General features: G+C 43.1%; 2 protein-coding genes and 1 pseudogene across 3 annotated transcripts; 2 read left to right on the top strand and 1 right to left on the bottom strand.

Moving 5' to 3' along the window:
- Positions 1 to 4,768: 4,768 nt before the first annotated feature.
- On the top strand, positions 4,769 to 15,816 carry KIF20A (kinesin family member 20A; the record flags this gene model as incomplete). Its single annotated transcript, XM_080696893.1, has 18 exons — positions 4,769 to 4,933; positions 7,763 to 7,852; positions 7,951 to 8,070; positions 9,088 to 9,226; positions 9,348 to 9,535; positions 9,623 to 9,752; positions 9,912 to 10,106; positions 10,208 to 10,319; positions 10,427 to 10,495; positions 10,863 to 11,006; positions 11,132 to 11,297; positions 11,411 to 11,575; positions 11,671 to 11,810; positions 12,167 to 12,269; positions 12,577 to 12,775; positions 13,000 to 13,091; positions 13,286 to 13,423; positions 15,496 to 15,816. 18 exons carry the CDS (start codon positions 4,769 to 4,771, stop codon positions 15,814 to 15,816), a joined length of 2,676 nt encoding a protein of 891 aa, XP_080553019.1.
- A 1,660-nt stretch (positions 15,817 to 17,476) lies between these two features.
- Positions 17,477 to 46,860, bottom strand: CDC23 (cell division cycle 23; the record flags this gene model as incomplete). The annotated part of the gene is made up of 16 exons (XM_080710207.1): positions 17,477 to 17,647; positions 18,028 to 18,147; positions 19,529 to 19,607; positions 21,098 to 21,159; positions 21,479 to 21,554; positions 22,119 to 22,238; positions 22,359 to 22,512; positions 34,410 to 34,491; positions 34,634 to 34,731; positions 34,809 to 34,986; positions 36,818 to 36,950; positions 38,074 to 38,179; positions 38,690 to 38,732; positions 41,258 to 41,395; positions 46,541 to 46,613; positions 46,700 to 46,860. 16 exons carry the CDS (start codon positions 46,858 to 46,860, stop codon positions 17,477 to 17,479), a joined length of 1,794 nt encoding a protein of 597 aa, XP_080566333.1.
- A 3,817-nt stretch (positions 46,861 to 50,677) lies between these two features.
- Positions 50,678 to 51,122, top strand: LOC308273448 (small ribosomal subunit protein uS17-like; annotated as a pseudogene). Its single transcript has one exon. The product of its transcript is annotated as a small ribosomal subunit protein uS17-like (transcript).
- The last annotated feature ends 20,967 nt before the right edge of the window (positions 51,123 to 72,089 follow it).

A 72,089-nucleotide genomic window follows, 5' to 3' on the forward strand; every position in this document is an offset into this window, starting at 1 on the left:
TTTCAACTTTTTCTCTCTCTCATTTCTTTCCTCTTTTTTTCTACTTTTATCTTTTTGCTGTTGTTTTCTTGAGACAATGAAGTCCAGTTAAGTGAGATAGAATTATGGTATATGCATACCCTGTGACCCCTTCAAACTGAGAGACTTAGCTTGTAATCCCAATACTTGGAAGGCTGAGACAGGAAGATGGCAGATTCGTGACCAGCCCCAGCTACTTAGTGAGGCTCTGCAACTCAGTGAGACCCTGTTTCAAAATAAAGAATAAAAAATAGGGCTGGGAATGTAGCTTAGAGGTAGAATGCCCCTGGGTTCAATATCCACCACCACCACAACCACAAAAAAAAAAAAAAAAAAAAAAAGGACTTTCAGGTATGACCTCTCCTTCCTTTTTTCTTAGTACCAGGGATTTTGAATCCAGGAGTGTTTTACATTGAGCTACATCACCACCAACCTTTTTTTAAATTTAGAAACAGGGTCTTACTAAGGTGCTGAGGCTGACCTTAAACCTTCAATCCTGTCTTGTCCTGGCCTTCCAAGTACTGGGGATATAGACATGTGACACTGTACCCAGTCCCAGCCTTTTCATTTTGAGATTGAGTCTTACTAAGTTGCCCAAACTATCCTCAAACTTGCTATCCTCCTGCCCCAGCCTCCAGAATAGCTGGGATTACAGGCACATGCCACCTCACCAGTTTTGCTTCTTTTTTTCTTTTCTTTTTTTCGGTACTGAGGATGGAACCCAGGAGCATTCTACCTCTGAGCTACACCCCCAGCCCTACATTAAGTAGCTGAGGCTGTCCGCGAACCATGATCCTCCTATCTCAGCCTCCCAAATGCTGTGATTACAAATGTGTGCCACCATGCCCGGCCTTCCTTCTTTCTTAATCATGACAAAAACTGTTTAAATAGCCAGGCGTGGTGGCAGGTTCATGGCTAGCTATAGCAACTTGGGGAGATTCTTTTTCAAATTAAAAAATAGCCAGGCGTGGTGGTGCACGCATGTAATCCCAGCATTTGGGAGGCTGAGACAGGAGGATCGCGGTTCGCGGACAGCCTCAGCTACCGAATGAGGCCCTCTGCAAATTAGCGAGACCCTATTTCAAAATAAAGAATATAAAAATAGGGCATAGGGTGTAGCTCGGAGGTCGAATGCCCCTGGGTTCCATCCCCAGACCTGCAAAAAATTAATTAATAAAATAAAAAATAAAATTGGGCCAGGGATGTAGCTCAGAGGTAGAATGCCTGAGTTCAATCCGTAATACCATAAAAAAGGTTATATTAACCAATTAATAAGCAGGCCCCCAAAGACCATGTTATATTATTCCATTTATATGAAGTGTCTATCATAGGCAAATCTATAAAGAAAATAAATGAGTGGCAGAATAGAGAGGGAAGGAGAATGTTGAGTGACATCTAAGGCATAAGAAATTTAATTTAAGGAGTAGGAAAATGCTCCAAAATTAGACTGTGATAATGGTAGCACAAGACTGTCAATATACTAAAAACCATTGAATTGTACGCTTTAAGTGGGTTCATTTTATGGTAAATGTATATTTTAGTAAAACAATTAAAAAGAAATACTATGGCCAAGCATGATGGCACATGCCTGTAATCCCAGTACTTCAAAATAAAACTAAAAATTAGGGCTGGAGGTGTAGTTCAGAGGTAAAATGCCCATAGGTTCAATTCCCAGTACCACCATCACCAAAAAAAAAAAAAAAAAAAACCAAAAAACAAAAAACAAAAACCCAAACCAAAAGAGAATATTTAAAAGTTTAATGTAGGAATACATGAAAATGGAAAACACCCAACAAGTTTCTAAGACCCAAGAAAGCTGACATCCTAGACATCTTACCAATTTTGATCACCACTTCTCATGACAGAAGATGCTAAACACAGCTTTTCTCGGATGGACCATGGTTCTGTGGGGCCAGTACTCAGCAGCTTGTGTTCTGAAAAGAAAAAAGACTTAGAGACAACCACTGACATAGGAATTTTAAGGCCCACCACAATGCCCTGCTTCTATTAAATCTTAACCATCCACTGAGCAATAACCATTGGCATGGTACCTGTTCTCTGCACGTAAATTATAAAGCAGTTTTACTTATTCAAATGTTAAGGCTTTAAGCTCTGGTGTATTTAAAAATTGCTAATGTCAAGCCGGGCTCGATGGAGCACGCTTGTAATCCCAGCATTCAGGAGGCTGAGACCAGAGGATGGTGGTTCTCAGCCTCAGCTACTTAGTGAGGTCCTCTGCAACTCAGTGAGACCCAGTTTCAAAATAAAGAAAGAAAGAAAAAATAGGGCAGAGGGTGTAGCTTGGAGGTCAAATGCCCCTGGGCTCCATTTCCAGACCCGCAAAAAAAAAAAAAAAAAAAAAAAAGAAAAAAAATTGCTAATGTCAGATTAAGATGAAATCGTTTGCCTAGTGTGGAATGCTTGTAATCCCATTATTTGGGACGTGGAGACAGGAGGATCACAGGTTGACAGCCTGTCTCAGCTACTTGGTGAAGCCCTCCCCAACCTAGTGAGACTTGTTTCAAAATAAAGAAAAAACTGGGATAGGGGTGTAGCTTGGAAGTAGAATGCCTCTGGGTTTAACCTCCAGTTACTTGAGGAGGTTGAGACAGGAAGATCTCAAGTTGGAGGCCAGCCTGGGCAACTTTGCTGGACTCTGTCTCAAAAAGTGGCTGGGGAAATCCAATGTTAAGAATACATTATTCCAATTTTTTATTTTTTTATTTTTTGCGATACGGGAGATGGAACCCAGGGGTATTCTACCTCCGAGGTACACCCCCAGTCCTACTTTTTAATTCTTTAATTTTTTTTTTTTTTTTTTTTTGGTGGTACTGGGGGTGGAACCCAGAGGCTTTCTACCTCTGGGCTATACTCCCGGAACTATTTTATATTTTATTTTGGAAAAGGTTCTCACCAAGTTGCTGAGAGCCTCACTAAGCAGCTGAGGCTGGCTTCGAACCTGTGTGATCCTCCTGTCGCGGGGATTACAAGCGTGCGCCACCACGCCCGGCTTTATTCAATTTGAAACAGGATTTCACTGAGTTGCAAAGGGCCTCACTAAGTAGCAGAGGCTGTTCACGAACCCGGATGCTCCGGTCTCAGCCTCCCAAATGCTGGGATTCCAAGCCTGCGCCACCACGCCCCGCTACTTTATCCCTATGGGAATGCCAGTTTATTTCCCAAGATGCCGAGCGGCCACTCCTCCTCCTGCCCCGCCTCCCTCTTAGCATAAACTTGTTTATTTCTCAGCCCCTCCCCCAACCGTGGAACCGAAGACATTTTCTACCTAGAAAATGGAGAAAAATTATCGAAATGCACGAAACGCAATTTCTCAATGACAGAAAAATCTCGTGACTCAAAAGATCCTACATAACTGCCACACAAACACTGGTTAGAAAAACCAATGCCTCTGAGCTGCCAGCCACTCCGTAAGGCTCTTACTATCCCTTCGTTTACAATGAAATTGTTCCTACAGTTTAGTGCCCCCCCGAGCTCCTAACATGCAGAGGGGCGCGGCGGCGCTTCCTCGAAACTCCGCTCCCTCCCCGGGACACAGGCGTCTCGTTTCTGGGTCGCAAACCCCAGACGCCGGCCTCCACGACTCCGTCAGGCGCGGTGTCTGCGGCCCCGGCCACTCGCGGCACGAGCAGAAGCCAGAGCGCGGTGCCTGGCCGCGACTCCACGAAGGCCGCCACGCAGACGCAGCCCAGATACTCACTGCCCGTGCCCGCCGCCATCTTGCCCCCGACGTCTACAACACCTCTGTAGACAATCGAGTCCAGCCGGATCCCGGGAACTCTGGGAAACAGAGTACGAATCGGTTCGCGGGAAGTGTAGTTTTTCTGGGAAGTGTAGTTTTTCTCCAGACGAAGCGAGCGGCTTAACCAGTTACTTTATGTGTGCCTGAAAAAGACTGTTGCCAAGAAAAGACACGGGATGCCAGTTGAAGCCGCAGGCTTTCCTTTCAGCTTCTTAGGGAAGAAACAGCTAGCTTTTAAGGGGAAAAAGTTATGTGGCAAAACGACCCGGAAGTCGTGACAGTTGGTAACCCGGATCCACATTAGAAGGTGAGAGGTCAAACCGGAGCAAACGGTCTTCTAGTCCCCACCCCAGCCACTCTTTCCTTACGCTGATTGGTAGTTGCAGGCTTCGTTTCTGATTGGCCGAACGAACTCAGCGCGTAATTTAAAACATTGTATCAGGAACAAAGCTGCACCTCGTGGGCGGAGTTGCGCTCTCCCTTTGAGAAAGTCCAGGTTCGGCTGCAGGGCGTGAGTTGGTACCGGAGTAGCAGCGAGGGTCGCGTCTTCGGGTGAGTTCTCAGCCCAACTCCTCGCGCAGTAGGCTTTTAGAAAGTGGAGCTGCAGCCATCTTTCTTTATTTTTTCCTTAATACTCGAGTTCTCTTGCTGGGCCTTGCAGTGATGTATAGAAGGGATCCTGACACCTCCAAAGCTTTGGCGGGCCAGACACTCTGCTAGGAGAGTGCCCTTCTGCTTTTAGAGCCAGATATCTGTTGCTTGCTGTTTACTTTCAGAAATGCGACCTCAGGCCGGATTAAATTATTCACTCTTTTCATCCATTTTTCTTTTGCCAATAATTAGAGGAAATAGGGAGTAGCGGTGCAGGTAGAGGGGCCGGGTGTACTAGACCAAGGGCTTTTTTTTCTTGTTTACAATGTACTGCTGTCCACTAATGCTCTTCTTCCTCTCTACTCTTGTCTCTTTTAGACCTCAGACTGCCCTGCTGTCATGTCTCAAGGGATCCTTTCGCCACCTACGGGCTTGCTGTCGGATGAGGATGTCGTTGTCTCCCCCATATTTGAATCCACAGCTGCAGATTTGGGGTCTGTGTTACGAAAGGACTTGCTGTCAGACTGCTCTGTCATCTCCACCTCCCTGGAGGACAAGCAGCAGGTAAAAGAGTTGGGGAGTGCCTTGGGAACAGAAAGTGAAGTCTTGAACCTAATACTTCTCCATACAAGGTAGTCCTTATAAGGTCAACAACCAGGAATCCTGCAGGTCTGGCAGATTAATTCAGAATTAAGGGTATGGCAAGTAAAAAGTGTACATTTGTGTGTCCACAAGAAAAACTACTATTTTGTGTTTTGTTTTGGTACTGAAGGTTGAACCCAGAGGCATTTTCCCCCCCTCTCTTCTTTTTTGTGGCATTGGGGGATTGAATCCAGCAGCCTTCTACTTCTAAGCTACATCCCCAGCCCGATTTTATTTTTATTTTGAAACACAGTCTCACTAGGTTGATGAGCGTCTTTGCTGAAACTGTCCTGGAACCTGTGATCCTCCAGTCTCGCTTCTTTAAGTACTGGGATTATAGGCATGCACCACTGTGCCCAGATTAAAACCACAGGCATTCCACCTCCAAGCTATATCCCCAGCCCTACTTTAATTTTTTTTATGTTGAAACAGGGACTTGCTAAGTAGCTGAGGCTGGCCTCAAACTTGTGATCTTTTTGTCTAAGTCTTCCAAGTAGTGGGATTACAGGCATACATCACAACATGTGACTAAAAAACTGCTCCCCTCACCCTCGGTTCTGGGGATTGAACCCAGAGGACTTCTACCTCCAAGCTACATCCCCAGCCCCATTTTTTATTTTTTTATTTTGAAACAGAGTCTCACTAAATTGCAGAGGTCCTCACTAAGTTATCTGAGTCTGGTCAAGAACCTGTGATCCATCTGGGCGTGGTGGCGCATGTTTGTAATCCCAGGATCGCTCAGGTTCAAAGCCAGCCTCAGCTACTTAGCGAGGCCCTGTTTTGAAATAAAATGTAAAAATAGGTCTGGGAGTATAGCCCAGAAGTAGAAAGCCTCTGGCTTCCATTTCAAGTACCACCAAAAAAAAAAAAAAAAGAAGAAGAAGAAGAACCTGTGATCCTCCTGTCTCTGGCTCCCAAGTACTGGTTTTACAAGCATGCGCCACCACACCCAGCTGAAAAACTACTGTTTGAATTGCATTAGTGAAATACTTTCAAGTGCATGCTCCCAGTTCATTTGTGAGGGAAGAATAATCTCTCCACTATGAGGACCAGTTATGTTAAGTAGTTTGTACAGGGCTAGAGGGTATAGCCCAGTGGTAAAGCATGTGCTTAGCTAAATGTGCGAGGCCCTGGGTTTGTAACCCAACACCACATGCATACAAAATAATTTGTACAGGGCCATACTGGCATTAAGTAGGTGGAATGCACATTCAGATTTTAATGATATCAACTATAGCTTCCCATTAGCCTTTTCTATGAGGCCAGGATTTCTCAGCTAAAACATTATTGGCATTTAAGGTCAGATTCTTTGTTATAGTGGGTTGTCCTGTGCATTGAAAATATTAAGCAGCATTTCTGGCCTCAGCCCACTAGATGTCAGTTAGTCCCTTCCCACTTGTGACAACCCAGTGTCCTTAGAGGGAGTTTCTGAGAGAAACTCTGTAAGAAAGGGGCATGGGGGAATATAACAATGTATGTTAACATTTAGTATAAAGCCTAACAGAAATTCTCAACAAGGGCCATTATTCCCTCTAAGGGAGTTTTTCTTAGGAACTTGTGAAGTTCCATGAGAGCCAAATCCTTGATAATGTTTCCACTATGAAGTACTAGTGCCCCTTAGAGTTGCTGGGCCCTAGAAGGTATACCCTAAATATCTATTGAATGCATGAGGTGGGCGCTGTTAATCTCATTCTAGATGAGAAAACTAGGCAAAGAAAAGTTAAGGACCTTGTTCACGATTTCATATATTTTTCAGTATTGGGGATTGAACCCAGGGATGTTTTACTCTAAGCTATAAGTCTCTAAGCTACAGATCTATTTTTTTATTTTTTGGTACTGGTGGTGGAACCCCAGGACATTCTACCACTGACTATACCTCCAGCCCTATTTTATTCTATTTGTTTATTTATTTATTGTGTGTGTTACTGAGGGTGGAACCCACGGCCTTTCTACCTTTGGGCTATACTCCCATACCTATTTTATACTGTATTTGGGAACAGGGTCTCACTAAGTTGCTGAGACATAAGTACCTGAGGCTGGCTTTGAACCTGTGTGATCCTTCTGTCTCAGCCTCCCAAGCCCTGGGATTACAAGCGTGTGCCACCATGCCTGTCATTATTCTTTTTATTTTGATACAAGGTCTCCCTAAATTGCAGAGAGCCTTGCTTTGTTGCAGAGGCTGGCTGTGAACCCTCGAGCCTCCTATCTCAGCCTCCTAAGTACTGGATTAAAGGCATATGCTGCCACCCCTGGCTAGGATTTCATAATTAAATGACAGAGCTGGATATAGTGGCACATACCTTTAATCCCAATAATTAGGAAGCTGAGACTGGAAGATCACAGCCTCAAGGCAGCTTCAGCAAGACCTTCAGTAATTTAGCAAGACCCTGTTTGAAAATAAACAGGGCTGGAGGTGAAATTGAAGGTAAAACGCCCTTGACTTCAATCCCCAGAACCAAACAAAAAACAACAAAAAAAAGATGGAATAGTGACTCAAATTTAGGTGAGTCCATCTGCAACATGCTTAGTATGCTTTGCTGTGGTGTCGCATAAAAGTTTCACACCAGTTAATCACTGGTGTGGCAAGGTAGATTTGCAGAGTACTGATCAGACAAGAAACAAGACCAAAGAGTGGTTGTGCAGAGACATTTGAGATGGAATTGCATAGTATTAGCATAATTCCTCGCAACTGTGCTGTTTGCCCATTTATTCAGCGGTAACTTATGGTCCCTGGCTGGAATTCTACTACAGGTTCCATGTGAGGACAGTGTGGAGAAGGTGAAAGTATACCTGAGGGTCAGACCCTTGCTACCTTCAGAGTTGGAACGAAAGGAAGATCAGGTGAGTTTTGGAGGGGGTACCTAAAATGGAATTGATAGAGTATAGAGGGTTCCCAGGAATGTCACCTTCTCTGAAAATTGTATTTGTCCCCTTCTCAGGGCTGTCTCCATATTGAGAATATGGAGACTATTGTTCTTCAAGCACCCAAGGATTCCTTTGCCCTGAAGAGCAATGAACGGGGAATTGGCCAAGCCACCCACAAGTTCACTTTTTCCCAGGTATGGAGGTACTGGTATACAAACAAGGGAAAATCATATAGGGCAACTTTATTTTCTCTTTAGAGAGGCTTTTCTACTTCACTGTGAGTTCTTTTTGTATGCACATAATTTAAGCACCCTTGTTATATGTTAGTCAATGTGTCAATCACTTTATGTGCATTAATTCCCACTAATACTATTGTTTGGTTTTTTTGTGGGTCTGGGAATGGAGCCCAAGGGCATTTGACCTCTGAACTATACCCTCTGCCCTGTTTTTTATTCTTTATTTTGAAACAAGGTCTCACTAAGCTCCAGAGGGCCTCACTAAGTAGCTGAGTCTGTCCACGAACTGTGATCTTCCAGTCTCAGCCTTCCGAATGCTGGGATTACAAGCGAATGCTGGGATTACAAGCGTGCACCACCATGCCCGGCTCTTTTCTTTTTTTTTTTTTTATCACTGTTATCTCTATTTTCCTGACAAGGATACTCTTGCTCAGTGAAAGTAATGTTGCTGCCAGACATGGTGGCACACACCTGTAATCTCAGTACTTGGGAGGCTGAGACAGGAGGGTCCCGGATTTACAGCCAGCCTCAGCAACTTAATGAGGCCCTCCTCAATTTAGTGAGACCCTGTTTTAAAACAGAAAAATAGGGCTGGGGTTATAGATCAGAGGTAGAATGCCCCTGGGTTCAATTCTCATCCCCAGTACAAAAGAAGATAATGTTGCTGAAGCCATAGAACTAGTCAGTGATAGACGGATTGGAATCTAGATCGTTGCATCTCCAAACCCATGTTTGTGACCATTATATTGTCCCATTGTGTGTGCAGCATTAGGCTTAGTGCATAACATTCTTCATTATTTCTTGAATTGGATGAAAGATGGACTAGCAGAGTGGTTGAGTCGTCAGTGTTTAGGAACAGCTGGCAACAGGGCAAGAAGCTTCATGTGTGGTCTCCAGAGCCAACCATCCAGGGGGATTCATCTACTGGCTCTGTATAACAGACAAATGGGAACTGAAGGATGGGTCTATCTCTAGATCTTTGGGCCAGAAGTGGGGCAGGCAGCCTTCTTCAACCTGACCGTGAAGGAGATGGTAAAAGATGTGCTCAGAGGGCAGAACTGGCTCATCTATACATATGGAGTCACCAACTCTGGGAAAACCCACACAATTCAAGGTGAGTAGTAAGTCTTCACAGGATGCTGATTTGCCTGTAATGGTGGTCTTTACGTTTTGGTGCTCTGAGTCATGGGGAGAAAGATACTTGCCTCAGCTGTCCACTTTTTATATGCCTCTAGGTACGATCAAAGATGGAGGGATCCTGCCCAGGTCCCTGGCCCTGATCTTTAATAGCCTCCAAGGTCAACTTCATCCGACACCTGATCTGAAGCCCTTGCTCTCCAATGAGGTAGTCTGGCTAGACAGCAGACAGGTTCGACAGGAGGAAATGAAAAAGCTGTCCCTGCTAAATGGAGGCCTCCAAGAGGTGAAGTGTTGGTATGCATGCAGGTGGGGGCCAGGGGTACAAGTCTCAGGAAAGCTTTGAGCTTACGTTCTCCATGTATCCCTCCAGGAGGAGCTGTCCACCTCCTTGAAGAGGAGTGTTTACATTGAAAGTCGGATGGGTACCAGCACCAGCTTTGACAGTGGCATTGCTGGGCTCTCTTCTACCAGTCAGTTTACCAGCAGTAGCCAGCTGGATGGTATGTAACGTGACTGGGCTGCATGCCAAGTAATCATAGAAACCCACTCCATGTTCCCAACAGCTCCCAACCTGACCTCTGCCTTCTAATGCCCTTGGGTGGCAAAAGTGAGATGGACTGTTTTAGAGTTGATGGTGTGTACATTGGCTTCCTCCTCAGAAACAAGTCACCGATGGGCACAGCCAGACACTGCTCCAGTAAGCATCCCCGCAGACATTCGCTTCTCCATCTGGATCTCCTTCTTTGAGATCTACAATGAGCTGCTTTATGACCTGTTAGAACCACCTAACCAGCAACGGAAGAGACAGACTCTACGGCTATGTGAGGACCAAAATGGCAATCCCTATGTGAAAGGTATGTGAATGTGGGGAAGGTAGGCAGGAACCCTGGAGGGTCTTGTGAAGAGGTTAGGAGTTGTTGTCACCGTCCTATGCCTTTCTCTCCTTTGCCTTCAGATCTCAATTGGATTCATGTCCAGGATGCTGAGGAAGCCTGGAAACTTCTGAAAGTGGGTCGTAAGAATCAGAGCTTTGCTAGCACCCACCTGAACCAAAACTCTAGCCGCAGGTGAGTCAGTTTTAAGAATAACCCTTCACGATGTCTAGAGAAAACACCAGTTCTCCACCTGGTCATGGAAGGTGTGCAATGACTATTTTATTTTCTTTAATTTTCAGTCATAGCATCTTCTCAATACGGATCCTGCACCTTCAGGGGGAAGGGGATATAGTCCCCAAGATCAGCGAGTAAGTTTTTCCATTTAGAAATTTGATCTTCTTGCAGGATATAGCAGCACATATCTATAATCACAGTTACTCAGGAGGCTGAGGCAGGATGATTTCAAGTTTGAGACCAGCCTGGCTGCTTAGCAAGACCATGTAGTAGTTCAGTGGTAAAATGCTTGCCTAGCATGCACAAGGCTCTGGTTTCAATCCCCAGGATCACCAAAAAAAATTTATTTTCTTGGTCACAGTAGTTGTGGGAGCCAAGAGGAGATCCTTAGAATTATTTGTTCTGCTTCCTTGGGTATAAAGATTCTTATTGGGTTCTCCCCTCCAAAAACTATATGATGTGCTGGAAGCTCTTGATGTCAGATCCTGTGCATTTTTCTAGGCTCTCACTCTGTGATCTGGCTGGCTCAGAGCGCTGTAAAGATCAAAAGAGTGGTGAACGGCTGAAGGAAGCAGGAAACATTAACACTTCTCTGCATACCCTGGGCCGGTGTATTGCTGCCCTGCGCCAAAATCAGCAGAACCGGTGAGCTTTAGACTACAAGCTGTGGGCTGGAAGGGCCTGGGGCTCAGTAATTTGCCAAGACTTCCTAGTCTACCTTAAAGGCTGGAGTTCTGCTCATAGATCTATTATCTCTGATTCTCTGCCAGGTCAAAGCAGAACCTGGTTCCCTTCCGTGACAGCAAGCTGACTCGAGTATTCCAGGGCTTCTTCACCGGCCGAGGCCGTTCCTGTATGATTGTTAATGTGAATCCCTGTGCATCTACCTATGATGAAACTCTTCATGTAGCCAAGTTCTCAGCCATTGCCAGTCAGGTGAGAGCTAGGCAAGTGATGGTGTGCCTACTTTGGGCTACACTGGCATCTTCCTCAGAAGGATTGATTACAGAGAACCAATTACGGTTTTTCTCCCCTCCAAACCCCGCCAGCTTGTGCATGCCCCACCTGTGCAACTGGGACTCTCATCCCTGCATTCACTCATCAAGGAACACAGTCTTCAGGCCTCTCCTGCCTTAGAGAAAGGGGGTAAGGTAGACTCAGGCCTTGACGACCACGGTGATAACGAAGCAGACATCTCTGTGTATGGCAAGGAGGTGAGAATGCAAGAAAGCTTTAATATAGCAGATTAAGGGATGCCCTGGACCTGTCCCGGGTGTGAGCACATATCTAACACATGTGTTCCTCCCAGGAGCTGCTCCAGGTGGTAGAAGCCATGAAAACACTTCTCTTGAAAGAACGGCAGGAAAAGTTGCAATTGGAGATGCGACTCCGAGATGAGATTTGCAATGAGATGGTAGAACAGATGCAACAACGGGAACAGTGGTGCAGGTACAGGCTCAGTGACCTCCCGTGAGGTCACCTGGGAGAGGGGGTGGGAAGTAGGGACTGGGATAGGGTTGTGCCTCGAGATTTGTCCCCAAGGTTCACTCCTCAGAATCTCTACTCACTGTTTTTCCTCTCTCTCTTTTTTTTTGGTGGCACTGAGGATGGAACCCAGAGGCATTCAATCTCTGATCTATACCTCTAGCCCTATTTTATTTTTTATTTTGAAACAAGGTCTTACTAAGCTGCTTAGGGCTTAAGTAGATGAGGCTGGCCGCAAACCTGTGATCCTCCTGTCTCAGCCTCCATAGTACTGGGATCCTCCTGTCCACCACGCTCGTTTTTTCTCTTCTTTCTGACAGTGAGCATCTGGACACCCAAAAGGAACTACTGGAGGAAATGTATGAAGACAAATTAAAAATCCTTAAGGAGTCATTGACAAGCTTTTACCAAGAAGAGATTCAGGTGATTTTCCCTGAACCAGCCCCAATTAGCTGCTCAGATTTCTACCATGAGGTTACCTGAAGTAAACATACTTTATAAACTCTAGTAAGAGCAGGCATATATAATTTACTTTGTTCCCCTCAGGTGCTTTACAGGTGTGCAATCTGTTTGGTGAGTTGACTAAGGGCTTAGTTAGCCAGGAAATGGTATATTTATAACAAAGCTTTCAAGGAATATCAGGAAGGATTTAGTTCATTTTTTTTCAGTTATCTGTTCTGCAGTATTTATCTGACCCTGGATAGAACTATACTCTCTGCTTCCCTCTTAGGAACGCGATGAAAAGATTGAAGAGTTAGAAGCTCTCTTGCAGGAAGCCAGACAGCAGCCTGTGGCCCATCAACAGTCAGGGTCTGAATTGTCCCTACGGCGGTCACAAAGGTTGGCAGCTTCTGCCTCCACTCAGCAGCTCCAGGAGGCTAAAGCTAAACTAGAACAGTGCAAAGCAGAGCTGAATTCTACCACTGAAGGTGAGGAAGCAGAGAAGGGAGGAAGGAAGCCTGACTGGGTTCAAGGCAGAGTTGGTATTCAAACCAGGGTCTTATCAACACTGAGGTTTATCTCTGTGACCTTTCACTCTAGGATACATGTGGCCTTGCTTTTTATATTTGCAATATGCTACTGTTAGTACAGTTAAAGAGGTAAGTGTAAAGCTAGAAAATGCAAATATTTGTTTCCTGGTTCCTTTCCTCAGAGCTGCAGAAGTATCAGAAAATGTTAGAACCACCACCCTCAGCCAAGCCCTTCACCACTGATGTGGACAAGAAGTTAGAGGAGGGTCAGAAGGTAATAATTACCTTTCTGTTAGAGTTCTTGCCCAGGGCAGTTTCTGACATCTAAAGCTCTTTATCACTGGTTCTTGGGAAGATCACAGTTTTCTTTTGTGCTGGGTTCTATTTCAACTCCTCCCATAATTATCCTGATTAGATAATTACCAGATTGTGATCTAGACCACAATCTGATTCCTACTCCTTTTTCAGAATGTAAGGCTGCTTCGGTCAGAGCTTCAGAAACTTGGCGAGTCTCTCCAGTCAGCAGAAAGGGCCTGCTGCCACAGCACCGGGGCAGAAAAACTTCGTCAAGCTTTGACCACTTGTGATGACATCTTAATCAAACAGGTTAGAGCAGCTTACTGGCCCACTCCAGTGCATAATATGTAAGAGGGATGAGGAATAGAAGAGACAAGTCAAAATTTTTAGGGTGAACTTATTGGAGAGAGTTTCTCTTCCTTGCAAAATAAAAATAACTATCCTTTGTTAGGCATCTACTAAATACTAGTAAGCACTGAACTAACTTTAAGCCGTTTGCTTTGTCACAGGACCCTAAAGAGATAGATACTATCATATTTCATTGAAAATGCCACTGGCATTATTTTAGGTACTCCTAAGAAAAAACACTAACAATTAAGCTATGACAAGTCTCTTGTATGATAATAGGTATTGAACCCAGTGGACTCTTATTATAACCACTGAGCTATATCCCCAGTGCATGCGGCAGCGTGCGTGTGCGTGCGTGCATGTGTGTGTGTGTGTGTGTGTGTGTTTTATACTGGGGATTGAACCCAAGGTGTTCTACCCAGAACTGTATCCCCAGCCCTCCAGCCTTATTTTGAAACTAGGTCTCAGTTGGTAAGAGTCTTGCTAAATTGCTGAGGCTGGCCTTGTACCTGTAATCCTCAGTGTCCCAAGTACTGGTATTACAAGCATGTGCCACCACACCTGGTTTTATCTTTTATTTTGAGACAGGGTCTTTGCTAAGTTTCTCAGGCTGGCCTTGAACTTGTAAACCTTCTGACTTAACCTCTACACTAGAACAGGATTATAGGAACGCACCATTGTGTCTGGCTTTAATGACAGCATTTGATATTTATGGACTGAGGCTGTTGGAAGTTAAACTTATTCAAGCTTATACTTCTATGATAGAAAATGTCCTTCTATTCAGTACTGCTTGTATTTTGGTCTCAAAAAAGGCATACCCCAAGCCAGGCGTGGTGGCGCACGCTTGTAATACCCACGCTTGGGAGGCTGAGACCGGAGGATCACACAGGTTCGAAGCCAGCCTCAGCTACTTAATGAGGCTTTCAGCAACTTAGTGAGACCCTGTTTCCAAATAAAATATTTTTAAAAAGGTCTGGGAGTATAGCCCGAAGGTAGAACGCCTCTGGGTTCCACCCCCAGTACCACCAAAAAAAAAAAAAAAAAAGGCATACCCCCTTGCCAGGTGTCATGGCACATGCCTGTAATCCCAGTACTTGGGAGGCTGAAACAGGAAGATTGCAGGTTTACAGCCAGTCTCAGAAACTTAGTGAGAACTTGGTGAGACGCTGTTTCAAAATAGGTAGAAATATCCCTGGGTTCAATCCCCAGTAACACATACACACCCACACAATACCCTCTCTCCAGTTATGAAGTTTGGCCTTAAAAAAGTTGTAGGGAGCCAGGTGTGGTGGCCCATGCTTGTAATACCAGTACTTGGGAGACTGAGACAGATGAATCTGGGTTTGTGGCCAGCCTCAGCTACTTAGTGAGGCAATCTGCAACTTAGATCCTGTTTCAAAATAAAGAATAAGCCGGGTGTGGTGGCGCACGCTTGTCATTCCAGCATTCAGGAGGCTGAGACTGGAGGATCGCGGACAGCCTCAGCTACTTAGTAAGACTCTCTGCAACTCAGTGAGACCTGGTTTCAAAATAAAGAATTAAAAATAAGGTAGGGGTTGTAGCTTGGAGGTCGAATGCCATTGGGTTCCATCCCCAGACCCGCAAAAAAGAAAAAAAAAAAAAAAAAAGAATAAAAAAAATAGGGCTGGGGTTGTAGCTTGGAGGTAAAATGCCTCCAGGTTCAATCCCCAGCACCACACAAAAGAGCTGTGGGTGTGTTACTACAGATTGAACCCAAAGGCATTCTACCTCCAAGCTACATCCCAGCCCTTTTTATTATTTGGAAATAGGGTCTCACTGAGTTGCTGATAGCCTCACTAAATTGCTGAGGCAGGCTTCAAACCTGCACTCCTCCTATCTTAGCGTCCCAAGTGCTGGGATACAAGCATGTGCCATAGCACCTGGCTGAGTTAATTTTTGAAGAAATACTTATTAGTTACTAGTAATGGACAGCACATATTTCCTTGCCCTCTTGTTTCTCTAATATCCCAGACAAAAGTGTGTTGTTTTCCAAATTTACTGCTGTTCCTTAGGACCAGACCCTGGCTGAGCTGCAGAATAACATGATGCTAGTGAAACTGGACCTTCGGAAGAAAGCAGCATGCATTGCTGAGCAGTATCATACCATGATAACACTCCAGGGGCAGGCTGTTTCTGCTAAAAAGCGCCTTGGTGCCAACCAGGAAAACCAGCAACCTAACCAGCAACCCCCAGGAAAGAAACCATTTCTTCGAAACTTACTTCCCCGAACTCCCACCTGCCAAAACTCAAAAGACTGCAGTCCTTATGCCAGAATTTTACGCTCACGGCGCTCTCCTTTACTCAAATCTGGGCCTTTTGGAAAAAAATACTAAGACTATGGGGAAGGCGAGCACAGTCACTGTCCTGCATCAGCTGCTGAGCTTAAAAAAATAAGTCTCTTTCAAGCTTTATCATATACCTGGGACTCTATCCGGAATATAATACTCATACTAGCTATTTCTCCCCTTTTGTATTATAATCACTTTTGTAATCTCATGTTTTTAATTCATATGGTATCTATGCACAAAAAAGTTATAATAAAGATTGTTCACTTTTTTATTTGAATACTAATATTAGAAAAATCATCAAAAAAATTATAAAAACTCAAAACACTATTTTGGTCAATGGGAACTTTGCACAGGCATAGCAACAGAGACCAAAAACTAGTATACACCTAAGAAGGCTGAGAAAGAATAAATTCAAGTGGCATTGATACTCAAAACTTTTTTTTAATATAAAATGAAGTGTCATACATTAGAATGTGAATTGGGAATAAAAATGTTCTGGAAATGAGAGAAAGGAGGCTAGATCCTGAGGTCATAATGATCTATAGCGTGTGCTATACAAATTCATTACAGCAAACATCAGAGTCAAAGCATATTACCAGCTACTAAACACATGCACGGGTCTGAAACGCCAAGAGCACACAAGAGTGATATTCTTTACCTTGTCTAGACAGATAAGGCTGACAAAATATCTCCAATCTTTTGGAGATAGGAGGGAAAAAACAGTTACATCAAACATTTATTAAAACAAACTAGCATGACATAAGTTTATTCTTATCTACATAATAAAAAAAGTTATTTTCAGATGTCCATGAAATTATCTGTAATTCCTGCTTTGCTTTGGTAGGGGTATAGCTAACACTTTAGCCATCTTTGCCCTCAGAAAGGGCCATCAACAGTTCATACCCAGTGTGATCCCTTTATTCAACCCTAGAAAGTTACTTCCAATTTGAAAGCTTTGAGGAGATGCCTCAAAACTTGAACTTCTGGAGTAAGAATAAATGTATAGCTCTACTCTTTTGTGTCTATGTGTGGTGCTGGGGATTAAACCCAGTGAATCTTACCTCCAAGCTATACCCCTAGCCCTTTTTTTGTTTTGTTTTGAAATGGGCTGAGGCTGGCCTAAAACCTACAATCTTGTCTCAGCCTCCCAAGTACTGGATTACAGGTATGTGCCACCATGCTGGGCTTTATCTCCACTCTACTTAAAACTAATCTCTGATATCAGAACAAAGGTCATAGTAAATTTATGAGGTTATTTCTGTGCGGCTGCCTGATCCCCCCACCCCTTCCCTAGGGCATTCAGTGCCCCTACTGCCAGAACAGTAGAGGACTGTTTTTCCTTCCTTACCTGTCCCACTCCCAGCAACATTAAAACCTTGTTCCTGTAGCATTGCTTGTGCTAAAGTGCTGTAAAGGAATTTTTAGGAGGAGGAGGGGCAGTATCTGGGAAGAAGGCCAAGATTGATAGATACTCTCTATATAAACAGAAGGGAGATAGAAATGCTTCTAACTGGCAAGATAGTATCTGTTCCTGCCAGTCTTCTGTCCGCCTCTGAGGGTGATTATATAAACTGTCCCCAAGGAGCTGTTTTCATCTGCAGAAACATGAAGAGCTGAGGCCCTTGGAAGAAAGGACGTGGCCGTTCTTTACATGGAGGTAAGGCTTAATATGGGTCTAGCAATGTACTGCATTGAAAATATTCAACTATGGTGTCACAGAAGACAAGTTGAGTGGAGAAACTCTGCGTGTGGGAGTGTTGTTAGCAGACAATGAAGCGGGGAGGAAAAAGGGAGCAGGCATCTCACTTGTGGGAGTCTCGCCTTGGTTCCGCAGCTGCAGGATTTGCCGGAGCAAGGCCTTACCTTCTTCCCGGGTCTGAAACAAAGGTAGGCAAGTATTTCAAAATATGTTCAAGACTATTATCAAAAACACATTAAAATACTTATGATATACAAGTTCCACCAATAAAAGTAGACTTTCCACTGACATTCTTATCCACCTTCCACCTTACGAATCCTTTATTAAAAAACTGAAAAGCCAGGCATGGTGGCAAAGGCTTGTAATGCCAGTGCCTGGGAGGCTGAAACAGGAGGATCGCACAGGTTCAAAGCCAGCCTCAGCTACTTAGGCTCTCAACAACTCAGTGAGACCTTATTTCCAAATAAAATATAACATAGGTCTGGGAGTGTAGCCCAGAGGTAGAAAGCCCCTAGGTTCCATTCCTGGTGAGAAAAAAAAAAAAAATTGATACCTACATCATTGAACGCACAACACTTTTGGGCACAAGTTGAAGCTTCATCCCACAACTTGCACTTAAAATAGTACTGGGCCAGATAGCGAAAAGCAGTGCTTTCTTCCAAGTGTTCCACTATTTCCTAGATAAGGAAAGCAAGAATAATTGAGGTAATGATCCAGTTACGGCTAGATAATTCAAACTTAGAATAAATAGATGGAGCCGGGCATGGTGGCGCACACTTTTAATCCCAGCATTCGGGAGGATGAGGCCGAAGGATCCTGGTTTGCGGACAGCCTCTGCTACTTAGTGAGGCCCTCGGCAACTTAGTGAGATCCTGTTTCAAAATAGAGAATAAAAGCCAGGCATAGTGGTGCATGCTTGTAATCCTAGCATTTGGGAGGCTGAGACAGGAGGATTATGGTTCAAGGACAGCCTCAGCTACTACTTAGTGAGGACCTTTGCAACTCAGTGAAACCCTGTTTCAAAAATAAAGAATAAAAAATTGGACTGGTGGTGTAGCTCAAAAGGTCGAATGCCCCTAGATTCCATCCCCAGACCTGAATAAACAAACAAACAAACAAAGAAACATTTAAGAGTAGATGATTAAAGCTGAGCATGGTGGTGCACGCTTGTAATTCCCAGGCGGAGACAGGAGGATCACGCATGTTTAAAGCCGGCCTTGCTGGCTTAAGAGACCCTATTTCCAAATAAAAAATATATATAAAAAAATAGTTCTAGGAGTATAGCCCAGAGGTAGCAGGGCTCCATCCCAGTACCACCAAAAAAAAAAAAAAAAAGAGAAGATGATTGAAACTTGTTTCACTTTGTTCAAACAGCATGTCTTGCTTACAGCAACACTGGCAGACAAGCTGCAGAAGCTGCCTGTTCACAGGCTGTTAGCATGGCAACAAAACAAAACCTAAAAGTTACAAAACACCACAAAGAATGAAAGAAACACCATGCATCGTCCCCTCACTTGATCATGGGTGATATTAGAACAAAGAACAGACTAAAGAACAAGACTGGCTTACTGATTAATTTGAGAACAAAAGTAAAAATGTTAAGCTGGGCATGGTGGCGCATGCTTGTAATCCCAGTATTTGGGAGGCTGAGACAGGAGGATCTGGGTTTGAGAAAAACCTCACATACTTAGGCCCTTTGCAACTCAGTGAGACCCTGTTTCAAAATAAAGAATAAAAAATAGGGTTGGGGATGTAGCTTGGTGGTAGAACAGACAGAACAAACCCTATTTAAAAGATCTGAGATCAGCGCTCTACTCGGAGGCCCCACTGCAATCCCCTGGAAGTGTGATGCTCCCCCCGACCCCATCCCTGTTTATTTGAGACAGGCAGCTGTTACTCTGGCTTTTGTAATAAATCTTTTTGCCCTGCACTAAATTCCCACTCAGTATCCCGGCTCACTATTCTAAATGTACTCAGGAAAAAAACCACCACGGCAGCATGGAAACCATAACAGTAAGAATAAGACAAGGAACACAATTCTCACGCAGTAACACATACCCCACAGGAATAGATATCTTGGATATATTTGATGTAACACTGGGCAGCCTGTTCTGACTCAGTCAACTGTTCATGAAGCCTACAAAAGAAATTAGTTGAAAAACAAATCAGATCACAAAGCAAGTTAGTGATTAAAAAGTAAAAACATATGATCAAGTCTAAAAACATGACAATACATATGTAAGTAACAATTTTTGACATAAATGATATAATGAGACTCAGAAGAGCATTAGTACCCATTAGATGTGATAGTTACTATTATAAGGCTTAGAATCAGGAGTTGGGAATATACCTCAGTGGGAGAGCACTTGCCTAGTACGCATTAGGCTCTGAGTTCAATCCTTAGCACAGCAAAAAAAAAAAAAAAAAAAAAAAAAGAGAGAGAAAAGAAAAGAAAAAGCAACACACTTCTAATCCCACATCTTGTGAGGCTGAAATAGGAGGATCACAAGTTCAAGGCCAACCTGTCTCAAAATAAAAAGGGCTGGGGATGTAGCTCAGTGTAGAGTGCTTGCCTAGCATGTATGAGGCCCTATGTTCAATCTTCAGAGTCACAAACAAAACAAAGAAGTTTAGAATCATCCCTCTGCTACTGATGATGGTGACAGTTAAGAGTAAATATCTGCCAGGCATGGTGGCACATGCCTATAATACCAATACTAAGGAGGACTGCAGGTTCGAGGACTACCTCAGCAAATAGTGAAACTGTCATCAACCTAGTGAGACTCTGTTTCAAAATTTAAAAAAATAAAATAAGGTCAGGGTACATGTAGCTCAGAAGTAGAATGCCTCTGGGTTCAATCCCTAGCAACACACACACACACACACACACACACACACACACGCACACACGCACACACGCACACACGAACACACACACAAACACAGTGAATATTTAAGCTGAATAATATATCTTTGCAGAGCTGGGCGTGGCGGCGTATGCTTGTAATCCCAGTACTCAGGAGGCTGAGACAGGTGGATCCGGGTTCATGGCCGGATCCACTTAGGGCCTCCGCAACTTGGTGAGACCTTGTTTTAAAATAAAGAATAAAAACAGGTCTGGAGGTATAGCTCAGAGGTAGACTGCCTCTGGGTTCAATCCCTAACACCACACAAATACAAAAAAACTCTTACAAAAATGATCTGGTAATATATAGAATGATACTGAAAAATATACCAAGCAAGCTGGGTGTGGTGGTGCATGCCTGTATTCCCAGTACTTGGGAGGCTAAGACAGGAGGGTTGCAGGAGAATCATAGGTTTGAGGAGAGTCTCAGGAAACAGTGAGATTCTCATCAACCTAGGGAGACTGTCTCAAAATAAAAATAAAATAGGGCTCAGTGGTAGAGTGCCCCTGGGTTCTCTCTCTAGTACCACACAAAAAAAGAGGAAGAGAAGCAACATTCTCTAGGGTCAAGAAGGGTAAATTCCCAGACCAGCACAGTACATCCTGCTACATCCCAACACTGATGCATGTCGATAAAGCAATGGGGACCCTAGAGCATGCAGGACCCACCATCCCAGCGCAGCCAAAAGAAACATCAATAGCATTCCAATCCTCTCACTCACTTTGCCAGCTTCACCAGAGCCATTTTCTCCACATCTCCCACAGCATAAGCTCTCCAATAACACTGTCAAAAAAATAAATAAAGTGGTCACTGACTATTATGTCAAGTGCCACTACTAGTTACATAAAGGCAAAGGGTCTGTCTACAAGTTCAGACTTGTAGAATACAAGGTGTTTTTGCCAGTTCTGACAGGTTCAGGCTATGTGACATTCCCACTGATGATCTCAGCCTGCCTTTGTTTTTAATATATGTACCTATAAATATTCAGACTTTCTTATGCACACACACATCAGTATAAAGAAAATATTAGGACACATAGAACCCAACATTCATCTGAACAGCAGATTTCCGCTAAAATTCTCCAGATCCCAATTTCAGGTACCTTTTTAGCTTCTACTAGTTGATTAAGTTTCTCATAACATTCTCCTAATGCAACCAGCATACGAGAATCATTGGGCCTGAGAAAGAAAAATAGTTACCTCTGAGCAATGTTTATCAATAACTGATGCCTTCCACTAAGACTAGACCAAGGCTGTTCCACCATTATCTTAAATCTATGCAAGGACTGGCCTTTAATCTAATGCTTCATATAAGTAAGTTATTTTGTGGGTTTTTTTGTTTTTTGTTTTTTGTTTTTTTTTGTTTTGTGGTGGTACTAGGGATGGAACCCAGAGGCATTCTAGCTCCAGGCTACATCTCAGGCCTGTTTTATTTTTTTTGTTTAGAAACAGGGTCTCACTAGGTTGATGAGAGTCTTACTACTTGCTGAAGCTGTCCTTGAATCTGTGATCTTCCTGTCTCAGCCTCCCAAGTACTGGGATTACAGGCATGCACCACCACATCCAGCTATTTTTGTTCAAAATTACACTATTAACCCACAAGTGGAAGAAACAAAAATGACCACACAGCATTTATCAGGTTTAAACTCAGGTCTCTAAGAGTCAATCACTAATAGCTATCCAAAGAGAAAGGCGGTATCAGCCCTTCCCACCCCAAACATACTGTCAAGTAACCAGACTTACCGAAGTTGGTGGGCCCGTCTATAATAATAAAGGCAGTAAAATGGCATCTTAAGGATTTCATAGGTCTGCCCAAGGCCATACCAAGCTCTATAGTCCCGCTTGTTGACCTCAATGGCATGTCTAAGAAATGGGAAAGATAGCTAGTAAGAAGGCAGAATCAAAGTTAGCAAATTGCAGGCTCAACAGAGGCTGCTGGCATCACAGCACTTGGTTCCCACCTCACCCCAACAAGACGCTTACCGATAAGCCTGGATAGCAGCAGATGTGTTTTTCATCTCCATGTACTCATGCCCCATCAGCGTCCAGGCCCCGAGATACCGAGGATTCAACTTCAGGGCTCTCTGGAAATACAAGGCTGCTTTCTCATGCTGAGAACGTAAACTATAATAATTGCCTGAATAAAAAACAAAACAAAATTATGAATAAGAAAGGTAAAATTAAATGTCTGCTAAGATAGCATTCTACCAAGTGATCATGAAACCAAATCTATACCCCCTAAAGTCCTTGCAGAAAAGCTAAACTGTATACATGGGAAATATCACCACTCCCTTAGGAAATGTATCTATCAAACTTTTTTGTTTAAAATATTACAAAATTCTATTTATAGGAAATTCCCAGAATTGACAAAACTATTCAGCAAAAAGGCAGAGTAATGGTTGCTGGTGGATGGAAATAGGACTCACTACTAACAGATAACTTTTGGAGGTGATAGATAAATGAACCCAGTAGCGTTCTATCTCTGAGCTATGTCCCAAGTCCTTTTTTTTTTTTTTTTAAGTTGCAGAGGGCCTCACTAAGTAGCTAAGGCTGGCCGAGAACCTGCAATCCTGTCTCAGCCTCCCAAATACTGGGATTACAAGTGTATGGCACTACACCCGCTCTAAACTGGATTATGATGATGGTTAAAAGCTGTGGAAAATTTTACAAAAATCATTCAACTATAAATTTAAAATAGGTGAATAGTTAAATTTTATGGCATAGAAATTATATATCAATAAATTTTTGGTTTTGTTTGGTACTGAGGACTAAACCCTGGGGCATTCTACCTCCAAGCCAGACCTTTTTTGTTTTTAATTATTTAATTAGGAGACTTCCAGGAAGATGGCGACCGAGAAAAGCGGGGCTTAAGAGCCCCGCTAACAACCAATCTCCATTACCACAAAATCAGCGACTTTTATAGCCAGAAAACACCATCACCAGAGAAACAAAAAATCACCAGGCTCCAGAGAGAAAGCGGACTGAGAACAGAGCTCAGAGCCACAGAGGAGATACACCGGCCTCACGCCCGAGGACGTGGCAGCAGCGTCATACTGCCGGCGGCAGCAGCGAATTCACCGGACGGCTACAGTAAGCCGAGGTGAGCTGCTGCGGAACAGCCAGGCAGGATTTCTCGCCGCAGGTAAAATCTAAAGCTTCCAGTGGCTGAGCTCAGCACACGCTGCAGGGATTCAGAGGGGAAATCAAAACCAAGAGGAAATACGCCAGCCTCACGGCTGAGGGCGTAGCAGCGGCGCCATATTGCCACCGGCGGCAGCAGCAGAGAATTCACCGAATCCAGTACAGCTACATCTGCATATTCAAGAACAGTGAGTCAAATTGCGGGCCACAGAGAAGAAATCCCAGTACTGTACTCCCTGGGACTTGACCCAGAGGGGGAGGGGCGGTGGCAGAGATATCATACTATAGGAGAACGTAAAACCTGGCACCCCCCACAGTCTAAAGCAGCCTCTATCGACTCTCTGGGTCGGAGACTCTGTGATACAACCCAGTAAAGGAGTAGTGGGGTCTGAGATACTACTGACTCGAGATCCAGAACACCTTAAGTGAAGTCATAGTGACCCAAGGGAAGAACCCAGAGAAGGCACAAACTTCCGAAATCATGGGAAAGAGGAATAATACTGGAGCAATGAATGCTCACAACCCCACAACATCAGAACCCGATAAAACAGAAAATCAGAGATTTCTAGAAGATCAAATCAGGAAAATAACTGTAGAAATAATAGAGGTGCTTCGAAAAGAACTCAGAGAGAGCCAAAAAGAGATAAAGGATGCAATTAATGAAGTAAAGGCCTCAATTCAAAGCATGAACAACCGATTAGACCACATGGAGAACAGAATCTCGCTCTTAGAAGATGATCATTCCAAAAATGAACGCATAGTTTCTAATCTAGGAAAAAATATCCGACAGCAGGAATCTGACATTGAAGAAATATGGGCCCATTTTAAGAGAGCTAACCTAAGAATAATTGGAATAGAGGAGGGAAAAGAAAGTGAAACCAAAGGGATCAACAATCTCTTCAAGGAAGTAATAGCAGAAAATTTTCCAAACATAGAGCAAGAGGTTGATACACAGATCCAGGAAACTTATAGAACTCCCTTTAGACAGGATCGGAGAAGAGGATCCCCACACCACATAATTGTCAAAATGACCAATGTGGAAGCCAAGCAGAGAATCTTAAAGGCAACAAAAACAAAGGGCCAAGTGACATTCAGAGGCAAGCCAATTAGAATCACTCCAGACTTCCCAAACCAAGTCATGAGAGCCAGAAGGGCTTGGAGTAACATATTCCAAACTCTGAAAGAAAACAACTTCCAGCCAAAAATTTCCTACCCAGCAAAACTTTCTATCAAATTAGATGGGGAAATAAGAAGCTTCCATGACAAACAGAAACTGAAGGAATTTATGTCTTCAAAACCAGCGCTAGAGAAAATACTCAAAGAGATTAACTACAAAGAAGAAATAGGTAACACACACCAGAACCAGAGAAACAAGAGTTTCCACCCAACAGACAACTAAGATTGGTCATCTGTGGAGATTCATTACTTATGTTAGTCTTTTACCTATCTCTAAATGGTATTGTTTGCCTTTATTGTTGTTAATTTTTAGGATTTCTAGTTGGAATATTAATATAACTTCAGATATAGCATTTGGAAATATTTTATCCCATTCTATTAGTAACTGTTAACTCTGTTTACACTGTCTTTGGATATACAATATTTTTTTATTTTTTAGGGAGTTTGTATACTCTTCTGTTGCCTGTGCCATTGAAATCATATCCAAGAAATCACTGTCAATTTCAATGTTGTGAGGTTTTATGACTCAGATTTTCTCATAAAAGTTTATAGTCTTAAGATTTATATTTAGGTCTTTTATCTATTTTGAGTTAATACTTGTATATGGGATTAGGTAAGGGTCCAACTTTATTCTTTTCCATGTAATTATTATGTTTCAACAATATTTAGTTAAAAGATTATTATTTCCACCACCAAATGTTCGTGGAAACCTTGTCAAAAATAACTTGACAATATAGGGAAGAATTTAGCTCTAGGCTTTTATTTAATTCCAATGGTTTATATATCTGCCTTTAGAACAGTACTACACTGTTTCAATTATTGTAGCTTTATATGGTTTGAAATCAGAAAATATTTATCTTCTAGCTTTGTTCTTTTTCAAGATCGTTTTGGGTATCTAGAGTCCATATTCCATATTAGGATAGATTTTTTTTCTGAAAAATAAATATATAAATATATGATAGTTTCACCTAAAAAAAATAGAAAAAAAATATTCTCTGGTAAGAAAGAAAGTAAAAAGAAATATTGAAATGTTATCTTTAAGGCATCAAAAGCTTGGTATCAGACAAATGAAACTGTTATGTGAGATTATCATTTTTAATTTTGGATAAATTGCTATAATACTATATGTCAACCACTAAGCCAAGCATGGGAGGGAGGGATGGGGAGAGAATGGGGTGGGGATCGGGTGGGGGCTGACTGGGCGATGTGTGCATGTATGTTTACAAAAGTTTTTATCCCACTATTATGTATGAATACAGTGCACCAATAAAAAAATAAAATAAAACAAAATTTAAAAAATATATTTATTTTTTAATTTTTATGATACTGGGAATTGAACCCAGGGATTTTCTACCTCCAACTCTACTTATATTTGTTCTATTTTGTTGTTGTGGAACGCAGGGGTACTGTACCTCCAAGCTATACCTCCAGCCTTATGTTTTAGTCTTTTTATTTTTGAAACAAGATCTCGGTGAGTTGTGAAGGGCCGTACTAAGTAGCTGAGTCTGTCCGCAAACCACGATCCTCCGGTCTAAGCCTCCCAAATGCTTAGATTACAAGCATGCACCACCATGCCTGGCTATTCTTTTTTTTTTTTTTTTCCCAATATTGGAGATTGAACCCCAGGGGCATTCTACCACCCAGATATACCCCCAGCCACACTTTTTATTCTTTTTATTTTGAAACATGGTCTTACTAAGTTGTAGAGGGCCTCACTAAGCAGCTGAGGCTGGCCACAAACCTGCAATCCTCCTGTCTCAGCCTCCCAAGTACTGGGATTACAAATGTATGCCACCATGCCCAGCTTATTCTTTATTTTTGAAATAGAGTCTCACTAAGTTACAGAGGCCTCAGTAAGTAGTTGAGGCTGGCCACAAACCTGCAATCCTCCTGTCTCAGCCTCCCAAGTACTGGGATTACAAGCATGAGCCACCATGCCTGTCAAGATTTTTATGTGGTACTTAGAATGGAACCCAGAGGCATTCTACCTCTGAACTACACACCGGCCCTTTTCTTTCTTTCTTTCTTTCTTTCTTTCTTTCTTTCTTTCTTTCTTTCTTTCTTTCTCTTTCTTTTGTATTGGGGATGGAACCCAGGGGCATTCTAACTCTGAGCTACACCCCCAGCCCTATTTTTTTATTCTTTATTTTGAAACAGGGACTCACCAAGTTGCAAAGGGTCTCACTAAGTAGCTAAGGCTTGTCCTCAAACTACAATCCTCCTGTCTCAGCCTCCCAAATGCTAGGTGCCACCACACCCAGCTTATTTTTTGTTTTGAAATAGGTCTTGCTAGGTTGCTATATTGCTAAGGCTATCCTTGAACCTGGAATCCTCCTGTCTCAGCCTCCCAAATACTGGGATTATAGGCATAGGCTTCCATATCCAGCTTATTTTATTTTATTTTTTTTTTGGTGGTACTGGGGTTCCTGGAAGCCCGTCTATCTCTGGGCTACACTCCCAGACTTATTTTATTTTTGGAAACAGGGTCTCCTAAGCCAGTGCGGCTGGCTTCGAACCTGCGCAATCCTCCTGTCTCTGCCTTCCAAGCGCGGGGATTACAAGCGTGCGCCACCACGCCCGGCCCAGCTTATTTTTTTAAAAGAGGAATAAATTATACATATACTAAGATTTGGAGAGATTTTCATTAGGTATTGTTGAGTGAGAAAAGTAAAATGCAGATAAGTATATAATTTGATGCTATTTTTGTAAAGCAGATAGCCCATTATATTCTGCATATGTGTGTGTGTGTGTGTATGTATGTATGTGTGTGTATGTATATATATATGTATGTGTGTGTGTGTGTGTGTATATATATATATATATATATATATATATATATATATATATTCTTACATGATAACAGAACATGCTACTATAAGTAACTTGGAGAAGGATACAGCAATCCCCCCAACACCCCCCCCCCCAAATCTCAGCACTTTAAAAATCTCAGCTGGGCATGGTGGCATACATTTGCAATCCCAGTATTTGGGAGGCTAAGACAGGAGGATCATAGGATTGAGGCCAGCCTTTGCAACTTAGTGAGACCCTTTTTCAAAATAAAGAATAAGTAGCCAGGAGTGGTGACGCACACTTATAATCCCAGCTTTTGGGAGGCTGAGACCAGAGGATCACAGTTCACGGACAGCCTCAGCTACTTAGTGAGACCCTGTTTCAAAATAAAGAATAAAAAATAGGACTGGGGATGTAGCTCAGAGGTAGAATGTCCCTGGGTTCCATCCCCAGTACCGCAAATATATATAAATTTAAAAAAATTAAAAAAAAAAAAAAGAATAAGCCAGGCATGGTGGTGCATACTTGTAATCCTAGGACTTGGGAGGCTGAGCTAGATAAGATAACATAAACTCTAAACCTCTACATATGTTGTTTATATCTGTCTAGATCCAGCTTTTTAGTCTAAGGAAGGTGACATCAAATACATAAATTGTCTGTACCTTATACCTGATTATTTCAGTTCAAATTCAATTTTGTGCTAATCTAGAAAAAAGCAGGAAGAGAGGGCTTTATGTCTTATAAAACCATCTCTTTGCTTCTGCCCTGACACAGAAAACCGAAGAGTAAGTAGACTAAGTGTAATTCCGGGTACAGATACTAACTCTCCGTGAAATCTTAGACGAGTTGACCGACCACCCTGTGCTTTATTTTCCTCATTCATAAAGGGAGAGTAATCATAGACCCTTCCTTCAGGCAACTATGAAGATTAATTAATATACATAAAAAACTTGTGATGTATATTAAGTTTCCTGGTACATTATGATCAGTCAATTTTAGCTTTTCCGACTGGTTAAAAAAGATCTCATCTGGATGTGGTGGCACATACCTGTGGTTTCTGTACTTAGGAGGCTGAGACAGGAGGATTGCAGGTTTGCAGCTAGCCTCAGCAACTTAGTGAGACCCTGTTTTAAAATCAAAAGTTTAAAAATAGGGCTGGGGATATAGCTTCAGAGGCAATAATGCCTCTGGGTTCAATCTCCAGTACAAAAAAAAAAAAAAATCTCATCTACTTAATCATTGCCCAGAACTTCCATCTTCTGCCTTCCTCGCCAACTCCACTGCCATCCTGACTACCACTACCTTTCCTCTTTTCTTTCTCTTTCTCTCTCTCTCTCTCTCTCTCTCTCTCTCTCTCTCTCTCTCTCTCTCTCTCTCTCTCTCTCTTTTGTGGTACTGAGAATTGAACCCAGAGGCATTTTACCTCCAAGCTATACCCCCAGAATAATTTTATTTGGAAGCAGGGTCTTGCTAGGTTGATGAGAGTCTCAGTACTTGTTGAGGCTGTCCTCAAACCTGTGATTCTCCTGTCTCAGCCTCCAAGTACTAGGATTACAAGTGTCTACCACCATGCCCAGCTGCTCTTCCCTTCCTCTGTCACAAGAACTCATCTTTGGGCACTCTGCCTAGAGTCTACTTACTCTTCTATTTCTTTCCTTTTTTTTTTTTTTTTTTTTGGTAGTACTAGGGGTGGAACCCGGGGCTTTTCTACCTCTGGGCTATACTCCCAGACCTATTTATTTTGTTTGGATACAGGGTCTCACTAAGTTGCTGAGAGCCTAAGTAGCTAAGGCTGACTTCAAACCTGTGCGATCCTCCTGTCTCAGCCTCCCAAGCCCTGGGATTACAAGCGTGCGCCCCCATGCCCGGCAGGACCTCACACATTCTACAAGCAGTATACCTCAGAGACTGCATTACATATCCTGCTATGCACTCCCTTAGCATCCTATATCATTAATTATAACACACCTCTCACTGAATTATAGTTTTTTGTTTCTTTGTTTGTTAGTTGTTTGGTACTGGAGATTCAACCAAGAGGCTTTCTAACTCTGCACTATATCCCCGCCCCACCCCAGCTCTTTTTTTTTTTCCATCCTGAAACAGGGTCTTGTTAGGTTGCTCTGGGCCTCAACCTAAGTTGTTGAGGCTGGTCTTTAACCCAGGATCTTCTGTCTCAGCCTCCCAAATACTGCAATTACAGACATACACCACAACTAAATTGCTAAGGCTGGCCTTGAACTTGTGATCATCCTGTCCCAGCCTCCCATGTACTGGATCACAGGCATGTACCACTGCACCCAGCTTGTTTTAAACTTAAATATACCCAAAATGTTTGTAAGAATTCCCAGTCCAATAGAAAGGAAGGAGCTAGATAGCTCCTTCCTTCCTTCCTTTTTTCTTTTTTCTTTTTCCAAAACTGAGAATGAAACCCAGGGGCATTTTACCTCTGAGCTATACTCTCAGCCCTATAAACGAGAGCTCCACCTTTCCCTTTCCATTGTTTACTCATAATACTCTGATACTGAAAAGAGCCAGGAGTGGTGGCACATGCTTGTAATCCCAGTACATAGGAAGTTGAGACAGGAGGCAGGTTCTCAGCCAGCCTCAGCTACTTAGTGAGGCCCTCTGCAACTTAGTGAGACCCTGTTTCAAAATAAAGAATAAAGCTGGGCACGGTGGTGCATGCTTGTAATCCCAGCATTTGGGAGGCTGAGACAGGAGGATCATGGTTCGCAGCCAGCCTCAGCTACTTAGTGAGGCCCTCTGCAACTTAGTAAGATCCTGTTTCAAAGTAAAGAACAAAAAATTGGGCTGGGGGTATCTTGGAGGTAGAATGCCCCTGGGTTCCACCCCCAGTACTGCAAAAAAAAAAAAAAATTATATATATATATATATATATTTGTTCTATGCTTATCTGTGTTCTGAAAACTACATTTTTTGTTAATGCTTACTTCATTTTCTAGACTTCCTCAATGAACTAGAAATATTTTTTCTTTTACTTTCTTTTTTTTTTTTTTTTGGTGGTACTGGGGTTCCTGGAAACCCTTCTACCTCCGGGCTACACTCTCAGACCTATTTTATATTTTTATTTGGAAACAGGGTCTCTTAAGCCAGCACGGCTGGCTCCGAACCTGCGCGATCCTCCTGTCCCCGCCTCCCAAGTGCAGGGATTACAAGCGTGCAGCACCACGCCCAGCCCTAGCTTTCTTAATGGCTAAAAATGTTTACTGGATGACTGATGAGCAATCATCCCATCAATTTCAATTTGTTAACAGTATCCCAGCCTAGAAAGGTACAAATATATGATCTTGATATGATATGACCAAAAACCCTTTCATCTTCAAAGAAGCTAGGCTTTTGATCAGAACTAAGAAAGCTTACTACTCTCCAGAGGCAATCATTAACTTGATTATGTCAAGTGATTATAAGTCCACACAGTGTGGCCACATATATAGGTCCATGGCCCTCCACCAAGGGTGGTTCTGACCCCCAGAGGACATCTAGTAACATCTAGAAACATGTTAAGTTGTCATAACTTGGGGAAGGAGGATACTGGTACCTACTAGGTAGAGGCCAGAAGTGCTGCTAATACCTATAATGCACAGGACAATTCCCAACAACAACAAAACAATTATCTGGTCCAAAATGTCAATAGTGTTGAGATTGTGACAACCAGATATAGGGAAACAGATATTCTCATCTCTTTTCATAGTACTGGGGATTGAACCACGGGGCATTCTACTTCTGAGCTATAACCCCAGACCTATTATTTTAGTTTTTTGAAACAGGGTCTTACTAAGTTGCTGAGATTGGTCTCAAACCTGTAATCCTCCTTTCTCAGCCTCCCAAGTACTGGGATTATAGGTGTGCAGCATGCCTGGCTTGGACTGGGAATTCTTACAAACATTTTGGGTATATTTAAGTTTAAAACAAGTTGGGTGCAGTGGTACATGCCTGTGATCCAGTACATGGAAGGCTGGGACAGGATGATCACAAGTTCAAGGCCAGCCTTAGCAATTTAGCAAGGGGCTTGGCAATTTAGACAGACACTACTTAAAATAAAAAATAAATGAAAAGAAACAAGTGAGCCAGATGTAGTGGCGCACGCTTGAAATCCCAGCACTAGGGAGGCTGACACAGGAGGATTGCGGTTCGTGAACAGCCTGAGCTACTTAGTGAGGCCCTTTACAACTCAGTGAGACCTTATTTCAAAATAAAGAACAAAAAAAGGGCTGGGGATGTAGCTCAGAGGTAGAATGCTCCTGGGTTCCATCCCCAGAACTGTAAAAAAAAAAAAAAAAAAAAAAAAAAAAGAAAGAAAAGAAAAGAAAAAGGTAGACAAGCATGAAAAAATAAATGTACACAAACAAAGATGTTTCCTGAAGCAACTGTTATATTAACAAACATGAGCTACAACTTATATAATAGAAAATAATTAAATAAATATGATGGCACATCAGATAAGAAAATGCTGTGCACTGAAGTTATAGCTAAGTATTAGAATGTGTATTTAACAAGTACAAGACACTAGATTCAATTTCCACACAGGCACATACACATACATAGATATATATTAAAAAAAAAAAAAAAAACAGCCAGGCATGGTGGCCCATGCCTGCAAATACCAGTAGTTAGGAGGCTGAGCAGGTATGAAGCCAGTCTCTGCAATTTACTGAGATTAGCAACTTAGTAAGACTCTGTTTCAAAATAATAAATAAAATAGGGCTTAAGTATAATTCAGAGGTAGAATGCCTCTAGGCATATCTAAGAGATATGAGGATAGCAGGTTTGTGGCCAGCCTCAGCAACTTAGTAAGGCCCTCAGCAACTTAGGGAGACCCTGTTTAAAAACAAAAAATAAAACACTAGGTGTGGTGGTACACACTTGTAATCCCAGTACTTGGGAGGCTGAGACAGGAGGATTGAAGGTTCACAGCCAGCCTTAGCTACTTAGTGAGGCCCTGCGCAACTTACTGAGACTCTGTTTCAAAATAAAGGATAAGCTTGTCGGTGGTGGCACACACTTGTGATCCCAGTACTTGGGAGATTGAGACAGGAGGATCATGCAGGTTCAAAGCCAGCCTTACCTAATTAGTGAAGCTTTCCACAACCTGTTTCCACATAAAATATAAAATAGGTCTGGGAGTATAGCCCGGAGGTAGAAAGCCCCTGGGTTCCATCCCAAGTACCACTAAATAAATAAATAAATAAATGACTAAAAATAGGGCTGGGGTATAGCAAGTAGGTAGAACGCCCCTAGGTTCAATCCCCAGTACTGCAAAAAATTAAGAAAAAATTTTAAAAATCAACCAGGCAAAGTGGTGCAGGCCTGTAATGCCAGAACTTGGAAGGCTGAGACAAGATGACTACAAGTTTGAGGCCAGCCTTGGAAACTTATGGAGGCCCTGTCTTAAAATAAAAAATAAAAAGAACTGAGATGAAGCCAGGCATGATGGCACATTTATAATCTCAGCATTTGGGAGGCTGAAGCAGAAGGATCATGGTTCACTACTGAATGAGCCCTTTACAACTCAGTGAGACACTGTTTCAAAATTAAATAATAATAAATAGGGATGAGGGTGTAGCTCGGAGGTAGAATGCCCCTGGGTTCTATCCCCAGTACTCCCAAGAACCACACACACACACACACAAACACACACACACACAAAGGACTGATATGGAGCCAGGCGTGGTGGTGCATGCTTGTAATCCCAGTAGTTGAGAGGCTAAAATAGGAGGATCACAGGTTTACAGCCAGCCTCAGCTATTTAGTGAGGTCTTTTGCAACTCAGTGAGACCTTGTTTCAAAATAAAGAATAAAAAATAGGAATAGGGGTGTAGCCTGTGGGTAGAATGCCCCTGGGTTCCATCCTCAGTACCACAAAAAAAAAAAAAAAAAAAAAAAAAAAAAAGAACTGGAATGTAGCTGAGACTGCCAGTATCACAAAAAGAGAGGGAAAAAAAATTAAAATGTGCTGCTAACATGAAAAGATGGCAAAGATATATCAAGTTCAAAAAAAAAAAGTTACAAAGCAGTTATGTATAATAACATAGTTTCAGCCAGGCGTGGTAGCACACGCTTATAATCCCACTAATTAAGAAGCTGAGACAGGAGGATTACAGGTTCGAGGCCAGCCTCAGTCACTTAGTGAGTACCATAAAAAAACAAAAGCAGTTTGTGCAAACTATACACACACACACACAGACACACACACACTCAAGCACACACACTTTTAGTATCTGCAAAGAAAAATATTCTATAGTCAAGTTCACCAAACAATATTAGAGCTGGGATTACAATGAGCTTTCAATATATTCTCTGGTACATAATTCTACTACTTTTGACACTTTAATACTGCTGCTGCTGCTGCTACTGCTGCTTCTGTTGTTGTTGTTGTTGTTATTATTATTATTATTATTTTGGTGGCAGTGGGGGTGGAACCCAGGAGCTTTCTACCTCCGGGTTATACTCCCAGGCCTTTTTTTTTATATTTTATTAGGAAACAGGGTCTCACTAAGTTGCTCAGAGCCTAAGTAAGTAGCCAGGGTAAGTAAGTAAGTGCAATCCTCCTGTCTTAGCCTCCCAAGTGCAGGGATTATAAGCATGTGCCACCACACCCAACTTACTGTTGTTATTTTTACATTCATAATACTTTTTTTTTTTTTTTTGCAAGTCAGGGGATGGAACCCAGGGGCATTCGACCTCCAAGCTACAACCCATACCCTATTTTTTATTCTTTATTTTGAGACAGGGTCTCACTAAATTGCAGAGGGCCTCACTAAATAGCTGAGGCTGGCCATGAACCATGATCCTCTAGTTTCAGGCCACAATGCTGGGATTACAAGCATGAGCCACTACACCTGGCTACATTCATATTACTTATAACAAAAATAAATACTGAAAGAAAAAAACATAGTTAACTCTTACCAATTACGCAGCACGTTTCTACACGATATTTATCAATTTCACAGAGGTTATGAGCCAGATAACTCAACTCAGATTTCATGCTCTGGAAGAAAATAGAAAGATAATTTAAGCATGAACAAGGACTTTCTCAATTATTTTTCTTGTAGCTAATGAAAATGGATGACAATCCAATTCAGATTAAAGTAAAAAAAGCTAATCAAGTCCAAACAAAAGAAATAGCTTACCCTGACATAAAGAAGGTTGGAGAATGTATCCATATTTTCAATCCTGTAAGGGTCTTGTTTCCTTAGTTCATTAAAAATGGAGAGGGCTTTGTCAATGTCTGGAGAAAGAAGAGAGAATTCAGAAAACAAGACATTGCACCTCTCAAGGTCTGATGGAATTTCATTGTCCACTCACCTCTGATATTGTGATAGGCAACTGCAATTTGGGAAACAATATATGAGCTCTTAGAAAAGCCAATATCAATGAGATTCTGATACTTTTGCAGGGCCTCCTCTATCAGCTGCAACTCTGTGTATATATGAGCCAGAAAAAACTCTTTCATCCAGGTGTCTGGCAAAGACAGGAACTTCAGCTGGCAGCAGGAGAAAGAGAGACACACTTAATATAATTTCACCTCTGCCCCAAATGAATATCAAGGAACAATCTTTATTATCTAAAGGGACTTATTCCTAAAATGTTATTAGAGCACCTAATAATGAATAAAAGGTGTTACAACTAAGGGAATGTGACTTTAAAGTACAGTTAGAGAAGAATGGCCTATTTGGGATAGGCTTTGAGGTGAGTCTTTGAGGATGGGTAGAATTTGAATGGAGAAAGGGAGAGGCAGAGAAAGACAGCATCTAGGCCAGAGCAACAACATAATTAGAGGCAAAACAAACATGATGAGTATGAGGGAGTAGAATGAGCTTGGTTGTAGGAAACTGTATACAGGAAACAGTAGTGGAAAACTAAGATTGGACCAATAGGGCGGATCCTATTGTGCAACAGACAATGGGAAACAACAGGAAACTACTGTCCGTTTCTGCCAAGAGAATGACATAACGATATGTTTGAGAATAAGTTTGGAAATAATATGCAGGATGGCTTGAAAGTGGAAGGGTTAAAATGGAGAAACTAGAAAGGAGCTATTACTTATAAGTAATATAATTTATTTATTTTTACAGTACTAGTACAGGGGCATTCTACCTCTGAGCTACATCCCCAGCACTATTTTTTATTCTTCATTTTTCAAAACAGGGTCTCAATAAGTTGCAGAGGGCCTCACTAAGTCGCTGAAGCTGGCTGTGAACCTGCATCCTCCTGTCTCAGCCTCCCAAGTACTGGAATTACAGTCATGCACCACCACCATGCCTGGCTCTGAAAACTGTTTTTCTGCACTCCCTGATATAAGAGAAAACTTTCCTTTAGTGTCTTGGAATTAGAGGAGAAACTATAACATTTATTTGATAAAACTAGTTAACAGTAAAACTTGAATGTGAAAACATGAATATGAAAAATAGTCTAATATGTATGAATACATATCCAACAACAACTACTGAACAAAAACGAGTCATCATTAAATGAAGATCTAAATTAAAAAACAGTGAAAGGGACTGGGACACAGCAAAAAGCTAGTTACAGCTGGGCATGGAAGTGTAGACTTGTAATCCCAATACTTGGGAGGCTGAGACAGAATAGCAGTTCTTGAACAGCGTTACCTACTTAGTGAGGCCTTGTTTCCAAATAAAGAATAAAACAATATAAGTCAAGAGTGGTGGCACACGCTTGTAATCCCAGCATTTGGTAGGCAGAGACTGGAGGATCGAGATTCACAGACAGCCTCAGCTACTACTTAGTGAGGCCCTTTGCAACTCAGTGAGACCATGTTTCAAAATAAAGAATAAAAAATAGGCCATGGGGTATAGCTTGGAGGTTGAATGCCCCTAGGTTCCATTCTCAGACACACACACACACACACACACACACACACACACACACACAGACATATACAGATATATAGGGCTGGGGGTGTAGCTCAGAGGTAAAATGTCCCTAGGTTCCATTCCCAGTACCACAAAAATAAAAGAAAAAGAAAAAGCTAGCCGGGCGTGGTGGCACACGCTTGTAATCCCCGCGCTTGGGAGGCTGAGACAGGAGGATCGCACAGGTTTGAAGACAGCCTCAGCTACTGAGTGAGGCTCTCGGCAACTTAGTGAGACCCTGTTTCCAAATAAAATATAAAATAGGTCTAGGAGTATAGCCCGGAGTTAGAAAGCCTCTGGGTTCCACCTCCAGTACCATCAAAATAAAAAAAAAAAAAGAAAGAAAAAAGAAAAAGCTAGCTATAACCAAAGGTCATACAGGTAAACTGCCCCCTCAACTGCCTGATATTTTTACAGAATCATCCAGATATCTCAATTTACCATCTCTTTGTCTGTGATCAGGTTACAGAGTTCTAGCCAGGCTCCCCAGTGCAAAGGCAAAACATGAGTAGCCTCCACAAACACATCAATGGCCTCTTTCACCAAATCCAGTTTTCGAAGCACCACTCCATACCTGGGAAAAAACAAAAAAAAATTCACAGGAGAGGATAATGTTTTTTACAATATCTCCCTTCTACTCAAGAATAAATAAGCTGGGTATGGTGGCACATGCCAATAATGCCAGTACTCAGGAGGCTGAGAGAGGAAGACTGAAGGTGGGAGGGCCATCTCAGCAACTTAACAAGACTCTGTTTCTCTCTCTCTCTCTCTGTGTTTTTTTTTTTGTTGTTGTTGTTGTTTGGTGGTACTGGGGGTGGAACCCAGAGGCTTTCTACCTCTGGGCTATACTCCCAGACCTTTTTTATATTTTATTTGGAAACAGGGTCTCACTAAGTTGCTGAGAGCCTCACTAAGTAGCTGAGGCTGGCTTCGAACCTGTGTGATCCTCCTGTCTCAGCCTCCCAAGCGCGGGGATTACAAGCGTGCGCCACCATGCCTGCCCCCCTCCTCTTTTTTTTTTTTTTTTTGGTGCTAGGGGTTGAACCCAGGGGCATTCTACCTCTGAGCTACACTTCAACCCTATATTATTTTTTACTTTGAAGGAGGGTCTCACTAAACTGTGGAGGGTCTCACTAAGTTGCTGAAGCTGGCTGCAAACCTGAGATCCTCTTGTCTCAGCCTCCCAAGTATTGGGATTACAAACGTGAGCCACCACGCCCAGCCAAAATCCTGTTTCAAAATAAAAAATAAATACAGAAAGGGCTGGGGGTGTAGTTTGGAGGCAGAATGTCCCTGGGTTCAATCCCCAATAGCCAAAAAAGAAAATATTACAAAAGGTAGGCACAGTGGCACACACCCATACATCCAGAAACTCAGACGTCTGAGGCAGGAGGATCAAAAGTTCAAGATCACACTGAGCAATTTAGTGAGACCCTATTTCTGGTCTCTAGTCTCAGAGTTCTGTGTGGGGGCGCGGACCAGCGGGTGTGGTGACACATGCCTGTAATCCCAGTACTTACAAGGCTAAGACAGAAGAATAGCAGGTTCGAGGCAAGACTCTCAGCAACCTAGTCAGACCATTAAAAAAAAAAGTAGGGATGTAACTTAAAGGTAGAATAACCCTGCATTCAATCCCAGTACCACATACACACAAAAAAAGAATTTCAAATTACTAAATTACTATAAATAACACTTACAGGTAAAGGCCAAATCCATCAAGTTCCTGAGCTTGATGTTTTTTGCTGAGCTCCACTCTCAATTCTCTAAGAGCCTCATTTTTCACTTGTCCTTTCTCCAGGGGGCCTAGGGAAAAACAAAATTCTGAGGATGCTGGCTTTCATTTTAATAGATGTACATATTCCCTTTAATATCAACCAAAGTTACACCTGAAACCTCCAGCATATGCTCATGAGTGACCAATGATATCTTACACAATCCACTTACTTTATTCTAAAACTTGCACTGATAATACTGATAATGGGTCTGTAGTCTATTCTGATAGGCCCACACAGTTGCTGACTTTATCAACGTTTATATATCAGAATTCTTAACTAAAAATCTGAATTTTCGGCTTCAGATTGCAGGAACCATAGAAACTCTAAGGCAAGAAAGTCCTAATAGCAACAAAACTAGATTTCTACACGGCAACCCTCAACTGGCGCTGGGTGACCACTCGGCAGCGGAGGTGAGCCATGCGCACTCCGATTTGCAAAGTGCTCCTCGGCACATTCAGATGACCTGACTGGCTCCCACAGGCACTGAAGTTTGTAGCCCTATTTGTTAGGTCAAAAGATATGAGAACGAAATTCATACCTAGACTATCAACTGTTTCATCATCCTTCTTTTTCTCTCCAGACTGTAAAAGAAAATCAACAAACTTTTTTCAATTTTTTTTCTAAAACACATTAGAAAACTACAAGCTAATTTTTACCTAAAGGGCCCAAATCCAACCAAATAGGCATCTACTTTTGGTTACTAATTTCAAACAACCATTCAGTGGCTAAATTTGGAGAAAACAGAGTACCAAAATGGGTACAGTAATGAATTATAATTAAAAATATAGAAACTGAGCTGGGGGTGGTGGCACACATTTGCAATCCCAGTACTTGGGAAGCTGATATAAGAGGAATGCAGGTTCTTGGCCAGCATCGGCAACTTAGGGAGGCCCTCTGCTATTTAGTGAGACCTTGTTTCAAAATAAAAAATGAAATAGGGCCAGGGTGTAGCTCAGAGGTAGACTGTCCCTGGGCTTAACCCCCAGCACTAAAAAATACCCCTGGATTTAATCCTCAGTACCACAATAAGTAATAGTTTTTTGGTTTGGGTTTTTTTTTTGTTTTGTTTTGTTTTGTTTTTTTGCGGGTCTGGTGTTGGAACCCAGGGGCATTAGACCTCCAAGCTACACTCCTGCCCTATTTTTTTTTTTTTTTTAAAAACAGGGTCTCACTAAGTTGAAGAAGACCTTACTAAGTAGCTAAGGCTCTTCAGGAACTGCAATCCTCAGGTCTCAGCCTCCCAAATGCTAGGATTACAAGCATGTGCCACCATGCCTGGCTAATAAATAATAATAGTAACAGAAGCAAAGAGTAGAAGCCTGGCATGATAGTAGTATATGTCTGTAATAGTACCTGGGAAGCTGAGACAGGAGGATCACAGGTTAAAGGATAGCCTCAACAAGTAATGTGAATCGTATCAATCTAACAAGACCCTGTTTCAAAGTAAAAAATTAAACAGGATTTGGGGTATAATACCTCTGGGTTCAATCCCTAGCAAAACACACACACACACACACACACACACACACACACACACACACACAGAGAAAGATTAGAATGGTGGTTGTCAAAGACTGGGGGAAAGGGAAATGGGGAGTTACAGTTTACTGTATACAGAGTTTCAGTTTTATAAGATAAGTTCTGGAGCTGGATGTTGGTGATGGTTATACAACATTACATATTTCTTATGTCTTTTGAACTGAACACTTAAACATGGTTAAGACGGCAAATTTTACGTGTATTTTATCACAATAAAAAAAATTTGAGCCAGTCATGATGATGCATGCTTGTAATCCCTCAATTTGGGAAGCTGAAACAGAAAGATCATGGTTTCTGGACAGCCTCAGCTACTATTTAGTGAGGCCCTTTGTAATTACTTAGGATTTTTTTTTCTTCTTTTTTTTTTGCGGGTCTGAGGATGGAACCCAGGGGCATTCGACATCTGAGCTACACCTCCTGCCCTACATTTTATTTTATATTTTGAAACAGGGTCTCACTAAGTTGCGGAGGGCCTCACTAAATAGCTGAGGCTGTCCGCAAATCATGATCCTCTGGTCTCAGCCTCCCGAATGCTGGGATTACAAGCATGTGTCACCATGCCCAACTAGGAATTATTAATAAGATGATTATTTGCTTTAGTTTATATGAGGTTCTTCATGCCTATAAATTGATATTATCAAAAATTAATTTTAGCCAGGCGTGTTGGCGCATGCTTATAATCCCCGTGCTTGGAAGGCAGAGACAGGAGGATCGCGAAGGTTCAAAGCCAGCCTTGCTGCTCGCTGGCTTAAGAGACCCTGTTTCCAAATAAAAATATAAAATAGGCCTGGAAGTGTAGCCTGGAGGTAGAAGGGTTCCATCCCCAGTATGACAAAAAAAAAAAAAAAAAAAAAAATTTTAAAGTCTGAGTTGATTTTTAAATTTATAAGCTCAACTGTCATTTTATTTGTAATACATTTGTTGTTGTTTCATGGCTATTAAATTATGAATGTAGCCGGGCATGGTGGCACACGCTTGTAATCCCAGCTCTTGGGAGGCTGACACAGGAGGATCACACAGGTTCGAAGCCAGCCTTAACTACTTAGTGAGGCTCTCAGCAACTTAGTGAGAACCTGTTTCCAAATAAAATTATGAATGTAAATGGCAATGCAAGTAAAGTTACTTAGTAATTTACTAAGTAATTTAGGAATTACTTAGAAATTACTGAGGAATTACTTAGTAATTCCTAAGTAATCATCCTTAGTAATTTCTAAGAATATTTTCCTCCATCTTGTCATTTTTTACACTTTAACCAATTTTATTAATGTTAAGATTTTTGTTGTTGTTGTTGTTGGTGTGTGTGTGTGTGTGTGTGTGTGTGTGAGAGAGAGAGAGAGAGAGAGAGAGAGAGAGAGAGAGAGAGAGAGAGAGGGAGGGATATGGTGATTGAATCTAGAGGTGCTTTACCTCTGTGCTATACCCCATGTGCCACCATGCCTGGCTGACTATAATGCCTATTCACTTGGTGGCCCACTACTAAGGTACTAAAAAGATTAAACTTCTTCCACATGGTTCTAAATATGCATGCTTCGCTGAAAGCAGAATGACATCTTAAAATAGCCCTCACCAGATATCTGGAATACATATACAGGAAGTAGGCTTTCTTGCTATTGCAGCCATGCAGGAAATGTGCTGCCCGATCGTACTCTTTAACATCAAAGTAGGCCTTGGCCAGGGTGTAAGCATCCATGTCCTGGGCATCCTCCTAGAAAAGAGACACGTTTATATATGCAGTTGGGAATACACAACAAAAGCTCAACTATAAGAAGCATATTTGTTAATTTCAAGATATAGGAAAAATGGCTATTTTCCTTCCCCCCAAATTAACATATATAGATGCCTATATTCAGTATTTTTCTAAGTTTATTAACAGGTAAAGCCAAAATACTTATTTTTTCCAAAATACTTTTTGAAATAAAAGATTTAGAAAAAGACAACAATTTTAAACCTAAACCAACACACTCAGAATCATGTATTGTTTCCACTATGTATTAGTAAGTCATAAAGGTTTTGGTGTCAGAAACCTGAATTTATGGGAATTGGGGGAAGAACTTCAAAATGAGTGATGTGTTCACGTATGACTCTACCATCTTGTACCCAATTAAGATGTATGACTACAATGTACCAATAAAAAATAAATACAAAAATAAATAGATAAATAAAATAGAAACCTGAATTCATATGGATGTAGTGGCTCACACTAGTAACCTCAGTACTCAGAAACTGAGGCAGGAGGATCAGAGATTCAAAACCAGCCTCAGTAATTTAGCAAAACCCTGGTTTTAAAATAAAAAACAAGGGCCAGGTGCCATGGTGCACACCTATAACTCCAGTACTTGGGAGGCTGAGACCAGAGGATCACAGGTTCGAGGACAGCCTCAACAAGTAATGAGACTCTCATCAAATAAAAATATAAAAGCGGGCATGGTGGGACATGCTTGTAATCCAAGCATTCGTGAGGCTGAGATGTGAGGATCAGCTACTTAGAGAGGACCTCTGTAGCTTAGTGAGACCATGTTTCAAAATAAAGAATACAAAGTAGGGCAGGCGGTGTAGCTCGGAGGTCAAATGCCCAGACCCGCAAATAAATAAATAAATAAATAAATAAATAAATAAATAAATAAATAAATAAAAAAAAAACTATGAAACAGGAGCCAGGTATGGTGCCATATACATGTAATCCCATTACTTGAGAAACTAAGACAGGAGGATTGCAGGTTTGCGGCCAGCCTCAGGTACTTAGTGAGGTTCTCCACAACTTAGTGAGACCCTGTTTCAAAATAAAAAATAAAAAAATAGGACTGGGGTATTAGCTTAAAGGTAGAATGCCCCTGGGTTTAATCCCTGGTACCACAAAAAAAAAAAAAAAAAAAAGGACTGGGGCTGGGGGTATGGCTCAGAGGTAGAATGTATTACGACAGGGATATATATATATATACGGGGATACAGCTCAGAGGTAGACTGTCCCTGGGTTTAATTCCCAGAAAGAAAGAGAAATGTAGGGTCCAAGACACAGTATAACAAATTTTAAATTATACATTAAATGCCTTTTTTTCTTTTGGTGGTACTGGGGGTGGAACCCAGAGGCTTTCTACCTCCAGGCTGCACTCCCAGATCTGTTTTATACTTTATTTGGAAACAGAGTCTCACTAAGTTGCTGAGAGCCTCACTAAGTAGCTGAGGCTGGCTTAGAACCTGTTCAATCCTCCTCTCTCAGCCTCCCAAGCGCGGGGATTACAAGCGTTCACCACCATGCCCGGCCCAACTAAATGCATCTTTTTTTTTTTTTTTTTTTTTTTTGGTGGTACTGGGGTTCCTGGAAGCCCTTTTACCTCCGGGCTACACTCCCAGACCTATTATATATATATATATATATATATATATATATATATATATATATTTTTTTTTTTTTTTTTTTTTTTTTTTTTTTTTTTTGCGGGTCTGGGGATGGAACCCAGGGGCATTTGACCTCCGGGCTAAACCCCCTGCCCTATTTTTTATTCTTTATTTTGAAACCGGGTCTCACTGAGTTGCAGAGGGCCTCACTAAGTAGCTGAGGCTGTCCGCGAACCGCGATCCTCCAGGTCTCAGCCTCCCGAATGCTGGGATTACAAGCGTGCGCCACCACGCCCGGCTAACTAAATGCATCTTGCTGAACATGATGGCACATGCCTAAAATCCCAGTACTTAGGAGGCCAAGATAGGAAGATTGCAGATTAGTAGCCAGCCAGCAACTTAGGCCCTCTACAACTTAGTGAGACCCTGCTTCAAAACAAATAAAATAAGGCCAAAGTTGTAGCTCAGAAGTAGAATGCCCCTAGGCTCAACCCCCAGCACCATAAATAAATAAATAAATAAATAAATAAATAAATACTTCTTTAAGAATGTTATAGCCAGGCATGGTGGGGCACAATTGTAACCCAGTACTTGGGAGGCTGAGAAAGGAGGATCCCGGGTTCTCAACCAGCCTCAGTTACTTAGTAAGGCCCTCCAAAACTTAGTGACACTCTGTTTCAAAATAAAGAATAAGCCAGGCGTGGTGGCTCGCGCTTGTAATCCCAGCATTTGGGAGGCTGAGACAAGAAGATCGTGGTTCACAGCCAGCCTCAGCTACTCAGTGAGGCCCTCTGCAACTTAGTGAGACCCTGTTTCAAAATGGAGAATAAAAATTTAGGCTGGGGGTGTAGCTCAGAGGCAGAATGCCCCTGGGTTCCATTCTCAATACCATAAAGAGCCGGGCGTGGTGGCGCACGCTTGTAATCCCCGCGCTTGGGAGGCGGAGACAGGAGGATAGCGCAGGTTCGAAGCCAGCCGCGCGCGCTGGCTTAGGAGACCCTGTTTCCAAAATGAAAATGTAAAAATAGGTCTGGGAGTGTAGCCCGGAGGTAGAAGGGCTTCCAGGAACCCCAGTACCACCAAAAAAAAAAAAAAAAAAAAAAAAAAACCATAAAGAAATAAAGAAATGAAGAAATGAAAGAAAGAAAGAAAAGAAGGAAGGAAGGAAGAGGGTATGTCTTGGAAGCAGAATGCCCCTGGGCTCAATCCCCAGTATTGCAAAAATTTACAAAACCTTATATGACATTAATAGTAAGCTATATGTCAAACTATTATGTAGATCTGAGCACAGCAAAACAATCTTCAATTTCAATAACTTTCCCACCATGGTTTCCCCCACTCCATGGTTTTCCCACTGGAAATTGAACCCAGGATGTTCTATCACTGAACTACGCCCCAGCCCTTTTTATTTATTTATTTTTACTTATTTTTGTGGCTCTGGCGACTTAACCCAGGGGCATTCTTCCTCCCAGCTACACTCCCAGCCCTATTTTATATTTTATTTTGAAACAGGATCTCCCTAACTTGCTGAGGACCTTGCTAAATTGCGGAGGCTGTCCTCTAACTTGCCATCCTCCTGCCTTTCAAGTACTGGGATTACAGGTGTGCACCATTACACCAGCCTTTCTGTTTTATTTTATTACTTTACTTATTTTGTGGTACTGGGATATTGAACCCAAAGGTATTCTACCTTTGAGCTATACCTCCAGCCTGATTTTATTTCTTATTTGGAAACAGAGCCTCCCTCCCTAGGTTGATGAGAGCCTCACTACTTGCTAAGACTGTCCTCAAACCTGTGATCCTCCTGTCTCGGCCTCCAAAAAACTGGGCGTACAGGCCTTTGCCAACTCGCCCAGCTCAGGCTCTCTATTTTAAGACCAGATCTTGCCAGGCACAAGTGATTTCACTTAGAAATCACTTGCCTGCATTGATGCTACTAGTTAAGGACACGAGTGGAATACAGATGCAAATTTACTTCAAAGTCATACTGTGTCATATCCACCCTACCATGTCATTGTCTTCTTGTTAGTAATGGAAATAATACTGAAAATAGCTAATTTTATTGAGTCCTTTCTGCTTATCCTCATTTCACAGATTAAAAAAAAAATTGTGGCTCAGGAGATTAAGTCACCAAAAGTCACTAGTTTGACTGAGATTTGAACCCAGAGCCTCATTCTAAACCATTTTGTAATGCATTATACAACAGCATAGGAATAGTTTCATGCATTGCAAAAACTTTGATTCTTCTCATCCTTAATAATATTGTGTAGGTTGGGCTACAAAACCTAATAGGTGCAAATTTTAGGCAATGACTGTTTATTCTTTCCAATTTCAGTAAGAGAACCAACAAATATTTTAAAGCTCGATAAAACCACTTATAATATTCAGCCCCTGGCCTGATGTGGCACACCCCTGTAATCTCTGTGCTTGGGAGGCTGAGACGAGATGAAAGGGTTGCAGATTCATGGCCAGCCTCAGCAATTTAGTGAGGCCCTAGGCAACTTAGCAAGGCCCTGTTTCCAAATAAAATAGGGCTGGGGACGTAGCTCAGAGGTAGAATGGCCTTTGGGTTCAATCCTCAATACCAAAAAAATAAACATACACACACACACACACACACACACACACACACACACACACCCAGCCCCCCTCTTTTTTTTGAGGTACTGGGGATGGAACCCAGGGGCATTCTACCTCCTCGCTATACTCCCAGTCCTATTTTTTATTCTTTATTTTGAAACAAGGTATCATTGAGTTGCAAAGAGCCTCACTAAGTAGCTGCGGCTGTCCCCGAACCCATCCTCCAGTCTCAGCCTCCCAATGCTGGATGACAACCATGGGCCTCCACGCCTGGCACATCCAGCCCTTTAAATGCTTGCATTCCCAGGTGGGCAACGTGGCCCATGCCTGTAAGCCTAGTGCTTGGGAGGCTGAAACAGCAGGATGGCAGTTTTGAGACCAGCCTCTCAGCAGTTTAACTCCAACATTAGCAATTTTGACACACCCTGTTTCAATTTTTTAAAAAAGGCTTGGGGTGTAGCTCGAAGGTAGAATACCCTTGGATTCAATCCCCAGTACCAAAAATAAATAAACCGGGCGTGGTGGAGAACGCCTATGTAATCCCAGTACTGGGAGGCTGAGACAGGACGATCGCAGGTTGGAGGACAGCCTCAGCAAGTACTGAGATTTTCATCAATGTAGCAAGACTGTTTCAAAATAAAACTAAAGAATATGGCTCGTGGTGTAGCTTGGAGGTAGAATTCCTTGGACTCAATCCTCAGTACCACACACACACACACACACACACACACACACACACACACAAAATATATGTGTGTGTGTGTGTGTGTGTGTATGTATGTATGTATGTATGTATGTATGTATATATATATATTTGCATTCCCTCTAGAAATATTCCTGAGAAAGAGCTGGCTCCTCTCCAGTGACAGGGTGCTTAGAACCGCTGGAGGCACACCCCTGGGTGGAGTGTGCACTGTAGATGTGCTGCTCTTACCTCTGTAAAAGGCGGCGGCGGCTGAAGATCCGCCAAAGGCAACGCCGGGAGCGAGAAGGCCAACTCCGCCGACCTGGAAAGCGCAGACAAAACTGGATCAGCTTGACCAGCCCGAGGGCCGCGCATCCAGCCCAGTCCCCGCCGTCCCCGCCATCTCACCATTTGCTGCTGTGTAGCAGGCCCCGCTCTCGGGTGAGGCCGGCAATAAGAAGCAGCTGCTTTTTAATTTCCCGCAAATCCGAGAAATCTGCGTTCGTGGACAGGCCGGACACCACGGCCGCCGTCACCGCCACGGGGGCAGTAGACGTACTTGCAGCCATTTTCCCGACTCGGGCTACTCTGGCCAATCACCGGCGGGAATACTAGTTGCCCGCCTGCCCAGTAAATGTCAGCCTGTCATTGGCCGGCTCTTGCTCCGGAACAACCAATCAAAAATGTTTCTTGCGATGTAGTGATGAGGCAAAGGGGAAAAGGGTTTGTTAAAACCAGAATGGCCAAGAACTATTGAGGCGGGAAAATTAGAGCAAAAATTAAGAAGAGGGAGAGCAGTGAACAAAACGGAGAGGGGATAGAGGATTTGGAAAGATGGACTTGGAAACTGGCGTGGGAGTAGGGGCAAAAAAAGATGAGTTAGAGAGTCCCTTGTACCTTAGGCGTGGTGTGTGATTGGAGGAAACACAGGATGTAGTTTTGGGCAAATTCTGTGCCAGATGAGAAAAGTGATGATGTCTTCGAACCAAGGAAGATGCATGGTTTCCTCTGGAATTTTCCTCAAAGGCCTGTTACAGGATATACTATCCCCCTGTGAAGAATCCTTCCTCGTTATCACTCTCCATTTTACCCCAAGATTGGAAAAATGAACTGACATTTATTGCGGAATTACCTGGTGCTGGGTTCTGTACTCCCCTCCCCCCCACACACAAGTACAATCTGGCTTGACTAAAACAATAACACTGATATTCATATATACATATATATGAAAACAGAAGCTCAAAAAGGTTCAGGAGACAGTCTAGATTATAACACAGATATGACTCCAAAGCCCAGGTGTTCATAAATACTACGCGAAGAGGGCTGGGGTTGTGGCTCAGTGAAAAGCATGCTGAAGTATTAAGTTCCATCTCCAGCACACACTCCCTTCCACACACAAAGGTGCCAAAGAAGATTTTCACCCCCACCCCCACCCCACACACACACACACTGGATATTGAACCCAGGGGCATTCTACTCCAAGCTACAACCCCAGCCTTTTTTTTTTTTTTTTTTTTTTTTTTTTTTAAACAGGATCTTGCTAAATTGCTGAGAATCATGATAAATTGCTTAGGCTGCCATCCTCCAGTCTTAGCCTTCTTGTGCCATCATGCCCAGTTCCTTTTTTGTTTGTATCATTTTTATTTAGTTATTTACTGTGTGTGTTAGTAGGGATTGAACCCAGGGGACTTCTACCTCTGAGCTACAACCCTAGCACTATATTTTATTTTTAATTTTGAGGCAGGATCTTGCTAGGTTTTGAAGGCCTCACTAAATTACTGAGGCTGTCCTCGAACCTGATCCTCTTGTCTCAACCTCCCAAGAACTGGGATTACAGGAATATGCCACAACACCCTGGCCCTTTTTTGTTTTTAACTGGAAAGCTATCTTACCAACAATCTTGGGAATTTTTGAACCATTTTGTCATTCTTTGGGTGTTACTTAAAAGTTATTTTAAGCCGGGCGTGGTGGCGCACGCTTGTAATCCCCGTGCTTGGGAGGCAGAGACAGGAGGATCGCGCAGGTTCGAAGCCAGCCGCGCGCGCTGGTTTAGGAGACCCTGTTTCCAAATAAAAATGTAAAAATAGGTCTGAGAGTGTAGCCCGGAGGTAGAAGGGCTTCCAGGAACCCCAGTACCACCCAAAAAAAAAAAAAGTTATTTTAGCTAAGACATGTTGTTCTAGATTACTATATTATTATGGTTTACATTAAAAAGCCATCTTTATTGCTACAATATAAATAATATATTATATATGAAGGCAAAATTTTGGGTTTTTTTTTAATTGAGAAGCTTTGGAGAGTAGAGTTAAAAAATGTGGGCTCTGAGCCATATCACCTGTGAAATGAGAATTATGGAAATGATTCCTGTTATTCAGTTGGGTGAGAACTGAATGAAATTATTCATGTAATATACTTAGGACTGTCTTTCTTTGCTATGGGGGACTGAACCCAGGGGCATTCTACCTCTGAGCCACACCCCCAGCCCAATGTTATTCTTTATTTTGAAATAGGGTCTCACTAAGTTGCTGAAGTTGACTTTTTTTTGTGTGTGTGTGGAACTAGGGATTTAACCCAGGGCATTCTACCCTTGCCCTATTTTTTTTTTTTTTTCAGGTCTGGGGATGGAACCCAGAGGCATTCAACATCCAAGCTATACATCCTGCCCCATTTTTTTTATTATTTATTTTGAAACAGGGTTTCACTAAATTAGAGAGCCTCACTAAGTAGCTGAGGCTGCCTGCAAACCACAATCCTCCTGTCTCATCCTCCTAAATGCTGGGATTACAAGCGTGTGCCACCACGCTCAGTTTTATTCTTTATTTTGAAACAAGGTCTCACTGACTTGCAAAGGGCCTCACTAAGTAGCTGAAGCTAGCCCTGAACCTGTGATCCTCCTGTCTCAGCCTTCCAAGTGCTGGGATTACAAGCATGCGCCACCACACTCAGCAAGGCTGGCCTTTAAAAAAAAAAAAAAAGCACTAAGCACTGTTCTTGAATCTGCAATTGTCCTGTCTTAACCTCCCAAGTACTGGGATTCCAGGCATGTGCAACCATTCCCAGTTTAGGACAATTTTGCCTGAATATTTCTTTATGTGTCTGTCTGTTTGTTGCAGTGCTGGGGATGGAACACAGGGCTTTGCATGTGCTGTGCAAGATCTCCACCACTGAACCACATTCCCAGTCCCCATTTTTTGATGGATAGTAAATATTGGCTACAGGCAAGCTGTTCCTGAGGCATTACTCCCTGCTAGGAGCTTTTTGTTTGTTTGTTTGTTTGCTTGCTTGATCGCTGCTCATAGTACTGGGGATGGAACCCAAGATCACTGTACTACCCAGCTGCATCCCCAGCCCTTTTATTAGTTTTGCTATTGTTGTTGTTGTTATTAGTAGTAGTGGTGTTGTCCCTCCAGCCCTCTTTTATTTTTATTTTGAAACAGGGGCTCGCTAAGTTGCAGAGGACCTCAATAAATTGCTGAGGCTGGCCTCAAACTTGTCATCCTCCTGTCTCCGCCTTCCAAGTCCTGGAATTACAGGCATGAGCCACAATGCCTGGCTTATTTTTTATTTTGAGGGTCTCCATAATTGCTGAGGCTGGCCTTGAACTTTCTATCCTCCCACCTCAACCTCCCAAGTAGATGGGATTACAGGCCAGCACCGGGCTCCTACTAGAATCTTGATGTGTGGAGTCTGAGGAGGTTTGGAAGAGACCTCTTCTTGAAACTTTGAGGTTCATTTTATTTTTCAGTGCTGGAAATCCAACCCAAAACCTTATGGTTGCATGTACTTTGCGACTGAGCTAGGCCAATTTCTAAGCTCTTGATTCCTGGAGGAGGCCTCTACTCTGAAAATTTAGGCTCAAAGAAGAAAATTTATAAGTGAGTCCAACTTTAGAAAACAGAGAAAGTGCAAGCCGGGCGTGGTGGCGCATGCTTGTAATTCCAGCATTTGAGAGGCTGAGACAGGAGGATCCTGCGGACAGCCTCAGCTACTTAGTGAGGTCCTCCACAACTTAGTGAGACCCTGTTTCAAAAATAAAGAATAAAAAATAGGGCAGGGGGTGTAGCTTGGAAGTTGAATGCTCCTGGGTTCCATCCTAAGACCCGCAAAAAGAGAGAGAGAGAGAGAGAGAGAGAGAGAGAGAGAGGGAGAGAAAGAGAGGAGAGAGAGAGAGAGAGAGAGAGAGAGGAGAGAGAAAGGAAAACAGAGAAAGTGTGCCAGGACACACACACACACACACACACACACACACACACACACACACACACACATATATATATATATATATATATATGGTCTGGGAGTGTAGCCCAGAGGTAGAAGGGTTCCATTCCCAGTACCACCAAAAAAAAAAAAAAGAAGGTCCTGCTGGGAGAAACCATCACTTGATACTACAAAAACATCAGTCTGGTCTTCAAGACACTCAAAGAGGCCATTGAAGGCACCTACATTGCCAAAAGATGCCCCTCCACTGGTAATGTTTTCATCCTAGGGTGGATCCCGTCCGATGTGGAGACCAAGATGAAGATCAGAGGACCACTGTCATATGCCAAGACTATCTTCACTATGTCCACAAATACAACCGCTTCGAGAAGCACCAGAAGAACCTGTCTGTGCACCAGTCTCCTTGTTTCAGGGACGTCCAGATCAGCGACATCCTCGCAGTGTGCGCGTGCAGGATCCTGAGCAAGACAGTGCGCTTCAATGTGCCCAAGGTCACCAAGGCTGCTGGCACCAAGAAGCAGTTCCAGAGAGTTTGAGAATGGACACCTGCCCACTCTCCAAAACGAAATAAACTTATTCTCTAGCTAAAAAAAGAAAAAGAAAAAGAAAAGTAAAAGAGGAGAAAAGAAAAGAAAAAGGGCTGCAGGTAAAGCTCCAAGTTAGAATGCCCCTGGGCCCAGTACCACAAGAAATAACTAAAAAAAACTCTCTCAAGATTAGGTGGTCTACAAGGTGACCAGACAAAGGGTCACAGTCCAATCATATGTCAGCCCTTAGCTGAATGAGGTTAATGGCCTCTTCCTATTGAGGTTTTGTTCCTGTTTGCAATATTCCAGATAACTTATAAGGAACTGGAAAATAATGAAATGATACATGGCCTATTTAGTGCATCTTTTCATTTTGGCCCTTGTCTGTTCTTTAGGCTCCTTTGTCCTGCTCAGAAGCTGTTTACAAATTATTGTATATATGTATATATATGTATACATACACATGTATGTGTACCAAATGTATACACATTCTAGCTCTGAGCTACACCCCTTTGCCCATGTGTGTGTGTGTGTGCGTGTGTGTGTGTGTGTGTGTGTGTGTGTGTACCGGATTGAATCCAGGGGAATTCTACCTCTAAGCTATACTCCCAGCCTTATTTTATTTTATTTTATTTTTGTGGTACTGGGGTTGGAATCCAGGGGCTTTCTACCTCCGGGCTATACTCCCATACCTATTTTATACTTTATGTGGAAACAGGGTCTCACTAAGTTGCTGAGGGCCTCAGTAAGTAGCTGAGCCTGGCTTCGAACCTGTGCAATCCTCCTGTCTCAGCCTCCCAAGTACTGAGGTTACAAGCATACGCCACCATGCCCGGCCTTCTTATTTTTTATTTTGAAATACGGTCTTGCTAGGTTGATGAGAATCTCACTACTTGTTGAGACTGTCCTCAAACCTGCAATTCTCCTGTCTCAGCCTCCAGGTACTTGGATTATAGGCATGCAGCACCATGCCTGATTCCTTATTTTTTATTTGAAACAATCTCACTAAATTACTGAGACTGCAATCCTCCAATCTGCAATCCTCCAATCTTAGCTTCCGGAGTATTGGGATTACAGATGTGCCCCACAGCATCTGGTTTGTTTGTTCTATATTTAACAGAAATATTTTTCCTTTAGAGAAATTTAGGGATACAGTGTTCTGTGTCTCTAAATTTCTATCTCACTCTTGACAACCCTGAAAGAGAGCATCATTATTTCTATTAACAGAGTAAAAAAACAGACTAAGATAGCAACTTATCTGAGGTGACCTCAGCTCCTGTCAAACTAAAGCCGGGCATGGTGGCACATGGTTGTAATTCCAGTACTTGGGAGGCTGAGATAGGAGGATCGCAGGTTTGAAGACAGTCTCAGCAAGTAGAAAGACTCTCATCAACCTAGTGAGCCCTATTTCAAAATAAAAATAAAAGGGCTGGAAGTATAGTTCAAAGGTAGAATGCCCCTGGGTTCTATCCCCAATACCAAAAAATAAATAAATAAAGCTCACATTCTTCCACTACATTTTCATGTTAGTTTTTTTTTTTTTTTTTTTTTTTTGGTGGTACTGGGGTTCCTGGAAGCCCTTCTACCTCTGGGCTACACTCCCAGACCTATTTTTACATTTTTATTTGGAAACAGGGTCTCCTAAGCCAGCGCTTCGAACCTGCGCGATCCTCCTGTCTCTGCCTCCCAAGCGCAGGGATTACAAGCGTGCGCCACCACGCCGGCCTTCATGTTAGTTTTGAGCCGGCCATGGTAGCTTATGCTTGTAACTTTAGTACTCGGGGAGGCTGAGACAGAAAGATAGCGGGTTTGAGGACAGTTCTCAGCAAGTAGTGAGACTCTCATCAACCTAGTGAGACCTTGTTTCAAAATGAAAATAAAATAGGTCCGAGGGTGTAGCTTAGAGGTAGAATGGCTCTGGGTTCAATCCTCAGTGCCTAAAATAAAATAAAATAAAATAAAATAAAATAAAATAATGTTAGCTGGGCATAGTGGCATATGCTTGTAATCCCCAGTACTTGGGAGGCTGAGACAGGAGGATCGCAAGTTTTCAGCCAGCCTTGGCTACTTAGTGAGGCCCTCTACAACTTAGTGAGACCCTGTTTCAAAATAAAGAACAACAACAACAAAAAAAAGGTCTGAGATGTAGCTCAGAGGTAGAATGCCTCTGGGTTAAATCCCCAGTACTACAAAAACAAAATAAGATCGTTTTTTTGTTTTTGTTTTTGTGCTACACAAAAACAAGGGCTGAGACTCAGCCCTTTTTATTTTTTGTTTTTTAAAAAAAGGATCCTGCTAGGTTACTGAGAATCTTACTACATTGCTGAGGCTGGTATCCAACCTGTGATCCTCCTGTCTCAGTCTCCCAAGTGCTGGGATTGCAGGTGTGCACCACCATGCCTGGCTCATAATGTTGAAAATTTAATTTCTTTCTTTTTTGTTGTCTTGGGATGGAACCCAGGGGCCTCCACTTCCAGGATATGCCCCCAACCTATTTTATATTTTATTTTGAAACGGGGCTCACTAAGTTGCTGAGAACCTCACTAAGTAGCGGAGCCTGGCTTCAAACCTGTGTGATCCTCCTGTCTCAGCATCCCAAGTGCTGGGATTACAAGCGTGTGTCACCACACCCAGCTGAAAATTTAATATTTCTTACTTGCATGTTTGACAGTGGTATTGAAACCTATGAGGTAGAAACTATGTCCTGTTTCAGATAAGAATAAGAATAAGACCTTTTTGAGGCTGGGGATATAACTTAGTGATAAGAGTGTTTGCCTAGCATGCACAAAGCCCTGTGTTTGAACACAGATAATAATAACAATAACAACACCTATTTTAGCCAGACATGGTGGTGCACGCTTGTAATCTCAGTACTTGGGAGGCTCAGACAGGAGTATCACAGGTTTGAGGACAGCCTCAGCAAGGAGTAAGACTCATCAACCTAGAAAGACCCTATTTCAAAATAAAAAAAAAAAATGACAATGTAGCTTGAGGTAGAATGCCCCTGGGGTCAATCTCCAATCCCCCCAATTTTTTTTAAATACCTATTTAAGCCAAGCACGGTGGTGCACGCATGTAATCCCAGCACTTGAGAGGCTGAGGCAGGAGAATCACAGGTTTGAAGCCAGCCTCAGCTACTTAGATACTCCACAACTTAGTGAGACACTGTTTCAAAAATAAAGAAAAAATAAGACCAGGGGTATAGCTTGGAGATGGAATGTCCCTGGATTCCACCCTTAATACCACAAAAAAACTATTTAACAAAGCTGTTAGGCCCATAAGGGATATGTACACTTAGAAAGTATTCTCGCTTCTCTGTAAAAGTAGATAGTATGGTTTGGTGGTTATCCAGATATTCAGAAACCAGGACTCAGTGTTTCTAGTTCAAGCCTCTTTCCCTGTACATAGGTGCCCCACCTTTTTTTGTACTGAGGATTGAACCCAAAGGCATTCTTCCTCTGAGATACACCCTCAATACTTTTTATATTTTTTTATTTTGAAACAGGGTCTCACTAAGATGCAGAGGGCCTCACAAAGTTGCTGAGGCTGGCCATGAACCCGCAATCCTTCTGTCTCAGCCTCCCAAGTACTGGGATTACAAGTGTGTACCATCACACTAGCTTTAGGGTTCACAATTTAAGAAAAAATATTAGCCAAGTATGGTGGCACATGCCTGTAGTCTTTGCATTTGAAAGACTGAGACAGGAGGATTGCAGGTTTGAAGCTAGCCTCAGCAACTTAGTGAAGCTCTTAGTGAGACCCTGTTTCCAAATAGAAAATGAATTTTATTTTATTTTATTTTATTGCAGGTTTGGGGATGGAACCTAGGGGCATTCAACCTCCGAGCTACACCCCCTTCCCTATTTTTTATTCTTTATTTTGAGACAGGGTCTCACTGAGTTGAGGAGGGCTTCACTAAGTAGCTGAGGCTGTCCATGAACCACGATCCTCTGGTCTCAGCCTCCTGAATGCTGGGATTACAAGTGTGCACCACCATGCCCAGCAGAAAATGAATTTTATTTTATTTTATTTATTTTTATTTATTTATTTATTTATTTATTTATTTATTTATTTATTTATTTATGGTGGTACTGGGTTCCTGGTAACCCTTCTACCTCTGGGCTATACTCCCAGACCTATTTTTATATTTTCATTTTGGAAACAGGGCCTCTTAAGCCAGCAAGGCTGGCTTCGAACCTGCAAGATCCTCCTGTCTCCGCCTCCCAAGCACGGGGATTACAAGCCTGCGCCACCACGCCCGGCAGAAAATGAATTTTAAAAAGGTGCTGGTAGCTAGGCATGGTGGTGCACACCTGTAATCTTAGTACTTGGGAGCTTGAGATAGGAAGATAGCAGCAGGCTGGAGGACAACCTCAGTAAGTAGTGAGACTCTCATTAACCTAGACAGACCCTGTTTCAAAATAAAAATGAAATAGGGAAAGCTGGGTGTGGTGGCACACACTAGTAATCCCAGTACTTAGGAGGCTGAGACAGGAGGACTGTTCAGGTTCAAAGCCAGGCCCTGCTACTTAGTGAGACCCTGTTTCCTCAGCAACTTAGTGAGACCCTGTTTCCAAATAAAATATAAAACAGGTCTGGGAGTGTAGCCCGGAGGTAGAAAGGTAGAAAGCCTCTGGGTTCCATCCCAGTATCACAAATTTAGAAAGAAAGAAAGAAAGAAAGAAAGAAAGAAAGAAAGAAAGAAAGAAAGAAAGGAAGGAAGGAAGAAAGAAAGAAAGAAAGAAAGAAAGAAAGAAAGAAAGAAAGAAAAAATAGGATGGGAGTGTAGCTCAGAGCCAGAATGCCCCTAGGTTCAAACCCTAGTACCACAAAAAATAAAACAAAACAAAAATTAAAAAAAATACTGAGCCGAGTATGGTGGCACACGCTCTTAATCCCAGTACTTTGGAGGCTGAGAAAGGAGGATTACTGTTTGTGGCCAGCCTCAGCTACTTAGTGAGGCCCTCTGCAACTTAGTAAGACCTTGTTTCAAAATAAAGACTTAAAAAATGCCGGAGCCAGCCGGCAAAAGTACGGGTTCTGAAGAGAGGAGTGAGGATGACAAGAATTTTATTCAATGAATTTTATTCATAGAATACTTCATTTCTCTCATGGAAGGATCGGCAGTACACTCCCGGGTCGATATCTCTACTAACCGATGCCGGTTTTATCGCTCTCGTCCTATTTATACCACTCGGGGTCAGCCAACCCTCATGACGTCACCACCTGTGCGCTTAACGGTCAAACCAATCAACCCTGTGCCATCACCACCTGTGCGCTTAACGTCAAACCAATCAATTCCACCTGAGCTTCTCTCAGACATTGACCCCAAACCTTATTGGCTCTGGGCAAGGGACAGTCAGAAGTATTCTTAAAGGGGAAAACCTTAATGGCTCCCCACAAAAATAAAATAAAATAAAATAAGGCTTGGGTGTAGCTCAGAGGTAGAATGCCCCTGGGTTCAATCCCCAGTACCGAAAAACAAAATTAAAAACAAAAACAAAAACGAAATTAAAAAGAAGAAAAAATAAGAAGAAAAGCACGTAAAGCTGCTAAATACAGCTACAAGCCCTAACCCCAAGCTTGTCACACTTGATAGCTTCGGTTACAACTTTATCCAGGCAGGCTGAACGTGCTCCAGCAGCCATCGGAGGATGTAGTCCGGTCCAGGCTGACCACGGAGCCTCCCCTGGAAAAATAAACTGCGCCTTCTCTTGCTGTGATCCCGACTCTGGACGACAGATGGCGCCATTTCACCCGTCTCTCCCTGACCTCCAGGCGGCTTTATTAGAAAGGCTCTTTCTCAAAAGCTGTGTGGGACCGGACACCAAAGACTAAGTAGGGCGAGGGCTGGCTACTAGCGGGAAGAACTTAATCTAAACCCGGTGAGGATGGAAAGAGCAGTCAGTTCCCAGCAAGGTTTCTCGACTTCAGCATTAATGACATTTTGGGCCGATTAATTCCTTGGGGTATGAGTGTGTGTGTGTGTGTGTGTGTGTGTGTGTGTGTGTGTAGGCATTGTCTATCAACTTAACAGCTACTTACTTTGCCCTTACTATGTACCAAGCTATGTGAATAGGCCAATAATTTTATTTATTTTTATACAATCCCTACACTCATGAACATTTTTGTCTAATGAGGGAGAAAGACAATAAACAAGCCATTATAGCTGCAACTAATAACAGTTATAAGTGCATTAAAGAAAAAGCTTAGATAGGAAGTCCATGCTAGACAAGCGTGGTGGCACACCCTTTTAATCCCAGTACTCGGGAGGCTGAGACAGAAGAATCACAGGTTCTTCGGTGATGGGCAAATAAAGTGAGCCTCTCTTCAACCTAGCATGGCCTTGTTTCAAAAAAATAAAAAGGGCTAGGAGTATAGCTCAGACGTAGAATGTCTCCAGGTTCGATTCTGAGTACCAAAAAAAAGAAAAGTTCATGCTCTGTGGTGGGCAAAGATGGCCACAAATCCCCCCACCCCTGAAGAGTGCCCCTTTACAATGTGACTTGGCATTAAGAGGTGAACCTTGGCTGGGCGTGGTGGCACACTTCTGTGATCCCAACACTTGGGAGGCTGAGACGGGAGTCTACTTAGTGAGCCTCAGCTACTTAGTGATGCCCTCCACAACTTAGTGAGACCCCCTTCTCAAAAATAAAGTATAAGAAATAGGGTTGGGAGTGTAGCTTGGAGGTAAAAGACCCCTGAGGTCAATCCTCAGTACTGAAAAAAAAAAGAGAGAGAAAAGAGAGAGAGAGGTGAACCTTGGACTGTGCGTTAGCCCTGTGACTTGCTTTAACCAACAGAATGCAGTGGAAGTGAATGAGCAGAGTTTTTTTCTGTTTGTTTGTTTGTTTCCGGGTGTGGGGATGGAACCCAGGGGCATTCTACCTCCGAGTGACACCCCCAGCCCTAGTTTTATTTTTTTATTTGTAAACAGAGTCTCACTGAGTTGCAAAGCGCCTCACTAAGTAGCTGAGGCTGGCTTCGAACCTGTGCAATCCTCTTGTCTCAGCCTCCCAAGTGCTTGTGTGTGTGTGTGTGTGTGTGTGTGTGTGCGCGCGCACACGCATTACTGGGGGTGGAGCCCAGGGGCTTTTCTACCTCCGGGCTATACTCCCAGACCTATTTTATACTTTATTTGGAAACAGGGTCTCACTAAGTTGCTGAGAGCCTCACTCAGGAGCTGAGGGTGGCTTCGAACCTGCGCGATCCTCCTGTCTCAGCCTCCCAAGCACTGGTGTTATAAGCGTGCACCACCACGCCCGGCCAGACACCCAGTGTAGCTTATCTGTACCAAACATTCCCCCTGTTCCAGCTATTCCCACCATTCTTTCTGAGACCCCTGACATATGAACAAGGCTATGCAGAACCAGCCAGCACCCGGTAGACAGAACAACTGACCGCAGTGGCCGAAGTAAGCCCAAGCAGACTGAGCTCACCCCAATTTGCAGAATCATGAGCAAATACTTGCTTGGGATGGTTTCTCATATATCAACAATAACCAATGCTTGGCCTATGGTAGGGGAGGCATCCTTGAAGAAATCAGGTTCAAGCTGAAACTTGGGAGGCACAAGGGAGCCAGCCTGGTGGAGAATGAGGGAAAGGACACAGGAAGCAGAGAACAGTTGGAGCACCTTGAACTAAAAAAGAACTCTATGTCTAAGGACCTGGCTGGTGATGGGCTGGACGAGACAGCCGGAGGAGAGAAGCAATCTCTGAGCTGTAGGTGGTGACTACTGAGCCTATGCCCACCCACAGCCTTCCCCAGCCCAACTTTTAGGTTTTATCACTTTCTGGATACATCCGTGGACTGGGTCAAACATGTAAATCCTTCTCTCTTGGCCTTTTTGTCTCAGGGAGTTGCTGGGCAGACTGCGATTACTCTGTAGCAAGTTCCCGGCTGGCCTTTGCCAACCACAGCTGACCTTAGGCCCTGAAGTTGGTTTCTAATGTTGGAGGAGGAAAGCAGCCTCAATTCTAAGTGCAGGTTGAAAACTGGAGGTGCAAGCCATTGAAGTTGGGATTCTCTGATGCCGGTATTTCAACTAGTTGAACTGACCTATGCCAATTAGACTCTACAGTTAGGATAGGAAGGTTTTTTGTTTGTTTGTTTGTTTGATATACTCCCAGTCAGGCGTGGTGGCACACACTTGTAATCCCAGTACTTGGGAGGCTGAGACAGGAGCATCCAGGTTCCTAGACAGCCTCAGCTACTTAGTGAGGCACTCAGCAACTCAGTGAGACCCTGTTTCAAAATAAAGAATAAAAAATCAGCTGGGGGTATAGCTCAGAGGTAGAATGCCCCTGGGTTCCATCCCCAGTACCGCAAAAAAAAAAAAAACCAAAAAACATAACCAGTCCTATTTTTTATTCTTTATTTTGTTTCTTTTTTTTTTTTTTTTTTTTTTTTTGGTGGTACTGGGGGTGGAACCCAGAGGCTTTCTACCTCCGGGCTATACTCCCAGACCTTTTTAAAAATATTTTATTTGGAAACAGGGTCTCATTAAGTTGCTGAAAGCCTCACTAAGTAGCTGAGGCTGGCTTCGAACCCATGTGATCCTCCTATCTCAGCCTCCCAAGCGCGGGGATTACAAGCGTGCGCCACCACGCCCGGCTATTCTTTATTTTGAAACAGGTGTCACTAAGTTGTGGAGGTCCTCACTAAGTAGCTGAGGCTGGCTGTGAACCTATGATCCTCCTTTCTCTGCCTCCCAAGTACTGAGATTGCAAGCATGCACCACCATGCCCGGCTTAAGAGGAAACATTTTAATGAAGTGAAATAATTTTTTACATGTAGTAACCAAGTGTCTGCCTTGCCGCAGGAGCTAAGCACATTAGGAGAGCGGTGGTGACAGAGCAATGGGGCAGGGATTTTATGTTCTTCTATCATTTGTTTATTTATTTTGTGGTACTGGGAGTGGACCCAGCCTTTCTATTCTACCTCCAGGATAAGAGAGTCTTCCTCTTATCTTTGCCCCTTGAAGCTGGAAATTAGAGCTGTTCATTCATCATAGAAAAAAGAAGGAAGCTGGGCGTGGTGGTGCACGGTTGTAATCCCAGCATTCGGGAGGCTGAGACTGGAGGAGGGTCGCGGTTCGCGGACAGCCTCAGCTACATAGTGAGGCCCTCCGCAACTTAGTGAGACCCTGTTTCAAAATAAAGAATAAAAAATAGGGCATGGGGTGTAGCTTGGAGGTCGAGTGCCCCTGGGTTCCATCCCCAGTACTGCAAATAAACATAAGAAAGAAAAGAAAAAGAAAGAAAGAATAAAATCGGGCTGGGGGTGTAGCACAGAGGTAAATGTCCCTGGGTTCCATTCCCAATACCAAAATAAAAAATAAGTAAAAAATAAATAAATTAGGCTGGGGGTATAGCTCAGAAATAGAATGTTCCTGTTATTCTATTTATTTACTTATAAATAAACAAATATAAAGTCTCTTCTGTAACATTCCACTCAGAAGGTAGAAAACCACAGGACTCCTTCTAAAGGAAGGGTGCAAATGGGATGTAATATTGCATGGTCAAGCATGTAAATTCCACCCATTATGTATGCTGAAGGATTACAGAGTTGGACAGACAGATGGACATTAGCCTGCCTCCTGAGGCCGGGAGGGTTGAGTCACAGTCTTCTGGGGATGGACAGTAGGAAGATGACAAGGCAGCTTAAGCACAGGAGAAAAATGTATTTTTAATAGCTGTGATGACCAGCAGAGCTATTATGGCCCCATCTTCACTGATCTAAGCTCATACTTAAATGGAAATTTACTTGAAAAGCCCTTTCTTTGCATAATGGAAAGGCAGGCCTGTCCAATTCCATCTCCCCAAGGTAATGGCCCCAGGATGTAATGGGTTGTCTCATTGTCAGCTCTGCTCTGGGGGCTCCCAACCTGTGTGACCCGGCCTGGGCAATCCCCACCCCCAGCCAGTTCCCAGCTTCTCTTTCCTATTACTCCAGAAAGTTCCCCTAAGGGTGCCTTATTTTCCAGGTCACTGCTGAGAACTATTAGAAAGAGGAATTGATGGGGCTGACATCACCATGTTGCTCAGCCTCTTCCTCTGTCTAGGAAGCTGCTCCGGCAGGGCCTCCAATGCGAGGCCATAGCCTGGGTCTAATTGCAGCCGGCAGGCCCACACACACCACAGCTCTGCACCCAGGCAGTCACTGGTTCTAGAGAGCTGGACAAGGGGAAGGCTGGGTCCTCTGCTGAGATGACTGCTTCCACTCCATCCTTATCCTGTGTCCCAATGCTACAGAGAGGGTTTTTTGTTTTTGTTTGTTCAGGGTTTGTTGTTGTTGTTAATGTGATGTGGTGTGTGTGTGTGTGTGTGTGTGTGTGTGTGTGTGTGGTGTTAGAGATACCTGGAGGTACCCGAGCTATGCCTAAATTGAACACAGGGGCATTTTACCTCCAAGCTATATCTCCAGCCCTACTTTATTCAGAAACAGGGTCTCACTAAGTTGCTGAAAGCCTCACTCCATTGCTGAGGCTGTTCTTGAACCTGGATCCTCCTGTCTCAGTCTCCTGAGTACTGGGATTGCAGGGATGTCCCCCTGTGTCTGGCTCCCCATACCTATAAAAGGTCATAACCTATAAAGGTCATAAAGTTTGTTTGTTTGTTGATTGGTTGGTTGGTTGGTTGGTTGGTTGGTTGGTTGGTTGGTACTGGGGTTTGAATTCAAGAGCATTCTACTTCTGAGCTATACTCCAGCCCAATATTAATTTTATTACTTTATTTTGAAGTAGAGTCTCACTAGGTTGATGAGTCTCACTACTTGCTGGGGCTGTCTTTGCATCTACAATCCTCCAGTCTCAGCCTCCCAAGTACTGGGATTACAAGCATGCACCACCATATCTGGCTTAAAAATAAAAATAGAGTCTTGCAAGCTGAGCATAGTGGTGCATGCCTGTAATCCCAGTATTTGGGAGGCTGAGACTGGAGGATCACAGATTCGCAGCTAGCCAGCCTCAGCTACTTAGGTCCTCCACAACTTAGTGAGACCATGTTTCAAAATAAAGAATAAAAAATAGGGCTAGGGATGTAGCTCAGAGGCAGAATACCCTGGGTTCAATCCCCACTACTGTAAAAAGAAAGAAAGAAAAAAGAAGAGAGAGAGAGAGAGAGAGAGAGAGAGAGAGAGAGAGAGAGAAGAAGAAGAAGGAGGAGGAGGAGGAGGAGGAGGAGGAGGAGGAGGAGGAGGAGGAGGAGGAAGGGAGGGAGGGAGGGAGGGAGGAAGGAAGGAAGGAAGGAAGGAAGGAAGGAAGGAAGGAAGGAAGGAAGGAAGGAAGAGGGTCTCACTAAGTTGCTGAGGTTCTATCTTGGTTGCCAAGTCTGGCCTCAAGACAGCAATATTCCTGTCTCAACCTCCCTCCCAAGTAGTGGAATTACAGGTATGTGACACCATGTCCAGCTAAATAATACTTTTATTTTTGGTGTGGGGATTGAACCCAGGGACATTCTACCTCTGAGCTACACCTTAGCCCTAATTTATTTATATTTTGAAACAGGGTCTCATTAGGTTGATGAGTCTCACTACTTGCTGAGACTGCCCTCGAACCTGCGATCCTCCTGTCTCAGTCTCCTAAGTACTGGGATTACAAGCGTGAACCACCATGTCCAGCTTATATTTCATTTCATTTCTTTCTTTCTTTCTTTCTTTCCTTCTTCTTTCTTTCTCTCTCTTTTTTTTTTGTGGTACTGGGGATGGAAACTGGGGGCATTTTACCTTCGAACTACACCTCCAGCCCTATTTTATTCTTTTATTTTAAAACAGGGTCTCACTAATTGCAGATGGCCTCATTAAGTTGCTGAGGCTGGCTGCAAATCTGCAATTCTCCTGTCTCAGCAACCCAAGTACTGTGGTGTGTGTGTGTGTGTGTGTGTGTGTGTGTGTGTGTGTGTGTCTGTGTGTGTGTCTGTGTTTCTGGGGATTTAACTCAGGGGCATTCTTCCTCCAAGCTATACTCCCAACCTGATTTTTTATTCTTTATTTTGAAACAAGGTCTCACTAAGTTGCGGAGGGCCTCACTAAGTAGCTGAGGCTGGCCATAAACCTGTGATCCTCCTGTCTCAGCCCAAGTACTGGTATTACAACCATACATCACTATGCCCAACTTATATTTCATTTCTTAAAACGAGTAAAAAATTTCTCACCTGGAGTGGGAGGATATCGAAGAAGCTTGCTCACTGGGTTGTTTTGAGGATGAGAGATCGATCACGCCACGCGATTACTGACTCTCCAACAGGCATGGACAGGGTCCAGGGTCCTTTCACACTCACTAGATTCTCAGGTGGGTCCAGGTCAGGGTAGAATCAACCACAGTACATTTAGGTGAGACGACAAATAAAAACAAGAGCTGAACCAGGCACGTGGCTCACTCCTGTAATCCCAGTACTAAGAAGCTGAGACGGGAGGATTGCAGGTTGGAGGCCAATCTCAGCAATTAGCAAAACACTGTTTAAAAATATAAATAAAAAGGGCTGGGAATGTAACTCAGTGGTAGAACCCTCCAGGATTCAATCATCAGCACTATCAAAAAGCAAATAAACAAACAAATGCTAGAGGAGAAGCTAGAAAGATGAAGGATCTGTGCTGAGAGAGACTGAGATACCAGCACCTGGCACTGTGACTGAGCTTTTTTGCTGGGCAGCCTGGCTGCTGACATTCAGGCCTCCCTGTCTTTGTTTTTGTTTGTTTGTTTGTTTGTTTGTTTGTTTTTGTTTTAATTGGTGCATTGTATTCATACATCTTAATGGGATAAAAGACTTATGGAGACACACATGTACACATCACCCAATTAGCCCTTACCCAATCCCCGCCCCATTCCCTCCCCATCCCTCCTTCCATGCTTGGCTTAGTGATTGACTTTGATATGTGTAAGTACATCATGTGCTTTAGAGAGTTTCCCTCTCCCCCCTCCCATCCCCTCAGTTAGGTCCCCTTATTTGGTCCTCGATAGGATCTTCTTCTGCCTCCTGTCTTTGGATGACCTCCAGACGGCTCACAACTCACATCTGCCACCTCCAAGGCCCACCTGGATGTTGGAGGCTAATCAAGTCCTCCTTTCTCCTTTCCTCCTGATCTGCCCTCCAAGCTGAGGCTGGTCCCATAAACACATCTGCACAGTTGCAACATCATACTGGAACTGACTTCTTTTTTTTTTTCCTTTGGTGGTACTGGGGGTAGAACCCAGGGGCTTTCTACCACCAGGCTACACTCCCAGACCTATTTTCTATTTTATTTGGAAACAGGGTCTCACTAAGTTGCTGAGAACCTCGCTAAGTAGCTGAGGCTGGCTTCAAACCTGTGCGATCCTCCTGTCTCAGCCTCCAAGTGTGAGGATTACAAGCATGCGCCACCACGCCCGGCTAGGGGCTGACTTCTGGACCTTCCCTGAGGTGGGCATCAATTGCAGTGGCCACCTACATCCATACTGCCCTAAGAAGAAAAAGATCACCTATGCAGAAGGAAACCCATATAAACCCCAGATTCACTTGCTGTGTGTGTGTGTGTGTGTGTGTGTGTGTGTGTGTGTGTGTGAGAGAGAGAGAGAGAGAGAGAGAGAGAGAGAGAGAGAGAGAGAGAATGGGGATGGAACCCAAGGGCTTACTACACTTTCAGAACTATTTTTTATATATTTTAAATTTGGAAACGGTTTCACTAAGTTGCTGAGAGCCTCACTAAGTACCTGAGGCTGACTTTGAACCTGCGCAATCCTCCTGTCTCAGCCTCCCAAGTGCTGGGATTACTAGCATGTGCCACCATGCCCAGCTATGTTTTTGTGTTGAAACAGAATCTTACTAGGTTGCTGAGAGTCCTGCTAAGTTGCTGAGGCTGGCTGTGAAGGTGGGACTGCCCAGAAGCGTCAGAAGGCCCAGCTAGCTGGAAGGTGCAGGGAAAAGAGAAGGTTTCCAGGGTTATTTGACCCAAATTCTCTGGACTGAGGAAACAGGAGGGAGAGAAAGAGGGTGGGAAGTCCACAAGCTGAGAACATCAAACTTTAAAAACAATGAATAACAATAGTAGGAGCTATTTATTAGGCACTCTGCTAAGCATGGAGATACATTATCTCACAGAGCTCTCACAAAATGCCTGTACAATAAGTGCTATTTATTATCCTCATTTCAGGACAGGAAATCAGACTTAGGCAGGTAAGTGACCTGCCCTGGGTCTCCCAGTTGCTAAGGTCAGAGAGCTGGGACTTGTGGCAGATCCCAGTGCCCTCCAGCCTCACCATGGTGCGGAACATGTCACCCACCACTTGCTCGCACACGACTTCACCCTGAATCTTTGTTTGCCTCGACCTCACAAGCTTCCCCTCTTCCTGGAAGAATTCCAAGAAGCTTTATGTAACCACAAACTTTAGCCTTCCCATAGCCCCAAAGGAGAGGAAAGAAAGGATAAAGCCAGCTGACCTGACCAATCCGGAGTGGAGGAGCTCTCCGTCCCCCACCCCAGGGGCAGCCCCACCAAAGACAAAGTGCAGTCTGGCCTTCTGCCAGCTGCTCTCTCTGTCCCACTGCCCCAGCTCCACTTCTCCACTCTCAATTCTCATTTTTTTCTTGGATCAACTTTCCATTTCAGGCTTCTTCTATTCCACTAGTGTTCATTCAAGAGACTTCTAAGTACCCACTGTTAGTGATAGCCTGGGGCTTCACCTCCCTTGCCAGAGAGAGCACGGACCATACAATATTAATAACAGCTATTACTTACTAAGCGCTTACTATATGCCAGCCACGTCTCTTCCACCTTCAGCTGGAAAACGTGGGCAGAATGAACAGGAGCTTGTATTTATTTATTTAATTTTAACTGTTATTCATATCCAATGTTATGGGTTGAACTGTATCGCAAAATAGATATACTGAAGTCATTATTGTACTCCTTCCCCCAGAATGTGACCTTATTTGGAAATAGGGTTATTAGAGATGTAATTAGTTAAGATGATGTCATTGTGTAGGGTGGGCCACAAAAAATAATTTTAACTGTTATTCAAAGCAGTACGAATTTTTTTTTTTTTCCCGGTACTGGGAATGGAACCCAGGGACAGTCTACCTCCCAGCTATACCCCCCAGCCCTACTTTCCATTTTTTATTTTGAAACAGGGTCTCATTGAGTTGCAAAGAGCCTCACTAATTAACTGAGGCTGCCCACAAACTGCAGTCCTCCTGCCTCAGCCTCCCAAATGCTGGGATTACAAGCGTGCACCACTTCAAAGCAGTACAAATTTGTGTGGGGTGGGAGACTGGGGACGGAAACCAAGGGCTTTCTACCTCCAAGCTACTCCCTAGCCCCTTTTCCCCTTTTTGTTTTGAAACAGGGTCTCCCTAAATTGTTGAGCATCTAAATTGGCTTTTGAACGTACTGAGATGAAAACCATGTGCCATCATGGCTAGCTTTAAATTTTACTTATATTTTGGCACTGCTGGGGATCAAACCTAGGATTTTGCACATACTAGAGAAGATCTCTACCACTGAGCTACACCGCCAGAAGTCAAGAGCTTTTACATTAGTTACAAAAAGACTAAGCCAGCCAGGTCTGTATGGGCAAGTTTGTAATCCCAGCAACTCCGGAGGCTGAGGCAAGAGGATCAAAAGTTCAAGGCCAGCCTGGGAAATTTACAAAATCTTTCAAAATTAAAAAAAAAAAAAAAAAGGCGGGCGTGGTGGTGCACGCTTGTAATCCCTGCGCTTGGGAGGCAGAGACAGGAGGATCGCACAGGTTCAAAGCCAGCCGCGGTGGCTTAAGAGACCCTGTTTCAAAAATATATATAAAAAAGTCTGGGAGTATAGCCCAGAGGTAGAAGGGCTTACAGGAACCCAGTACCATCAAAAACAATTTAAAAAATTTAAAAAAGAGAAGGGGCTGGGGTGTAGCTCAGTGATGGAATGCTTCCTTGGCTAGCAAAAGGCTCTGGATTCAACTTCAAGGACAGAGAGAGAGAGAGAGAGAGGGAGGGAGGGAGGGAGGGAGGGAGGGAGGGAGAGAGAGAGAGAGAGAGAGAGAGAGAGAGAGAGAGAGAGAGAGATATTGAGAGTACAAATATCTCACAAACTCATGAACTTTGTGTGAGGCTGGGGCCCTCTCAGAAGACAACAGAGCATGAAAACAAAGAATATGGTCTCTGGGCACAGCAGCCTGGGGGATGGAGGGCAGCTCTATTACTGAGTAGCTGTGCATTTATTCATTTTTATTTTTTTATCTATTGGTATTGGGTTTTATTTATTTATTTATTTATTTATTTATTTATTTATTTTGGTGGTACTGGCGATGGAACCCTTCTACCTCCAGGCTACACTCCCAGACCTATTTTTTTTTAAATATATATTTTATTTGGAAACAGGGTCTCAAGACAGCGAGGCTGGCTTCAAACCTGCGCGATCCTCCTGTCTCCACCTCCCAAGCTCGGGGATTACAAGCGTGCGCCACCACGCCCGGCTTGTTTTGGTATTGGGAATGGAACACAGAGGCATTCTACATCTGAGCTACACCCCCAGCCCTTTTTATTTTTTATTTTGAAACAGAGTATGGCTAGATTTCTAAGAGTATCACTAAATTGCTGAGATTATTCTCAAACCTGTGATCCTCCTGTCTCAGCCTCCCAAGTACTGAGATTACAGGTGTGTGACTAGCTGTGCATTTATAAACAAGCTAATATTCTCAGACTGTTTCTCCATTAAAATTTACATAATAAGAGTCAGTCAGTCAGTCAGTAATGGAGTGTGTGGCACAGAAGCTGGGGCCCTCGCTGTGTCTCCAGGGAGCAGCGCTGCGCCTGGGGAGGCAGCAGCAGTGACTAAAGGGTGCAAGCAGTGGTGTCCTATCCAGGGCCATGACAGTCACTGGGGCCACTGGAGCAAGGTGCAGCTGCTGTGATCTAAGATGGTGACAGAGAGAAGCAGCACAGCACATATCAGTCCTGTTGACACTCAGTCTGTATTGCCAGGAAAATAGAGTCTTGTCAAGAGAAAGAAACCAGCATTAATTAGAACAGAGTACCTAGAATTGAAAGGCAGCAGAAATAAGGTAGAAGGCAGAAGAAAAAGCAAAGTATCCCGCCTGCTCCCGCTGCAGCCGCGAGGTGGTGCCATCTTGTCTCACCATGCTGGGACTGCCAGAGACCCCCTAGCAAAAAAGCCAACAATTTGAAACAAAGTAAATGGCTGTGGCTCAGCAGAATTGTAAGTGGTTGGCAACTCCTGCCCGGATCCTGCAGCAGTGGCTGCTGAGCTCATCGCATCCTGCAGAGATCCAGAGCAGATTCAAGATGGCAACTCTGAGTGAGACAACAGAACTCTAGTGTGCTGAGATCTACAACTCAAACACAGGGAAGATTGCTTTTCCATCAGGGAAGAAAAGTAGTAAAAAAAAAAGTCAACAACAACAACAAAAAAGTCAATAAACAACAGAACAGGGACTAGAATAAAGAGCAAAGAATAAAGCGCTCTGCAAGACCTGCCTGGGAAACAGACCAGAGACTGGCAGCAGCCCCACTTGGAACAGGCCATGCTGGAGGAGCAGAGATATACTGTGGATTCCAGAGATATTCAGGAAAAAAAATATGGATCACTGTGAGGCTGAAAATGATAGACCATCAGCAAAAGTCAGCATTCTGCCCAATGCACAACAGCAGGGACCCAACAGAATAGATTATTCAGCTGGACACTTCTGCAGCAGCTGAACTCATCCCTTCCAGCAGTGATCTGGAGCAGCACCCATCAATGTAAGTTAACAAACCATCCCAGCAAGTAAAGCTGGCTGTGCCCAGCCATAGGGGCTTACATGGCAAAGAAATAGACTTGCAGGAGGAGACCTTGGGGGCTTACTATCAGACATAGCAGAAACTTGAATTAGTAAAAAGCCCATAGAGACAGAGGGGAACTACAGACCATACTTTGCGGAGCCGGGGTAGGGACTGTGGGGTACACCGGCTAGTGGTACTAGGGAGAAGTAATGTAGCTTACCAAGTTGCAGGCTCCAAAAGCAGTGAACTTGTCCCTGGTCCTATCTGGGAGAAACAAAGCACCAGCACTTGAGGCCAGCAAGGGCTCCCAGGAATGGCTGCCCAAGTCAGAGGTGGTGTCCTTGGAACTAAGAAACTGAGCCACTCAAACCTCTGGCTTGGAGCGGAGCATGCTCTTCCTGCCAGACCTTGGGCCTTGGGTGGAGTGTGACAAAGGCACCATATCAGCCAGACTGTACCAAGAGGCCAGGGCACCACTTGATCACAGCCAAAAGCTGGGAATTCAATACTCTCTCCACAAGCAGAGTTTGTACCTGGCATGCATATAATCTAGTGACTGAACATACCTCATGTGACCATAACAAGCAGATCTAAAATGGTGTCTCAGGGGCCATCCAAGTTCAGTGGACCAGACAATAAGTTTGGAACAAAGCAATTGCTGGCTTTGCTGAGCCTAAGCCTACTGATTACAGAGGCTGGAGGTCAGCACTCTGCAGTATCACAGGCTCACAATCAGCAGAGCAGCAATGGTTTCTGGAGTGCATGAAGTCTCAACCAGCAGGCTGCAGGCCCTGAATAAAAGCATCATAGTATCTGGCTCTGTGGAGTTTGGGCCACGGCAGCACAGTGATTTGTAGCTAATAAGAGACAACTACTTAACCTACACTAAGAACTATATCTAGTTAAAGAGACTCTGGAGGGGCGGGAGTGGTAGCGCATGCTTGTAATCCCCGTGCTTGGGAGGTAGAGACAGGAGGATCGCACAGGTTCGAAGCCAGCCGAGCTGGCTTAAGAGACCGTTTCAAAAAAATAAAAAATAAAGTATAAAATAGGTCTGGGAGTGTAGCCCAGAGGTAGAAGGGCTTCCAGGAACCCCAGTACCACCACCAAAGAGAGAGAGATAGAGATAGAGATAGATAGATAGAGAGAGAGAGAGAGAGAGAGAGAGAGAGAGAGAGAGAGAGAGATTGGGGGAAAAACTCAAAAGGTTGAGTATTTGAGTCAAATTGGTAGGGATGAATATTTATCCCAAGCATAGACCTTATTATGAAGGGATAGCAAATAAACACAGGACTCACACACACAAAAAGAAGAGGATGATAAGACATGAGAAACACAAACCTGAGAACTCTGAAAATATGAGAACAAGGAACAATGAGGAAACAATAAACTCCCACAACTCAACAACCAGGGAGATTGCCAATACTGATCTACAAGAAGGAGAATTCCAAATCCTGATCTTCAATATGATGAAAGGCCTCACATTAAGTGTACAAAAAATTAAAGAGGAAATTGAGACCTTAAGAAAGAACCAGAAGGAAATGAAGGAGTCAATAAATGAATTGAAGACAGCAGTAGCAAACAATTCTGGAAAATTAGATGAAATGGAAAACAGAGTATCAATGTTAGATGACAGTTCATTCAAAACCAAAATGGTATGGTATGGTGGCATGGTGGTGCATGCTTGTAATCCCAGTTCTTGGGAGGCATAGATAGGAGGATCACAGGTTCGAAGCCAGCCTCAGCAGCTTAGCGAGGCTCTCAGCAATTTAGTGAGACTCTGTTTTCAAATAAAATATTTTAAAAAATAGGTCTTGCCGGGCGTGGTGGCGCACACTTGTAATCCCTGTGCTTGGGAGGCAGAGACAGGAGGATAGCGCAGGTTCAAAGCCAGCTGCACTGGCTTAAGAGACCCTGTTTCCAAAAATTAAAAAAAAAGTATAAAATAGGTCTGGGAGTGTAGCCCAGAGTAGAAGGGCTTCCAGGAACCCCAGTACCACACACACACACAAAAAAAAATAGGTCTCAAGGTATAGCACTGAGGTAGAAGGCCACTGGGTTCCATCCCCAATACCACAAAAAGAAAGAAAGAAAGAAAGAAAGAAAGAAAGAAAGAAAGAAAGAAAGAAAGAAAGAAAGAAAGAGAGAAAGGTCAACAGGATACAGAAGACAATACAACAACAAAAGAACCTAAACATTCAATAATTATGAGACAATATGAAATATCCTTACACATAGATAAAAGGCACTGAAGAAGGGATAGAGGTACTGACCATGGGTATCCATAATCTCTTCAGAGAAATAATTTCAGAGAATTTTCCAAACATGAAAAAGACTTGGACATTTACATACAGGAGGCATATAGAACACCATTAAGAAAAGATCAAAGAAGGACCTCCCCATACAATCTAATAATCAAAATGACATGACTAACATAGAGGCCAAGGAAAGAATCTTAAAAGCAGTGAGAACAAAAGAACAATTGACATTAAAGGGCAAAACAAAAAAAATCACTCCAGACTTTACAACCCAAGTATGAATGCCAGGAGGAATTAGAATAAAGTCCAACAGACTATGGAAGAAAACAACTTCCAAACAAGATTGATATGCCCAGCAGAGTTATCATTTAAAATTGATGGAGAATCTGGGTGTGGTGGTGCACGCTTGTAATCCCAGTACTTGGGAGGCTGAGACAGAAGGATTCCACAGGTTCGAAGCTAGCCTCAGCTACTTAGTGAGGCTCTCTGCAACTTAGTGACACACCCTGTTTCAAATAAAATAGAAAATAGGTCTGGGAGTGTAGCCTGAAGGTAGAAAGCCTCTGAGTTCCATTCCCAGCACCACAAAATAAATAAATAAATAAAATTGATGGAGAAATAAAAACATCCCAAGAGAAGAAGAATTTTTAAAAATTTATGACTACCAAGCTTTAGAAAAAAATACTTAAAGAAATTAATAATAAAGAAGAAAAAAGAATCAGGGAAGAGATGATCTCCATCAGGTGGGGGCACCTAAGGACAAAAGAAATAACACTACACCAAAAATGATATAGAACACAAAATGACAGGAAATAAAAATGATATTTCTTTTTTTTTTTTTGGTGGTACTGGGGTTCCTGGAAGCCCTTCTACCTCCTGGCTACACTCCCAGACCTATTTTTACATTTTTATTTGGAAACAGGGTCTCCTAAACCAGCACGCGTGGCTGGCTTCGAACCTGCGTGATCCTCCTGTCTCTGCCTCCCAAGCACGGGGATTACAAGCGTGCACCACCACGCCCAGGCAAAAATGAGATTTTAATAATAACAC

The sequence above is a fragment of the Muscardinus avellanarius genome (assembly GCF_963383645.1).
Source record: "Muscardinus avellanarius genome assembly, chromosome: 1".
NCBI lineage: Eukaryota > Metazoa > Chordata > Mammalia > Rodentia > Gliridae > Muscardinus > Muscardinus avellanarius.